This window comes from Erythrolamprus reginae, chromosome 1 (genome assembly GCF_031021105.1).
Source record: "Erythrolamprus reginae isolate rEryReg1 chromosome 1, rEryReg1.hap1, whole genome shotgun sequence".
NCBI classification, from domain to species: Eukaryota; Metazoa; Chordata; class Lepidosauria; order Squamata; family Dipsadidae; genus Erythrolamprus; species Erythrolamprus reginae.
The window spans coordinates 25,402,427-25,457,426 of NC_091950.1; the positions used below are offsets into that span (position 1 = coordinate 25,402,427).

Here is a 55,000-nt window from a genome sequence, read left to right on the forward strand (position 1 = left end):
ACCCGTTCAATTTTATCAATATCTTTTTGTAGGTGAGGTCTCCAGAACTGAACACAGTATTCCAAATGTAAATATAAGAACATAAGAAGAGCCATGCTGAATTGGGCCAAAGCCCATCGAGTCCAGCATTCTGTGTTACCAGTGGCCCACCAATTGTACATGGGGATCTGGAGCAGAAAGAGAAGGCAAAACCCTCCCTTTCCCTTGACCCCCAACAAATGGTACCCAAAGGAATCCTGCCTGCCTCAACCAACAGAGGCGGCATTTGGACATCCGTTTCAATAACCACCAATACACTTGGCACCCATGGATCTGTCCAAGCCTGCCTTGAAGCTCTCCAGGTTGACAGCTGTCACGACCTCTTCTGGAAGTGAATTCCATAAACCAATGACCCTCCGTGTGAAGAAATATTTCCCTTTATTTGTCCTCATTTTCTTACCTATGAGCTTTAGGGAGTGCCCCCTTGTGCTAGTATTCTGCAATAGAGAAAAGAATTTTTTCTCTATCCACCTTTTCTATCCTTTTCTATCTATATAAACAGAAAAGTTTAATATAAATGTGATAATAGAAATAATAAACATATAAAATGTGATTTGGTATAGAGAAAACGGAAATATGTGATGTTATATAAAGAAATATGTGATTTGCATAGAAAATGGAAATTTGTAACAATGCAGAATTAATGTATCATTGTATCATTGTTTTTAATGAAAAGTTTGAAAAATGAATAAAATTTAATATCAAAACACAACTTGGCTGGCTTCATAGATTGTGCTAGCAAATCAAATCTTTTTAAAGTCACAATGGCTGATGCGTGAGTATGTATGTGTATGTGTTTTAGTGGACTATTTTTAAGATATGGAAAACAATCAGTTAGGATAGGAGTCTCCAACCTTGAGAACTTTAAGACTTGAGGACTCCAACTCCCAGAGCTGGCTTGAAGTCCACAAGGCTTAAAGTCGCCAAAGTTGGTGAGCCCTGAGTCAGGAGAGCCCCAAAGGAGATTTTCTCAAGAGGCAAATTGGACTTTCTGGTTTTTCTTTGAAGACGTTCAGCTTCTTATCCAAGAAGCTTCTTCAAGAAGCTTTGGGACAACCATGACCTGGATGACTGAGAATCTCCATACTCAGTAAGGAGTGTGGTTTCTGGATACAGTATATATATATATTTGTGGTCTAACATCCTGGTTCCTGTAATAGTCACCCAGATTCCCACTCACCTTCCCAAATATTTCACATGCAGGATCCAAAGACAATAACTTTTATTTCATCCCCAGCCTTTAATATTCATCAAAACAATGCTGCTGAAAGAAAACCTACTAATAAACTCAATTATTTCCATCAATTTGCCTGTTCCCTTTTGTGATTATTTATCCTGAATACAAATCAGTTCTTCCTTAGGCTTCGGATAATTGTTGAGAACTTTAATCCAGAAGATATTAGACTATAAAGTGGGTGGGAGCCACTTAGGCTTAGTGGGAGAAAATGATTATTACATTTGGAGAGACCACTTCAACATCCACCCAGCCACCCAGCCAGCCAGCCAGCCACCTAATCTATCTATCTATCTATCTATCTATCTATCTATCTATCTATCTATCTATCTATCTATCTATCTATCTATCTATCTATCTGTATCTATCTATCTATCTATCTATCTATCTATCTATCTATCTATCTATCTATCTATCTATCTACCTACCTACTTACCTATCTACCTACCTACTTATCATCTATCCATCCATCCATCCATCCATTAGGTTTCTATGCCGCCTTGTTCCTCAGATTCAAGGCGGCTCACAACAAAAGTGAATACATAACATATAGAAATCTAAAATTAAAACATACGGTACTAAACCCCCCATTTCTTAAAAAAGCCAATCATTCACATTCAGTCAATCAAACATATACATTCATTTGCTGGGACTGGGACAAGATGGTAGACTTAATGGCCCCAAGCCTGCCGGCAAAAATAGGTCTTTAAACTCTTGCGGAAGGCGGGGAGGGTGGGGGCAGTGCAAATCTCCGGAGGGAGTTGATTCTAAAGGGCCGGGGCCGCCACAGAGAAGGCTCTTCCCGTAGTCCCCACCAGACAACATTGTGTAGCTCAGTGATTTTCAACCTTTTTTGAGCCGCGGCACATTTTTTACATTTACAAAACCATGGGGCACATTGAGGGGGGGGGCTAAAAAAAGTTTGGACAAAAAAATTCTCTCTTCCTCCCTTTCGCTCTACAGTATTTCTCTCTCCATCTTTCTCTCCCTCTTTTTTTTCTCTCTCTCTCTCCATCCCTTTCTCTCTTCCTTCTTTCCTCTTCTTTCCTCTCTTTCTCTCTCCCTCCCTACTTCCCTCTATGTCTTTCTCTCTCCCACCTTCCCTCCCTCTCTTTCTCTCTCTCTCTCTCTCTCTCTTGCTTTCTTTCTTTCTCTTGCTCTCTCTCTTGCTTTCTTTCTCTCTTGTTCTCTTTCTCTCTTGCTTTCATTCTTTCTCTCTCTCGCTTTCTTTCTCTCTCTTGCTTTCTTTCTCTCTTGTTTTCTTTCTCTCTCTTGCTCTTTCTTTCTCTTTCTCTTTCTCTTGTTTTCTTTCTCTCTCTGAGCTTCGCGGCACACTAGTGTGCCACGGCACACTGGTTGAAAAACACTGGTCTAGCTGACGGGACCTGGAGAAGGCCAACTCTGTGGGACCTGACCAGCTGCTGGGATAACATGTCTTCTGTCCTTCTGCGAAAATCCTCTCTTTATCACCACCAGTGCAGCTTCTAACCCTAAATCAGTCTTTTTCAAACTTGGTGGGGGAATTCTGGGAGTTGAAGTTCCCACATTTTAAATTTGCCTTAAACACAAACTGGCTTAATAAATAAAGCTTCCATGGCACCTTCTCCCTTAACCTTCCACAAGCGTTACAAGTCCAGAACCACCTTCAGCCTCTGGATGGCGCCATGTGCCGACTAGTTCATAGCTCGTGGGTCTCCTTCACTTGCCAATGCAAAAGTCCTTGAAGATGATTGACAAGAGCTCTTCGGTGCCCACTTGGCCTGTCAGTCGCCCTAGCTGTCGCCGTGCCACTCGCAGCTGCTCCGCAGCCAACACCAGATCCGTAAGCTGGTACTCAGCAAAGCACCCGAGGGCCTCCAAGCACTTCTGCAAGCTGAGCTGGTGACGTGCTTGCGTTGGGCTGGGGGAACCAGTTCTGGGATCTCCGCACCTGCAGAGTGAGAATATTAAGGTTTGCAGTTCTTAAGTAGATGATTTATTGGCATGTATGAATTATGCTGGGTAGTTACTTGCATTAATAGGAAACAGGCAGCATCTGAGCTTCTACAGCTGAAATACATAGAAGAATGTAGGTAGGTAGTCTTCGACTAATCATCATCATCATCATAATTTGGACAGGGAGTCATTGCTCACAGTCACTCATGCCTTCATCACCTTGAGTTTCGACTACTGCAACGCTCTCTACATGGGGCTACCTTTGAAAAGTGTTCGGAAACTTAAGATCATGCAGAATGCGGCCACGAGAGCTATTGTGGGGTTACCTAGGTTCGCCCATGTCTCTCCAACACTCCGTGGCTTGCATTGGCTGCCGATCAGTTTCCGGTCACAATTCAAAGTGTTGGTAATGACCTATAAAGCCCTACATGGCATCGGACTAGAATACCCCTGGGACCGTCTTCTGTCGCACGAATCCCAGCGGCCGATAAGGTCCCACAGAGTTGGCCTTCTCTGGGTCCCGTCGATTAAACAATGTTGTCTGGCGGGCCCCAGGGGAAGAACCTTCTCTGTGGCAGCCCCGGCCCTCTGGAATCAACTCCCCCCGGAGATCAGAACTGCCCCCAGCCTCCTTGTCTTCCGTAAATTGCTTAAGACCCACCTATATCGCCAGGCATGGGGGAAATGAGACATCTTTCCCAGGCTTATATAATTTTATGTATGGTATGCTTGTGTTGTATGGTTTTTAAATGACAGGTTTTTAGATGCTTTCTTTTAAATATTAGATTTGTTACATTGCACATTGTTATTATTGTTGTTGTGAGCCGCCCCGAGTCTGCGGAGAGGGGCGGCATACAAATCTAATAAATTACTATTATTATTATTATAACAAGAAGAAGAAGAAGAAGAAGAAGAGGAGGAGGAGGAGGAGGAGGAGGAGGAAGAAGAGGAGGAGGAGGAGGAGGAGGAAGAAGAGGAGGAGGAGGAGGAGGAGGAAGAAGAGGAAGAGGAGGAGGAGGAAGAAGAAGAAGAGGAGGAGGAGGAGGAAGAGGAAGAAGAAGAAGAGGAGGAGGAAGAGAAAGAGGAAGAAGAGGAGGAGGAGGAGGAAGAGGAAGAGGAAGGAGAAGAAGGAGAAGAAGGAGAAGAAGAAGAAGAAGAAGAAGAAGAAGAAGAAGAAGAAGAAGAAGAAGAAGAAGAAGAAGAAGAAGAAGAAGAGTTGGATGGGACCTTGGAGGTCTTCTGGTCCAGCACCCTGCTTAGGCAGGAAACCCTACACTACTTCAGACAGATGGTTATCCAACATCTTCCAGTGATGTTGCATCATTCACAATTTCTGGAGGAACGCTGTTCTACTGGTTAATTGTTCTAATAGCTCTCCGAGATTTCTATTGTGTGATTTATTGCTTTTTTATTGCCTTTCTAATCAGCAGAAACCGGCTTAAAGATTAAAGAATGCTTTCTAGCAGTCAGTGAAGTAATTAAAATAGATAAATGACCTGTTTTATCATCTGAATGAACCGGAAAGTATTTTGCTGCCTAACGGAACTGTATTTCACTAGAATTTAAGTAGAAGAATAAAAGGAGTGTTATTGTGTGAAAACTAATCGTCTGAGAAGCAATTATTATCAACGGTCAGCCGACTCCCGCCTGAACCAGAACACCATGTAAAAATCCATACAAGTCCTGGAGTTTTTAAACATGTTACTTACAAAATATATACATCCACCCTCAATTCCCCCCACTGCCCCCCCCCCTCTGTTCTCACATGTCTGCAAGCTGTTTCTGCAGTGCATTCAGAAAGGCCGTAAGTCCATCTCCTGTTTTGCAGGACAAGAAGCAAGCCGGGCCTACACCAAGTCGGTCACAGGTCCTCAGGAGATCCGCTTGGCCTTCTTCTCCGAGTAGGTCCATTTTGTTCAGAACCAGCAGGTAAGGCTGGGTCTCATTTGGCTCATCGGGAGACAGGACGTCTTCCATGGACATAGTTAAGTGGTCAGGCTGTTCAGCTGCTACTTTCCCATCCAAAATGACCAGAACAACGTCAGCATCGCGGACCCTGCAAGGAAATATTGTTTACAAATCAAGCCTTAATTCTCTCCTAAGCTACGTCCTCAAGAATCGTTGTTCATTTCCTAATTATAAACTTCTGTTCCGAGAACCATCCTAGAGTTGATTTTAAGAGACTTTCCCAATGAAAAAATGCCAGAACTGAGGCTTTCCCCATAATGCAGCCTTAATTCCTACACATATAAAAACAGGATGGGAAGGAAAGGATTTTAAGTAATCCCTCCCTGGATTCCTCCCCTTCCTCTGTTTGGACATGATGATAGCCAGACGTGCGGTCTGAACTGCATTTATCATAGCTCCAAACTGATGTATTTTTCTCCTACATTCTTACCCAGCACTCTTTCTCTTTCTTTCTTTCTTTCTTTCTTTCTTTCTTTCTTTCTTTCTTTCTTTCTTTCTTTGGAGAGGGGCGGCATACAAATCTAATAAATTGTTATTAATTATTATTATTTTTCTTTCTTTCTTCTTTTTTCTGTCCTTCCTTAGCCTTTCCTCTTTCCTTCCTTCCTTTTCTTTCTTTCTCTCTCTCCCTCCCTCTTTCTTTCCTTCTTTCTTTCTCTCTATAATAATAATAATATTAATAATAATAATAATAATAATAATAATAATAATTTATTGGATTTGTATGCCGCCCCTCTCCGCAGACTCTCTCTTTCTTTCCTTCCTTTCCCTCCCTCCCTCCTTCCTTCCTTCTTTTTCTTTCTTTCTTTCCTTCCTTTTCTTTCTTTACTTTTCTTTCTTTACTTTATCTATCTTTCTTTCTCCTTCCTTCCTTCCTTCCTTCCTTCCTTCCTTCCTTCCTTCCTTCCTTCCTTTTGATTTCTAAGCCGCCCAACTCCTTCCAGACTCTGGGCAACGTACAATTTAAAAACAATCAAAAGCAAGCAAGCATCACTAGGAGATGCAAGTACTGCTCCCTTTTTTTTTGTGGGTCTTTGAGGTCATGAGATTTTCACTATTAGTCCAGTATGCTGGGGAGTTCTATTAAAAATTGCCAAAGTACTACTGTCAGCACTACCAATTTGTCAACTGTGTTGTTGATTGCTAGCTCACGACTTTTAAGTTTAAATCAAATAATTTCAAGCTGTTTTGATTTTATTCGTTCTTTGTGATGCAGCCTACTTTTCATACTTTTTTGGATAGTTCCTCACCTAAGAAAGTTGCTTGCTGGATCAAAATCTATTTAATTTGGGTCCTAGGCCAGGTGTTTTCCTTGTGCCTAACCACAGCAGAAGCACACTGGGCTACCTGTTTGTTCAGCTGTGTCCCCATGAGGTTGACCCCATCTCATACCCAGCTCATGAGACAGGAAGATTGGCATCGGACCAGAATATCTCCGGGACCGCCTTCTGCCGCACAACCGGTTAGGTCCCACAGAGTTGGCCTTCTCCGGGTCCCGTCGACTAAACAATGTCATTTGGCGGGACCCAGGGGAAGAGCCTTCTCTGTGGCGGCCCCGGCCCTCTGGAACCAACTCCCCCCAGAGATCAGAATTGCCCCCACCCTCCTTGCCTTTCGTAAACTTCTCAAAACCCACCTCTGCCGTCAGGCATGGAGGAATTGAAATATCTTCCCCAGGCCTATATAATTTATGTATGGTGTGTTGTGTGCATGTTTTTTAAATTATGGGTTTTTAACTTCGTATTACAGTAGTACCTCTAGATACGAGTTTAATTCGTTCCAGAAGAGAGCTTGTATGTCGAACAACTCGTATCTGGAACAAATGGCTTTAGACTTTGTTTTTCCCCTCCGAGATAACCAGAAGCAAGGATTCTTGCGCCACCTAGTGGACGCTCGGCTCGTATCCCGAATTTGAGCTCGGGTCTGGAACAGAAATTTCTCTCCCCTCGTGGCTCGTAACTTGGAATACTCGCATGTGGAGCAGCTCGTATCTAGAGGTACTACTGTATTAGATTCCTATTGTACATTGTTTCTATCACTGCTGTGAGCCGCCCCGAGTCTGTGGAGAGGGGCGGCATACAAATTTAACAAACAAACAAACAAATAAATAAATAAGATTGTCCATAATAGGACTGCAGTTAAAGGCAATATTTTCCTCCTTATTCCGACATGCTCCAAAGGCAGCTTCAAGGTGCGTTAAGATCGATCAGGATCTGCCCGGCATTACGCCGGGGATTGCAATGACTGCGGAGAGAGGCAATCAAAGCAGGAAAGGGACGGATGAGAAGGGCAGCCAGTTTCATGCCAGCACAGGTAGCGTTCAGCCTGCAACCACTCACGAGGGTGTGATTTACTTAAGAGCAGCAGTAATTCACTTAACAGCTGTGGCCAAAAAAAAAAAGATTGCAAAATTGGCCTTGCTTAGAGATGGACATTCTGATCCCAAATGTAGTTGTAAGTTATAAAGGGTTAAAACAGAGGTCCCCAAACTTGGGCACTTTAAGAGTTGTGGACTTCAATTCCCAGAATTCTCCAGCCAGCTTTCTGGAGTTGAAGTCCACAACTCTTAAAGTTGCCAAGTTTGGGGACCCTTGGGTTAAAGGATAGAGACTTCAGAGGATAATCAGAACTGCAGAAAAAACAATTGCTGCCAACCTGCCTTCCATTGAGGACCTGTATACTGCACGAGTCACAAACTGTTTCAACTCCTACCCTCAAAATATCGCTACAGAGCACTGCACACCAAGACAACTGGACACAAGAACAGTTTTTTCCCAAACGCCATCACTCTGCTAAACAATTAATTCCCTCAACAGTCAGACTTTTTACTAAATCTGCACTTCTATTCTACTAGTTTTTCTCATCATTCCTATCATCCTTTTCCTTCCACTTAGGACTGTATGACTGTAGCTTGTTGCTTGTATCCTAAGATTTTTATTAATATTGATTGTTTCTTCATTGCTTATTTGACCCCATGACAATCGTTAAGTGTTGCACCACATGATTCTTGACAAATGTATCTTTTTCTTTTGCATATGCACCAAGACAAATTCCTTGTGTGTCCAATCATACTTGGCCAATAAAATTCTATTCTATTCTATTTTGCTGAGACAGGGATGGGTGGCTAGCAGCAGGGGTGGGGTTATTTATTTATTAATTGGATTTACATGCCGACCCCCCACTGAGGACTCGGGGCAGCTAAAAGACATATAAAGGACAATAAAAACTTCAGAAATCCAATTAAATTTGAAACTAATTGGTCTAATTAACTAATTGGTTTAATAGGAAAGTGAACACAAGAACAAGGGGACACAATCTGAAGTTAGTTGGTGGAAAGATCAAAAGCAACTTGAGAAAATATTATTTTACTGAAAGAGTAGTAGATCCTTGGAACAAACTTCCAGCAGACGTGGTAGATAAATCCACAGTAACTGAATTTAAACATGCCTGGGATAAACATAGATCCATCCTAAGATAAAATACAGAAAATAGTATAAGGGCAGACTAGATGGACCATGAGGTCTTTTTCTGCCGTCAGACTTCTATGTTTCTATGTTTCTAAAACCTCAGCTAGCGAAAGCCTTCGATAGCGAACATTTCGGATAACAACCAGAAATTTCGTTAAAAATTTGCACCGGATACCGAACAAAATTCGGATACCCAACAGCCACATCACCCACATGTGACCGACCAGAAAGCGACAGAAAAGGGAGGTCACCCCGATTTCTCCCCCCCCAACACATTGTCCCTCACTTCCGCCCTCTCTCTTTACCTCTTCTCTCTCTGCCTTCGTCTGTCTCTCTCTTGGGGAATCCTCGCTAGGGGCTCCTGGAGACTCTGCTCCACACCCAGCAGCAAAGTGTCACTTTGGCAGGGATGGGGCAGGTGCGCCGCTGAGTTAGCTGGTCCCAGAGGCAGCAACTGGTGAGGGGGCTCCGGCGGCTTCCATTCGAGGAGCAGAAGCGCCGGGAACGTCACGTCCATGCACCAGGCACCACCACCGCCATGTCCTCGAAGGGAAGCCACTGGAGTCGCCTCAGCAGTTGCCGCCGCCACTGGGACCAGCTAACTCAGCGGTGCACATGCCTCGTCCCTGCCAAAGCGACGTTTTGCTGCTGGGTGCGGAGCAGAGTCTCCAGGAACCCTTCCGCCCTGGGTTAATATTGGCCTTTATTTCTTTGCCCGAAGCACAGCTGATCAACTCCTCAGCTGTGTTTCGGGCTGAATTCTGCTACTGAGCATGCACGGAAGCCAAATTGCACAAGCAAAATCTCGCTGGGACGCGCACGCGTGCACGAGACACCCAAAGCTGTGCCTGCCTGCTCCCAACGTATAAGCCCCTCCCCTTCTGATCCTCCCCTTCCACCGTTCTTCTCACCTCTGACGAGCCCGGCTCACTCCTTCCATCTCAACCATGTCTGTGGTCTCTCTCAGGCCTGCCGTGTCGCTCAGCACCACTGGGAAGCCGCTAATGTTCAAGGCAGTCTCTACCACATCTCGCGTGGTCCCTGCGACTGGAGAGACTATAGCAGTTGGCTTTTGGCCTTGAGAGAAAAAAGGTTGTTTCAGTCAAGGAGGGAAAGAGCCAGGGTGGCGCAGCAGGTAGAGTGCTGTACTGCAGGCCACTGAAGCTGACTGTAGATCTGAAGGTCAGCGGTTCAAATCTCATCACCGGCTCAATGTTGACTCAGCCTTCCATCCTTCCAAGGTGGGTAAAAAAATAAATAAAATAAAATAAAATAAAATAAAATAAGAAAGAAAGAAAGAAAGAAAGAAAGAAAGAAAGAAAGAAAGAAAGAAAGAAAGAAAGAAAGAAAGAAAGAAAGACCCTGGGTGAGTTCACACGATAGGTTTAGCTTAGCTTAGTTACAAAATTAATCCAATTGCTCGGTTCATGCAATACAATGAAACATAGAAACATAGAAGATTGACAGGAGAAAAAGACCTCATGGTCCATCTATTATTATTATTATTATTATTATTATTATTATTATTATTATTATTATTATTACATTTGTATACCACCCCTCTCCGAAGACTCGTCTGCCCTTATACTATTTCTTGTATTTTATCTTAGGATGGATCTATGTTTATCCCAGGCAGGTTTAAATTCAGTTACTGTGGATTTACTGACCACATCTGCTGGAAGTTTGTTCCAAGGATCTACTACACTTTCAGTAAAATATTTTCTCACGTTACTTCTAATCTTTCCCCCAACTAACCTCAGATTGTGCCCCCTTGTTCTTGTGTTCACTTTCCTATTGAAAACACTTCCCTCCTGAACCTTATTTAACCCTTTAACATATTTAAATGTCCCCCCTTTCCCTTCTGTCCTCCCTTTCCCTTCTGTCCTCCAGACTATACAGATTGAGTTCATTAAGTCTTTCCTGATAAGTTTTATGCTTAAGACCTTCCACCATTTTTGTAGCCCGTAATTTTTGTAGCCCATAATCTAACCCAGGGATATCCAGACTTGACAAGTTTAAGATTTGTGGACTTCAATTCTAGAATTCCTCATCCAGCCATGTTGGCTAAGGACATTTGGGGAGTTGAAGTCCAGAAGTCTTAAAGTTGCCAACTTTGGAGACCAATTGTCTTGCTACCCCAACATCCTAAGCCAATACCCAAAACACAAGATAAAAATGGTTCTCTTTAGAGATCCAGTGATATAGCAGTGTAACAATGTTGAACCAGGCCCAGTGAGATCCAGGTCTAATACACCCTCATCTACCAAAGCTCATTGGGTGACTGTATGCCGGGCACACTCTCTCAGCTCAACTTCTGTCCCAAGATTACAAAGAGCAAAAATTGGAGGGAAGCCCCTTAAAGGAACTCATTCCTCTTTGACATTCCTCTTTGATTCAGCAGATTGAAACATCCCTGTTCTGGGGATCAGCAAGAGAGGAAGAAATTGGAGAGTTTGGGAATGTTTTTAACAAGTTTTGTGGTTTTATTAGTTGTGTTTTAGCTAAGTGTGTGTATTGCCTACTGTCGTTCCTTGTTAGTTGCATATGGCTTGCTGTCATGCCCTTTGTTAAAAAGGCATTATAAATAAACATTATTATTATTATTATTATTATTTATTATTATTTATTATTATTATTATTTAGGTCATAGTGGTTTTCAACCTTTCTAATGCCGTGACCCCTGAATACAGTTCATGTTGTGATGACCCCCAACCAGAAGTCTAGCACCAATTTTCTCAACAGAGCTTTAAGCTGGTTGGTAGGAAGGTCAGAGGGACACCCCACTGTAAATACATGATTGGTCGGATTGTAAAAATATGTTCTAAGGCGCCAGAATAGAAGCTTTAGTTCCTAACACCATGGGAAATTTGTCTTTTCCCATGGTCTTAGGCAATCCCTGTGAAACGGGTGTTCGACCCCCAAAGGGGTCCCGACCCCCAGATTGAGAACCACTGCTTTAAGAGAATTCTAAGTATAATTCTAAGGAACAAATACACTCACTTAAGTGCATTTTGTCTGAGGCTGCTAGGTTTTAGCTATCTTGGTTAAGCTATATAAACTAATCCAAGCCATAAGTGTAAATTCTATATTCCCCAAACCCCTGTGGAGACGTTATATGTGGAAATAAATACTGTATTATTATTATTATTATTATTTTTTAAATATATAATTTGTATTGATTTTTTTAGAAATTTTTACAAAAAACAAAAAACATAAAAGTGAATACCATCACCAAACAGAAAATTTTTAAAACCCCTTCACCAAGGAAGATTCAATTCTATATCCTTCATTTACTTCTTTTCTGGGTTACATTATTCATTCTTTATAAAGTGATTTAATTTTATTTTTAACGTTTGCATCGCTTACTGATATTGTTAACGCTTACTGATATTGTTAATATATAATTTTTAACCTTTTCCCACCACCTCATTGTTTCTGGTAATTTCTCTTCATTGTAGTTGTGTAATCTAATAAAATACTGTATTATTCTGATTTGTTTTGCAGCGTGCTCATTTCCCTCTAGATAAGTTTCTTTTTAATTTAAAATAACATTGGGGAAAAGATAAGCTGTGAGGGAATATCCTCATACTGGGAATCCCAGCCATTAAGAATTTCCTGAACCATAAGTGGTTGTCATAACATTAAAAAGTCCAATATAGCTAGAATCGCCCTTTTAAAGCTAAAGGGCAAACATTTTTCTGAAGGACACTTGAAGATGTTTCCAGCACCTGGAAACCACCCTCTCTAAAAAAAATGTAAGCAAATAAAAGCAAACGCTCCTTGACTATTTGCAGAATAACACAAAGCGAATTAAAATGAGGCTCTGCAAAAGGGCAAGAACGAACAACAGGGAAAGGTCTTAACGCGCTTTTGGGTGAAAATACACTTGCTTTGCATATTATTGGTTTGTTCGCAGTTTGATAAATATTCTCATAGCGTAGTCATGTTGACCTTTAATATTCTGTCCAAATGAATCTTCCTCTGGTGTGCAGCGAGAGGATTTCAGTTTCTTAAAAAATATTTTTCCGGTCTGATAGCTATGATTTTTAATAATTCACTAGACAACCAATGACCCATTGGGTTGTCTTTGGTCAATATTTATTTATCTATAGAGATAAACACAGGGAAATGACTTTCAGTTTCCTTCCAGTTTCTCCTTTTTAAAAAGAAATAGTTTATTGAATATAAATATATATATACAGACAAATGCAAAAATAAGAAACATACGTAGTACATAAGAAACACTGAAAATGAAAAACATAAAAAACATTATATATATATATATGTCACATGTTTTTTTTTTGCTGAATTTGAAAATTAAGGGAGACTAGGATAGATCTATTTCGGCCTTATTTTGGCCTCATCAGCTAGCCATACCCACTGGGACTTGAACCTGCAACCTTTGCCTTGTCAGGCAGAGAATTATCCTCTAGGCTACAGTATCCAATCCCTTCAGCTCTGCACCATATATATATATACAGTACTATATCAGTGTAATGTAGAAAAATGTCAACCTTTCTCTTGACTATCATGTCATACAGTTTTTTAGTAATTATCTCTAACTATTCTAAGTATTTACTATATTTTTATACCCTTTGTTTCATTTGATCTATATTTTCTTGTTTCATGTTTCATCTTTAGTTCCCATTAGATATAAATTTATCTTGACATTTTTTTTCATTTGATGTTTGCTTTATCAATTGTGTTTCGTCTTAACATTGGATTACCTGATTCAGTTCAAGTATTTAGTTCTTAGGTTTGTAACATCCAGTTTCTCCAATAATTTTTCTTGTGGAAAACTGGCAGAGAGTGTCACCTGACCGTGACAGCATTGCAGTGACCACAGGTTTGCAAATATAAATTGATCTGAAGGTTCTTAAAATTTTAATTCCCTAGAAGTAATGGATTCTGGATTTGTGCTGTACATATTCTTTAAGTTGGCATATTTGAGATATTTCGATTCAGAAGCTGCTGCTCTATGAACCACTGTTTTGGCTAATCAAATGTTACAAACAGATAGTAGCATTTGGGTAATATGTTTTGAGGGTAGGAATTGAAACAGTTTGGCATATGAACCAAAAAAGATTCGCCATTAGTGTTGGGCGAACCGAACTTGCACAGTTCGGGTTCGTACCGAACTTTGCAGTGTTTGGCATGCCAAACCCGAACTTTTTTAAACACCACGAAGCGCTGCCGCCTGGCTGTCATCTACTGAGAAGAGGAGGAGGAGCCGGGCGCCGGTGGTGGCGGAGGAAGGTGAACACCGGGGAGCTGTCGGCTGGTCGGGAGGCGCAAAAGGAGGTGGAGCTTTGACGACATGGAGACTTCTTCCTGGTGCGTGGCTTTATTTCGGCCGACTAGGAAGAAGTCTCCGTGTCATCAAAGCTCCGCCCCCAGAATCCCATCGTGGATTCCCCACCTCCTTTTTTTTATTTTTACGGAAAAGGACGCCGCAGCAGCGCTGCAAACAAAAGGAGGTGGGGAATCCCATGATGGGATTCCAGGGGCGGAGCTTTGACAACATAGAGACTTCTTCCTGGCGCATGGCTTTATTTCCAGAAGTGTTCGGGTTCGGGTTCGGTGAACTTACCCAAACTCCACCGCCAAGTTTGGGTAACTTCGCCGAACCCGAACTTCGTTGGGTTCGCCCAACACTATTCGCCATCACTGTTCTATACCATTTCAGACAAATGGTTGTCCGATCTCTTCTTAAAAATGTCCCGTGTTGGAGCATTCACAAGTCCTGGAGGCAAGTTATTCCAGTGATTAATTGTTCTGCCAAAAATTTCTCCTTAGTTCTAGGTTGGTTCTCTCCTTGTTTAGTTTCCACCCATTGCCTTTCGAAAGCTCCTGAAAACCCACTTATGTCGCCAGGCATGGGGAAACTGATGTGCCCCTTAGCTACTATTGTTTTTTATGTATGGTTTGTTAGGTTGTGTGTTTGTTTTTTATAATAAGGATTTTAAATTGTTCGTTTAACATTAGATTTGTACATTATGTATTGTTTTTGTGAGCTGCTCTGAGTCCTTAGAGAGGGGTGCCGTACAAATCTAATTAATAATAATAATAATAATAATAATAATAATAATAATAATAATAATTGCTTTTGGTCCTGTCCTCAGGTGCTTTTGAGAATCTCTTCACTCCCTCTTTTCTGAGACATCCCCTAACACTGATATCATGTCCCCCCTAGTTCTTCTTTTCATTACATTACATTACACGTACCCAACTCCAGCCACAATTCTTTATATGTTTTAGCCTCCGGTTTTCTAATGTTCTTTGTTGCTCTTCTATGAACTTTTTCTAGAGTTTCAACATCTAGAAATACTGTGAATGGTAACAGTGTAAAATGCCTTTAATTAGATGTCTTTTTCTTTTTCTTATTTCAAGCTTAATTTTCTTTTTTGTGTACTATTTCTTATTCCTTTTTAATAGTTTCGTGTAAAATTGCTAAAGCTATCTTAGGATTGCTCTTTGTTACTCCAAGGACAGTGGTGTTTTTAAAATGGACTTCCTTGTTATTGTTTTATTTCCTTGAATTCTTTCAGAACAAATCGTAGTATTGTTAATAGTCTTAACAATATTATTTTCCTGGGGGAATCTTTTGCGTGCTCTATTATTAAACAAAATTAACAAATCAGGGAAAGGACCTTGAACTTTTCATTAGAACAGAAGACATGCAGTACATACAAAGATGCAAATCTGAGTATTAAGAATTACTAGCATTGCTGAGAAGGGAAAGAGAAAGGGAAAGAGAAAACAAAATTGCAGCCTTGATACGCAATTCTGTCAGTGTTACGTCAATTAGATAGTGTAGTATGCTATTTCTGAAAAATTGGATTTTGATTGTTTTTCAATGCCAAATGGGTGTTATGGGATAATTCAGGCTTTAAAATTGATTTTTAAAATGACGATTAGGAAGATTAAGATATATGCTGTGATTTTTACTTTAGACCGGTGCTTCTCAATTATTTTCTGTTACACCCCCTATAGCAGCGATGGCGAACCTACGGCACGGGTGCTACAGGTGGCACGCGGAGCCATATCTGCTAGCATGCAAGCCGTTGCTCTAGCTCAGCTCCAACATCCTTGGAGAGGGGCGGAATACAAATATTATAATAATAATAATAATAATAATAATAATAATAATAATAATAATAATAGTAATAATAATAATAATAATAGTAATAATAATAATAATATTTATTATTATTATTATTATTATTATTATTATTATTATTATTATTATCATCATCATCATCCCCACTGATGGGTACGCCTTGTCGTTGTAGTGGGGCTTGTGTGCTTCAATGAAGCTGAGAGCTGTGCCGGTGGTAGTATAAACTACTGGTAGGTCTAACCTTGCTGGAGTGGTCAAAGCAGAGGAGCCAGACTAAACATACCTAACCCATTTAAACTAATGGAGAGACAAAACAAAAAGAAGTCCATACTGGCTCGGTCGTCGCCCAGGATAAAAAGGACCGCGGAGGCTGCTGTGGAACCTGGGCAGCCATCCACAAATGAGATAATAATAATAATAATAATAATAATAATAATAATAATAATAATAATAATAATAATAATATCATCAGCTTGCCGGCACACACACATAATAATAATAATAATAATAATAATTATTATTATTATTATTATTATTATTATTATTATTATTACTACTACTACTACTACTACTACTACTACTACTACTACTACTATGTGTGTGCCGGCAAGCTGATTTTTGAGTCGCGCAGAAGCTCTGGGAGGGCATTTTTGGCTTCCAGAGAGGCTCTGGGGGGATGGGGAAGGGCGTTTTTACCCTCCTTCAGCTCCAGGGAAGCTTTTGGAGCCTGGGCAAGGTGAAGCGTTAGCCTAATGCGCCCACCAGAAGTTGGGAAACAGGCCGTTTCCAGCCTCCAGAGGGCCTCTGGGGGGTGGGGGAAGCTATTTTCATCCTCCCCAGGCATTAAATTATGAGTGTGGGCACTTGTGCAAGAGCGACAGTGCGTGTGCACATTTTTTCGGCACCTGAGGTATAAAATGTTCACCATAACTGCCCCATAGGAAGAAGTAAATATTTCACGTCCCCGTCCCCCCAACTCTCCGTCAGGACAATTGTTTGCAATATTCCACCATTTCACATGCCCCCCAGTGCTACTCACACAACTGGTTGAGAAGGCTACTCTTCCCAGCATTAGCAGGGCCTGCAATGGCTATGTGGACCCCATCCCGCAGCCTCTGTCCACGGCGGCCATCTTGCAAATGCTCCTTCAGCTCCTTCTCCAAGGCCTTGACAGCGTTTTCCACTAAGGGGGAGGGGAAGACTATATTTAATTGAATTTAATTTATTAGACTTGTATGCCGCCCCTCTCCGCAGACTCGGGGCGACTCACAACAAAATAGTGACAATGTAGCAAATCTAATATTAAAAACATTCTAAAACCAACATTGGAACCATACAACACAATCATACCATGCATAAACTGAATAAGCCTGGGGAGTATCTCAGTTCCCCCATGCCTGGCGATATAAGTGGGTCTTTAGTAATTTACGAAAGGCAATGAGGGTGGGGGAGGTTCGAATCTCCAGGAAGAGTTGATTCCAGAGGGCCGGGGCCGCCACAGAGAAGGCTCTTCCCCTGGGGCCCGCCAGACGACATTGTTTAGTTGACAGATCCAGAGAAGAAGACCAACTCTGTGGGACTTTACCAGTCGCTGGGATTCGTGCAGCAGAAGACGGTCCTGAAGGTATTCTGGTCCGATGCCATGTAGGGCTTTATAGGTTATTACCAACAATTTGAATTGTGACCAGAAACTGATTGGCAGCCAGTGCAGGCATTTGACCATCCCTTCCTCAATCCCTGGCTTCTTTCCCTCCTTGTCACTGTTTTGGAGGACTAGGATTTATTTTATTTTATTTTATTTTATTTTATTTACTTCCTTACTTACTTACTTATTTATTTAGTCCAATACACAATGAGGGTTTTAGTGGATATATATCTATATACACATAGTAAAATAAATGATGAAGGTTATAGAGGAGATATCATAGTAAAATATATCTAAGAAGTAATAGAAAAGAAGATATAGGAATAGAACATATCAATGAAAGAATAGAAGAAGAGATATAGGAATAGAAGAAAGGTATAGGAAATATAGGAGAGCAATAGGACAGGGGACGGAAGGCACTCTAGTGCACTTGTACTCGCCCCTTAAAAATCAACTGCACTTTCTTGGGGGGGGGGGGGGTTGTTTTTAAGTTTTATTTTATAGCAATAGCACTTAGACTTATATATCACTTCACAATCCTTTGCAGCCCTCTCTAAGTGGTTTACAGAAAGTCAGCCTATTGCCCCCAACAATCTGGGCCCTCGTTTTACCAATCTTGGAAGGATGGAAGGCTGACTCAATCTTGAGCCTACTGAGATTCGATCTGCCAAACTGCTGGCAGCCGGTGATCAGCAGAAGTAGCCTGCAGTATTGCACTCTAACCATTGCGCCACCGAGGCTCTGTCAGAGGTCCTCAAACTATGGCCCCTGAGACAGATATGTGCAATGAACGCTTGTGTTGCTACAAAGAGTGTCCCCCTTTGGGATCTTTTTGTACAGGTCACAGGGGAGAGGGGGGGCAGAAATTTCAACTGGGGGGTCTGCTTCAGCCTCCTGGTGCAGGGTTTTGGGCAAAGGCTGGGGAGAAGTGCCACTGGTGGCAAAGAGCCTACTGAGATTCAATCTTCCAAACAGCAGAAGTACAGGGGGTGGACAACAAAATGGAAACACTTGACTTTTTGGCATCATAATGTTTGAACATGTTCAAATCAATCAAGACTTGACATATTTTAATGTTTTTTTAATTCCGTTATTTGATATGTTTTTTTAAACTACCTTTTTTTTAAACAGAAATTTAAGGAAATTGGTTATAACCTTCTAGAAATGACAGACCTCTCAGACTTTAAAAGAGGCCAAATTGTTGGTGCTCGAATGGCAGGCGCTAGTGGAACAGAAAGTGCCCGAATGTTTGGCGTTTCAAGAGGTCATGTCTCAAAAGTAATGACTGCTTTTGAAAGAGAAGGGAAAACGTCCTCAGCCAAGCACAGGTCTGGTCAAAAGTCGAAGTTGTCTGAGAGAGACCGTCAGACTCTAAAGTGAATTGTTAGAGCGGATCACAAGACCGCAGCTCCTAAAATCACTGCAGAGCTCAATAGACACGTACAGAACCCAGTTTCCACAAAAACTGTTGGAAGGGAGCTTCACAAATCTGGATTCCACGGAACAGCTGCAAGGTGTTTCCATTTTTTGGTCCACCCCCTGTAGCTTGCAGTTCTGCACTCTAAACACTGCACCACTGAGAGGCTCTGTATGTCTTTCTTGTTATGTATGTCACGTAAATAGATGCTGCGTGGATTGTGCCGCTGTGGCTGACCTCTTGCCTCTTTTGACCACACCCTGAGCACCAAGCACACCCACACGAGCAGAAGGAAGACCCACCTTGAACCAGGACACCGTCTTCAATATTGTCATCTTCACTGAAGTCAATGTAGGCCTCTAGATGAGCCAGGGTCTGCGGAAGAAAAGGACTGAGATCTGTTTTTCTTCAGGGGGAAAGAGGAGGAGGGGGGGAAGGCTGCAGAGAACGCACGTTTAAATATTTATGGAATTTTTGATGATTGTTCCATATAAATTAGTAATCATCTAATCTAATAAAGGAGTCTGATGGAGCCTTTTCTGATGGGCTAATTCTATTAAAAGGCATAAGGTTTTATGAGCTGATATGACCTCCTATATCAGCTTAGGGATTCAATACTCAAGTGAGTGTTACCATTAGCATTAGCACTTAGACTTATACATACCGCTTCACAGTGCTTTACACCTCTCTCTAACCGGTTTACAGAGAGTTGGCATATTGCCCCCAACAATCTGGGTCCTTATTTTACCCACCCCAAAAATATTTTTATAATGATCAGCAATATTAAATTGTGTAAATGAATGCTTAAGATATTTAAAAAAATTCAGATTTGGATCCTAAAAAAATATAAAGTGAAAAGCAGACGGGCGGGGACCTTATTTCTGATTTTAAAAACCAATAACCATCATTTCTTTCACTTCATTTATATTTTTCTTATGTTCAGAAATGTTCAAACTACCAATCCCACACCAACTTTAGTAAAATCGAGCCCATTTTGCAAGCAAAACTATCCATAAATTGAAAATTTCTGAGCAAAGTTTGTGGAAATATAGCATAGTGTTTCCCAACCTTGGCAACTTGAAAATATCTGGACTTCAACTCCCAGAATTCCCCAGCCAGCATCCGCTGGCTGGGGAATTCTGGGAGTTGAAGTCCAAATATCTTCAAGTTGCCAAGATTGGGAAACACTGATATAGCATCTCGGACAGGCTTGGGCAGTGCCAGCTATTGATTGTTCTCACTCATTCCTTCTTAAATACTAACAATAACTACAACAAAGAATCCAAAATAACATCAAAAGCAGCAATTAAAACTAGTGTACACCTTGCCAACAGTTAAAAGCCTGAGGAACTATAATGTTTTTTGGGGGTGGGTGGGAGGTGGGTGTGTGTCTATCTTTTTAAAGGCAGGCAGAGTGGGAACAAAGTGAGAAGATTGTCAACTTGCAAAGCTTTCAAGTTGCCATAAGCAGGGGTAGGGAAAGCCTATGGAGTGGCTGATTGTACTAACAGAAACTACATTCCACAAATGCTTCTTTCACTGATTGTATCCTAGATTATTGGGAGTCAACAGGAGGGCTGTGGGTTTTACAATCCGCCAACGTGATTCATTGGAGAATGTGATTTATGACATATCCAGTGAGGAGGGGGGGTGGGACAGGGTCATGAGGGCACGTAACCTACGTGAGCTCAGTTCTGACTGCATCCGAGTATTACTGAAATGTCGCTCCTAGTAATAATAATAATAATAATAACAACAACAACAACAACAACAACAACAATAACAATAATAATAATAATAATTATTATTATTATTATTATTATTATATTTGTATGCCGCCCCTCTCCGCAGACTCGGGGCAGCTCACAATAGTAATAAAACAATGCACAATGTGACAAATCTAATGTTTAAAAGAAAACATTTAAAAACCATGCAACATAAGCATACCATACATAAAACTATATATGTCTCAATTCCCCCATGCCTGGCGATATAGGTGGGTCTTAAGCAATTTACTAAAGACAAGGACGGTGGGGGCAGTTCTAATCTCTGGGGAGAGTTGATTCCAGAGGGCCGGGGCTGCCACAGAGAAGGCTCTTCCCCTGGGGCCTGCCAGACTATAAATGACTATATTTCTTTTGAAGTTTGGCTCGTGGATCATGGATTAACTGGGGCATCTTTCAGAAACTTCACAAAGATCTTCCCATACTTGCCAGATTTTTACTTGCTCTGCAAATGTTAGCATCTGGACAGGTTCAAATGTTGTAAAGGACCAATAGAGCATTTTTCGACATTAAAAAAAAATAAGAGGCTGAGAGATTTATGAGGAAGACATTTGTGTGAATGAGTACACTGCCATAGCTCAGTTTGTTTATTGGCAGCTGATTGGGTTTGCACAAGACATTTAACCATGAATGGGGAGTAGGGGGCCTCACCGCTAGGAAAGGACATTCCAATTGGTTTGTTTGTACCGATCTTTATAATTTTTAAACATAACTCAGGGTGGTAAATAATATCTGTTCTGTCTGGGTGCCCCCAGACTTCAGCACCAACTGGAAAAAACAGCCAGACACGCTGGTAGAAACAAAAGCACTTTATAATTTGAAAATAAACACAGAGGAAAACCTGTTCTTCCCCACAGGCAGGCTATGAGCCTTCACAGCAGACCTCTTGCTGGCACACCCACCTTTTCCCCTCAAGGTTTCAGTATTCAAAGTCACAAGCCACAATTCCAAGATGCCAAAGATCACAGCCAGGTCTCACGACTCCCAAAGATAATTCTCCACAAACCAGGAAGGGTGGGTCTGCCTTTTTAGCCTTTCCGGAGAGCACCACACCCAAACCCAGCTGTTGCCCATTCAGTGCTTGAAGTACCTGGCTAATTGTCCCCTTTGTTGGGTTGCCCTTCTCTGCCGGAAATCTATTATTCCTTGTGCCTGGTCATCTAAAGAATCCAGGCTGCTTGCTGGGGAGAGCTCCCCCTCGGGCTGAGATTCCTCCTCCTCGTCTCCCTCCTGTTCCTCATCCTCCCCCCCTGAGCAGAGAGCCGGCAGAGGGTCAGCCGTTCCCTGTTCCTCATCCTCCCCCTCTGAGCAGAGAGCCGGCAGAGGGTCAGCCGTTCCCTGAGGGGCCTCAGACGGAATCACAACAATATCCAACACACTTTTCTCCTATTTTACCCACAACAGGGGTTGTGGGGAAAGCTGGCTGAGGAATTCTGGGAATTGAAGTCCACAAGTCTTAAAGTTGCCAAGGTTGGAGACCCCTGCCCCACAACAACCCTGTGAGGTAAATTGGGCTGAGAGAGAGTGACTGGCCCAAAGTCACTCAGCTGGCTGGCTTTCATGCTTAAGGCAGGACTTGAACTCAGGGTCTCCATTTTCTAGCCTGCTGCTTTAACCAAAGGCAAACAAAGGCTATCATGCTCTGCCCATATCATGGCTCACTTGAAAAGCCAATCATGCTTATTATGACCATTGCAGCATCTCTGTGGTCACGTGATCAAAATTCAGATGCTTGGCAACTGGCATGTATTTATGACTGTTGCAGTATCCCAGGATCATTGGATCCCAATGGCGACAGTGGAGAAGTCAAATGCATTTAACAACCCATGTTTACTAATTTAACAACAGCAGTGATTCACTTAACAACTATGGCAATGTAGGTCGTAAAATGGGGGTGAAACTCATTTAACTGTCTTGGTTAGTGTTGTGGTTAGCTCTGGCCCAGCTCCTGCCCCAAGGACTGTGGATGTGGGGGAGACATCCACATGCTGCAGGCCTGTTTTGGCCCCGGTGGAATCTGATGATGAAGGCTCCTCTGACCAAGAAGACAGGAGTGACAGGGAGGAGGAGGAGAGTGGCAGACAGCTCAGAAGGAGATCAATTATCTAGCTCCTCCTTGGATTAGGAACAAGAGTTAATGATACAGCCACGCATGCGGAAAGCGATGCATAGGCAACAACAACTGAGAGATTATTATCAAAGAAAATGAGGCCACCTGTGGTTGGGTGGGGCTGTGGGAATTAGTGAGGCTGCTATAAATAGCAGCCTGTGGGTTTGGCCATTGTGGAGGATTATCTGATCGTTGTGTTTCATGACTGCTTTGCTGACTTTCATCTTTGTGTGCTGATTTTCCCCCGCTTTGAAACTAACCCAGAGCAAAGTGTGTTTCACTTTGTGAAAGAAGAAGGACTGTGAATTGCCTCACAGCTGCAATCTAAGTATCACAGAACTGACAAGGGACTTGTACAAATTACCAATTTGTTTGGAGATGAGTGCTCTTTGCTATACAAAAAGTGCTCTGTTTATTTGCATTTTCGGTATAAAGAACATTGTTTTGAATTTTCAAACGTGTGTGTGTCTGAAATTGTATCGGTGCATTTTTGGAAGGATTCTACCAGAGAGCTCGACGGAACAGTTAGCAATGGAAAATTTTTTTGCTCAATTGTGGTCATAGGTCAAGGACTAGCTGTAGTAATAATCGTTTTTATATTTCTATTTTTACTGCATTTTAAGCCACCCAGAGGCTTAAAGACGGGCAGCGTATAAATTCAACACGCAAAGAAACTCAGGTGCTCCGGTTTCCAAAACTTCTAAACACACACATACACCCAGCCTGCTCCTTGCCTTTGTGAGGGTGTCAGTCCAGCGCTGATAGAGCTGACCCAATTCCCCGTCCATCTGACGTAAGGCCTGCCGACGCTGGCCTTCTGTCTCCGCATGAATCAGGTCCCCTAGGCCTTCGGCTGCTGTGAGGTCTAGCTTGCCATTTTGGAAGGCCCGTTTGGTGAATTCTCCAGGTTCGGCAAAGCGCAGCTCAGGAAGTCCACCTGAAATCAGGAAGAGTTTTTCCACTGGGATCCTTTACTGCTTCCCCATTAAAAAGATAACCTTCCCTTCAAGGGCAGATTCCGCTTCCCGCTGTTACCGGTGCGCTTCCCGCGGAGCTCTGCAACTCCGGGATGCGCGCCCGCGTGTGTAGAAATGTAGAAATCACAGACACATGGTTTCTGGAATGCTTTGTCCATGTTGGAAATAATAATATAATAATAATAATAATAATAATAATAATAATAATAATAATAGTAATGATGATGATGATGATATTGATGATGATGATGATCATAATAATAATAATAATAATAATAATAATAATAATAATAATGCATAGACATGATGCTGTGGCACAGATGATCCACTGGAACTTGTGCCGGAACTACCATTTACCAGTGGCAAAGAACTGGTGGGATCATAAGCCCAAAAAAGTGGTCGAAAATGAGCAAGCAAAACTACTGTGGGACTTCCGACTTGAGAATGACCGAATTCTGAAGCATAACACACCAGACATTGTGATTGTGGAGAAAAAGAAAGTATGGATCATCGACATCGCAATCCCAGGAGACAGCAGAATTGAGGAGAAGCAGCTAGAGAAATTAGTGAAATACGAAGATCTAAAAATCGAGCTGCAACGTCTCTGGCATAAGCCAGTGAAAGTGGTCCCAGTGGTACTTGGCACGCTGGGCGCAGTGCCAAAGGATCTCAGTGAACATTTGAAAACCATTGGAATTGACAAAATCTCCATCTGTCAATTGCAATTACTGGGATCGGCAAACATAATTCGCTGCTACATCACGCAGTCCAAGGTGCTTGGGAAGCACCCGACTGGTGATGAAATACGAAATCCAGCATAGTGATCTTGTTTGCTGTGTGGTACTGACATAATAATAATAATAATAATAATAATAATAATAATAATAATAATAATAATAATAATTATTATTATTATTATTATTATTATTATTATTATTATTATTTATTAGATTTGTACGCCGCCCCTCTCCGAAGGGGCTGAGCCAAGCTGTCTCCTGTTGAGAAGCAAGCTCGCTCTCTCCCTGGGATCATGCTGTGTGTGAGTCTCTGGACTTGCACATTTATTTTTATAACCAGTTTCTTGTGTGTACAAATATAAAACATTAATTCTTAACTTAACCTAGCTACAATGTAAATAGTTAATATGTGACACATAGCATACAGACAAATCCTGTCAGGGTACAAAGATAGCTAAATAAATAGGAGAGCATCTTAATCAGTTTTTGCCCTAGACCAGTGTTTCCCAACCTTGGCAACTTGAAGATATTTGGACTTCAACTCCCAGAATTCCCCAGCCAGCAAATGCTGGCTGGGGAATTCTGGGAGTTGAAGTCCAGATATCTTCAAGTTGCCAAGGTTGGGAAACACTGCCCTAGACAAAGAGAAGGATTTCCTTAAACTAATCAAATGGGTGGGTTGTCTCAAGCACGTATTTAATCCAATCATGGTGGGTTCCACCTTTGCTCTTAGATTAACTTTTACTCTAGATACACAGAAGGGTCTTAGGTGAAAGGAAGCCTAAGTGAATAATTATTTCCTTAAATTAATCAGAAGAAGTGAATTACCTTTTGACTGGCCAGGCAGGTTTAACGTCCTCACCTCTGCAAGGGACATTCCCGTTCATGCAAAAATGGAAGGTTAATTCACACGCGTGCCCAAGCGAAATTTTGCTTCTGCACATGCAGCAAAATCCTGCAAGGGAGCGCGCACACTTGCGAGATTTGGGTGGTTTTGGGGTGGCTTTTTGCTTCTGCGCATGCGCGGAAGCAAAAAATCGCCAATAATCACCAAAATCGCCAGTAATCACCAAAATCTCACACAGCCGCGCGTCCTCTTGCAAGATTTTGCTACCTGTGCAAAATCTCGCTCAGGTGCGCGCGTGAGCCCGCCAGTCCCCCAGAGCTCCATTTTCGCTACCAGAATGTTGTGTCCCCCCCCCCCCCCCCCCCGGTCTAGGTAGGAACCCAATATTGCTTCCCTTGTGCCCCTAAAAATGGTGGGGAAAGAAGAATTGGCCAAAATGTTGAAAGACTCACCCAAAGCATTCAAGACGCCTCTCACCACAGCTGGTCCACCATGTACCTGGAACTCAACACTGTCCTCGCCTGTGAAACTACCTGGTCCTGAAGAAAAACAACCAAGTTATTTTTCGGCTACAAAAATGGTGGAAGATCTTAAGCATAAAACGTATCAGGAAAGACTTAATGAACTCAATCTGTATAGTCTGGAGGACAGAAGGGAAAGGGGGGACATGATCGAAACGTTTAAATATGTTAAAGGGTTAAATAAGGTTCAGGAGGGAAGTGTTTTTAATAGGACAGTGGACACAAGAACAAGGGGACACAATCTGAAGTTAGTTGGGGAAAAGATCAAAAGCAACATGAGAAAATATTATTTGATTGAAAGAGTAGTAGATGCTTGGAACAAACTTCCAGCAGACGTGGTTGCTAAATCCACAGTGATTGAATTGAAAAATGCAAAACCAAAAGTCCAGTTGCCTTTTGAAAAAGCCCCTTTGGGGACAACCGTGACCTGGAGGACTGAGAATTTCCATAGAGACACCGACTTCTGACATCGTAAGGGGAGAAAAACATCTCTCTTTGCATTCTCTTCAAACTGGCTTTATTAGCTTAAAACTACTTTTCCATTAGTGCTTTCCTTTTTCTAAAGACTTGAACAACTTTCTTGGAAGGAAAGAGATTTTCCTTTCTTGCTTGTTTTTGGTTCCTGTTTTGGTCGGCCTTCAGATCAATCTCAACAAATGGCTTTCAAAGGCTTAAGAGGCTAATGAAATTTAATGAGAGGAAAGGAAATGGGCAATGGAATTTGGTATTGTTAGCTGAGGTGGAAGCTGCCATACCTAAAGATGAGGCAGGCACATAAGCAGGGTGGAGAAAAAGCCAGGAAAGATCCCTTTGGGGGACAGATAAGAAAGGAACAAGTTGCTAAAGGAAACAAAGGAAAATATTTATTTATTTATTTATTGATTTGTATGCCGCCACTCTCCAGAGACTCGGGGCGGCTAACAGCGACAATAAAACAGTGTACAATAGTAATTTGGTATTGATGATTAAAAATCAATTAATATAAAAACCAAACATACATACATACATACATACATACATACATACCATGCATAGAATTGTAAAGGCCTAGGGGGAAAGAGGATCTCAATTCCCCCATGCCTGGTGGCAGAGGTGGGTTTTAAGTTGTTTACGAAAGGCAAGGAGGGTGGGGGCCGTTCTAATCTCTGGGGGGAGTTGGTTCCAGAGGGCTGGGGCCGCCACAGAGAAGGCTCTTCCCCTGGGTCCCGCCAGGCGACATTGCTTAGTTGACGGGACCCGGAGAAGATCCACTCTGTGGGACCTAACTGGTCGCTGGGATTCATGCAGCAGAAGGCAGAAAAATATGTCACCTGAACCAAACAAAGGCTAGGGCAACAGCTCGCGTGCCAGCAGATATGGCTCCACACACCAAATTTCTTATTTGCAAAGTCCTCCATGGCTTACGATCTGCTTATGCTGTAGATCACCTGCTCCAAAATGAATTTCTCCATCGAGATTTGGAAAAAACACACACACACTCACTCACTCCCCACTCTCCGGGCTTTTTGGATTGTGTCATTGTGGTTTTTGGTTGGTTATTTTCATCCTTATTTTTACTGCAGATTGCTCAGAACTATTTGGAGCGGAGCAGGATAGAAATATCAACAGTAGAGATAAATAAACAGAATGGAATCTGAGCATTCCGAAGGGGACCAATGAAAATGACCACCCAGCAGAATTTCAGCCCCAGACTGAGCTGGGACCAAAAGGAATGTTCCTTTGTCCTTTATTGTGGCAGGTAATTTGCTCTGTTTTGTAAATGGCTGGGTTCGTGGTGTACTTTGAGCTTGGGTGGCCTTCTGCAGACGTTTCATTACTGGGCTCAATGACACCATCACTCTTCCATGCCCCGATAATCTAACCTAGTAATGAAATGTCTGCCAAGCTCAGAGAACACCCAAAAAAACCTCAAGAGGTCATCCCTGAACTATGTGGAGTCTGTACTAGTGGAATCTGTACTTGTTGTTCAGTTTGAAAAAACAGCCTCCTTCCAGTCTAATTAAATGTGACATCTTTCATGTGATAGCCACATAGAAACATAGAAACATAAAAGTCTGACCGCAGAAAAGGACCTCATGATCCATCTAGTCTGCCCTTATACTATTTCCTGTATTTTATCTTACAATGGATATACCAGGCATGTTTAAATTCAGTTACTGTGGATTCACCAACCACGTCTGCTGGAGGTTTGTTCCAAGGATCTACTACTCTTTCAGTAAAATAATATTTTCTCATGTTGCTTTTGATCTTTCCCCCAACTAACTTCAGATTGCGTCCCCTTGTTCTTGTGTTCACTTCCCTATTAAAAACACTTCCCTCCTGAACCTTATTTAACCCTTTAACATATTTAAATGTTTTGATCATGTCCCCCCTTTTCCTTCTGTCCTCCAGACTATACAGATTGAGTTTATTAAGTCTTTCTTGATAGGTTTTATGCTTAAGACCTTCCACCATTCTTGTAGCCCATCTTTGGACCCGTTAAATTTTGTCAATATCTTTTTGTAGGTGAGGTCTCCAGAACTGAACACAGTATTCCAAATGTGGTCTCACCAGCACTCTATATAGCGGGATCATAATCTCCCTCTTCCTGCTTGTTATACCTCTAGCTATGCAGCCAAGCATCCTACTTGCTTTTCCTACCGCCCGACCACACTGCTCACCCATTTTGAGACGGTCAGAAATCACTACCCATAAATCCTTCTCTTCTGAAGTTTTGCTAACACAGAACTGCCAATGCAATACTCAGATTGAGGATTGTTACAGGTCCCATCTATTAGGGATGTATATTTCTCCAGAACTGAGCGCAGTATTCCAAATGTGTAGAAGGCCTTTCTCTGTTTCATGTTTTCCTTCAAAGGAGGATCATGTTGCATTGACTTAATGCTTCAACCGGACTTAATAACAATAACAACAGAGTTGGAAGAGACCTTGGAGGTCTTCTAGTCCAACCCCCTTCTTAGGTAGGAAACCCTACACCAGACAGATGGTTATCCAACATCTGCTTAAAACCTTCCAGGGTCGTGTCATTCACAACTTCTGGAGACAAGCCGTTCCACTGATTAATTGTTCTAACTGTCAGAAAATTTCTCCTTAGTTCTAACTTACTTCACTCCTTGTTTAGTTCCCACCCACTGCTTGTTGTTCTACCTTCAGGTGTTTTGCAAAATAGTTTGACTCCCTCTTCTTTGTGGCAATCCCTGAAATATTGGAACACTGCTATCATAGTAACCACCAATTTTCTTCATAACAATCACGGCATGTGCCTTCTTCTATCATAGGTTAGAAGACCCCATCTGAATGTTTGATTGCTGTAACAATTTAGAGCAAGAATTGCAAAAATTACTACCCTATGAGAACACAGCTGAGTATAAAAGGCAAACAGAAAAAGTACTTATTAGAAATAAGGACCACAAAGCGAATGAGAGAGTAGCACCACTGCAAAACCTTTCAAAGAAGGTGTGGCTCTATAAAAAAATTCTTGTTTTGTTTTCAATTTTAATTAAACATGAGCCAGCAATGTGCAGCAGCGGCCAAAAAAGCCAACACTATCCTAAGCTGCATCAACAGGGGGATACACTCCAAGACCAGGGAACAATTAATACCACTCTACTACGCCCTGGTCAGACCACATCTGGAGTACTGCATCCAGTTCTGGTCACCACACTGCAAAAAAAACATTGAAACTCTGGAGAAGGTGCAGAGAAGAGCAACCAAAATGATTAGGGGACTTGAAACCAAGACTTACGAAGAGAGATTGCGGGAACTGGGCATGGATAGCCTTGAGAAAAAGAGGGGCAGAGGGGACATGATAGCTGTATATAGGTATACGAGGGGTTGCCACAGAGAGGAGGGGGCCACTCTATTCTCCAGAGCACCAGAGGGCGGGACAAGGAACAATGGTTGGAAGCTGACCAAGGAGAGATTCAACCTAGAAGTAAGGAAGAACTTCCTGACGGTCAGAGCAATCAACCAGTGGAACAACCTGCCTGTGGAGGTTGTGAACTCCCCAACTCTGGACACTTTCAAGAGGAGATTGGACTGCCATTTGGCTGGGGTGTTTTAGGATTCCTGCTCAGGCAGGGGGTTGGAGTTGATGACCTGCATGGTCCCTTTCAACTCTAACAATCAATCAATCAATCAATCAATCAATCAATAAACAAATAAACAAATAAAATAAATATAATAAATATAATAAATAAATAAATATAATAAACAAACAAACAATTTTTTAAAATATAAGAAATATGCTGCTATGAAGGATTTGGGGGGTTGTTTAATACAAGCAGTTAAAACCAAGGAGGGACTTATTTTTTTTTTTTAGCATATCCCAGAGGTCATTCTAAAAACGACTCTATTTCACATCAATGGCATTATTCCACCTGAAGAAAATGTGAAAAGATGAATATTTGGATCTAAAAAAGCCATTTATAGAAGACCTCTATCACCTTGGCGGCTGTTCCTGCCTGCAGAAGATAAGAACGTAATTGCTTATTTAAGACAGGAGAGGGTCCACAATGATTCAATTCCTGTGTTAATTAAAAACAATTTATAGCTGTATGAATGGTACTCGGTGGGCACCGATTTTGGCTTTACTGTTTTATATTTATGGATAAATATGCCTGTATGCCTATTTACTTGTAATGATAATTCCCATCTTTACAAAAGGGAATTCAACAAATTACAGACTCATTGGTTTGCTTAATTAACTGCAAATGTGATGCGATGTCAGGCGTGTCTTTGTATGTGTGTGTGTGTGTTTGAGAGATTGTTTGGAACAGGAGAGCCTCCTGGTGGAAGAACAAGTTGGCTTCCAAGAATATCTTACTATCAACCAACATCTAATGCTCTAATACTTAAGAGACATATTCATTGTTAGTGGATCGGGGACTTTTTAAATCAACAGAGGGGAATTAATTTCTCTTACCATAATGTAGCTGAAGTAGAATTCTCATATGTCTCATTTATTTGTTTCAATACCTGATCTACCTTGAAGAGCTGATATAGTGCTGAAAGTCTAATGACATTCTCTTTCCCTCACTCTTAGAAACATAGAAGTCTGACGGCAGAAAAAGACCTCATGGTCCATCTAGTCTGCCCTCATACTATTTTCTGTATTTTATCTTAGGATGGATATATGTTTATCCCAGGCATGTTTAAATTCAGTTACTGTGGATTTATCTACCACGTCTGCTGGAAGTTTGTTCCAAGGATCTACTACTCTTTCAGTAAAATAATATTTTCTCATGTTGCTTTTGATCTTTCCCCCAACTAACTTCAGATTGTGTCCCCTTGTTCTTGTGTTCACTTTCCTATTAAAAACACTTCCCTCCTGAACCTTATTTAACCCTTTAACATATTTAAATGTTTTGATCATGTCCCCCCTTTCCCTTCTGTCCTCCAGACTATACAGATTGAGTTCATTAAGTGTTTCCTGATACGTTTTATGCTTAAGACCTTCCACCATTCTTGTAGCCCGTCTTTGGACCCGTTCAATTTTGTCAATATCTTTTTGTAGGTGAGGTCTCCAGAACTGAACACAGTATTCCAAATGTGGTCTCACCAGCACTCTATATAGTGGGATCACAATCTCCCTCTTCCTGCTTGTTATACCTCTAGCTATGCAGCCAAGCATCCTACTTGCTTTCACCCATTTTGAGACTGACTCTTGTAGCACAGAGCATCAAAATGGGGCAATCTTGAGCTTCTTTCTCACATTCTCCTGTTTTCTCACATTAAGCTCATGTTCTGTAGAAAAAACAATTCCGGCCAACCTGCCTTCCATTGAGGACCTGTATACCGCACGAGTCAAAAAGAGGTCAGGGAAAATATTTACTGACCCCCCGCATCCTGGACACAAACTGTTTCATCTCCTACCCTCAAAACATCACTACAGAGCATTGCACACCAAGACAACTAGACACAAGAACATTTTCCCCCCGAACGCCATCACTCTACTAAACAAATAATTCCCCCAACACTGTCAGACTTTTTACTAAATCTGCACTTCTATTTCTACTAGTTTTTTCTCATCATTTCTATCCTCCTTTTTCTCTCACTTAGGACTGTATGACTGTAACTTGTTGCTTGTATGCTAAGATTTTTATTAATAATAATTGTTTCTTCATTTCTTATTTGACCCCTATGACAATCATTAAGTGTTGTACCACATGATTCTTGACAAATGTATCTTTTTCTTTTATGTACAGTGAGAGCATATGCACCAAGACAAATTCCTTATGTGTCCAATCACACTTGGCCAATAAAGAATTCTATTCTATTCTATTCTATTAATAGTTTTCATGCATTGTCTTTAAGGACAATTCCATAGTCTCTACATTTTGATAGGTCCAGCCTCTCATTCACTGAATATTTTCAGATTATAACAAGTTACCGTAACTCCATAATATGCAAGTAGTTCTCAAATTATTTGTTTGTTTGTTTATTAGACGTCTATGCCACCCTTCCCAACTGACTCAGGGAGGTGTACAATATAATAAATATAGCACAAATATGTAGAAATCTAATATTAAAATACTGAAAACTAAAAAAAAATCCTAAACCCCCGTTTATCCTAACACAATCATCCACATTCATCCCAATTGAGTCAAGCCATTCATAACATCGGCCGGAATAAGGTCTAAGGACTCACGGCCCCCCATGCCCACCGGCAGAGATGAGGCTTCAAGGCTTGGCGAAAGGCCAGGAGGGAGGGGGCGGTATGTATCTCCGGAGGGAGTTTGTTCCAGAGGACTGGAGCCGCCACAGAGAAGGCTCTTCCCCTAGGTCCTGCCAGACAGCATTGCGTAACTGATGGAACCTGGAGGAGCCCGACTATAGGACCTAACTGGCCACTGGGATACTTAAGGCAGAAGAATTACCACAGTTGAACCCAAAATTTCCCTCTCTTTGATTCCGCCAATAAGTATCCATAATCTAAGGCTTTCACATTAGAACTCTGACTTTGTAATTGGTGTGTGTGCAGTAATGGGCTGCTGCACCCGGGGGGGACACACACACACACACACACACGCAGTGGGGTAGTACATTTTTTTAAAAAAAATAATTCATTAGATTTGTATGCCGCCCCTCTCCGAAGACCGAAGATTTATGCACTACAGTATTTATTGAATACTTAATAGTTTTTTATTGTCCTTCCTTCTCTAGTACCTTAGTAGGATCCTTAATTACTTTTAAAACAGGAAATAAATAAATACCAGTGTGTTTTTAGCCATAAATGCTTTAATCATTTTAATCATTATCTAGAACTGAACTTATATAACAATTAAAGAAAATTGAGCTACTTGCATATCTGTTATCATCCTGAACCTTGTGGGTTCAGTACAAACCCTTAAAATGTTACTGAGCTCTTCAACAAATAATACTGTCTATCATTTGTCCTTTTTGTGGCTATTCAAACAATATGACTTAATCAACTGGAGAAGTGTCCAAGCACCTATTTGAAAACTTATCTTGGTCAGTAAGCCATTCCAAATGTAAAATAATGCACTTGGGGAAAAGGAATCCTCAATCTGAGTATTGTATTGGCAGTTCTGTGTTAGCAAAAACTTCAGAAGAAAAGGATTTAGGGGTAGTGATTTCTGACAGTCTCAAAATGGGTGAACAGTGCAGTCAGGCGGTAGGGAAAGCAAGTAGGATGCTTGGCTGCATAGATAGAGGTATAACAAGCAGGAAGAAGGAGGTTATGATCCCGCTATATGAGTGCTGGTGAGACCACATTTGGAATACTGTGTTCAGTTCTGGAGACCTCACCTACAAAAAGATATTGACAAAATTGAACGGGTCCAAAGGCGGGCTACAAGAATGGTGGAAGGTCTTAAGCATAAAACGTATCAGGAAAGACTTAATGAACTCAATCTGTATAGTCTGGAGGACAGAAGGGAAAGGGGGGACATGATCGAAACATTTTAATATGTTAAAGGGTTAAATAAGGTCCAGGAGGGAAGTGTTTTTAATAGGAAAGTGAACACAAGAACAAGGGGACACAATCTGAAGCTAGTTGGGGGAAAGATCAAAAGCAACATGAGAAAATATTATTTTACTGAAAGAGTAGTAGATCCTTGGTACAAACTTCCAGCAGACGTGGTAGATAAATCCACAGTAACTCAATTTAAACATGCCTGGGATAAACATATATCCATCCTAAGATAAAATACAGAAAATAGTATAAGGGCAGACTAGATGGACCATGAGGTCTTTTTCTGCCATCAGACTTCTATGTTTCTATTCCCACCCAGTCACATGACCTTAAAGCCAGCCCTGGTCACATGATTGTCAAGCCACACCTACTTGGTCACATGCCCATCAAGCCACACCCACACAATATGCAACACTCACAGTATGGCAATAAATTTTTTGGCAGCCCATCACTGTGTGTGTGTGTGTGTGTGCAATTACTTTACATATCTATCTATTCAATTTGAGAAGGACATACCGTGTTTCCCCGATAGTAAGACCCCCCCGATTGTAAGACATATGGGGGGGTTTCAGGGGGGTCGGCTTATATAAGCCATACCCCGAAAGTAAAACATATGTCTTACTTTCGGGGAAACACGGTAGTATAAAAGGAATTAAAGGGGGGAAAAACTAGACAAATACTATTGCTGCGCCCTCCTTCACCAGCCTCCTTTCCGGCAGCTCCCTGCGCGCCCCTAGCCTTCGCTCGCCGCGGCGCCACCGCCTCTTCCCCTGCCGAGGCTCAGCTGCAAGCGGCCAGCGAGGCCGATCGGCTCCGAGGCGAGCGGAAAGGTGAGTGGCGCGGTCAGGCGCCCTCCTTCGCCCGCCTCCTTTCCGGCAGCTCCCCACGCCCGAAGACGAGCCGGCCCCGGTGCCCAGGACAATGTAAGACATACCCCCAAAGTAAGACACAGTGGGGCTTTTGGGGGTAAAAAGATAGTAAGACACTGCCTTACTATCGGGGAAACACGGTAGCCAAGACAACAGAGAAATATGTATCAGAAACCTGATAAAGCTTTAATCTTGGACAAGAATCAATTCAATGTTTATGCTTAGGTACTTTAAAATTCTAACCTGGGAACCACAATACAAGGCCTCGGTCCAGGATTTCGGAAGACTTGGGATCACAGATCTTACGCAAAGTAGCTGTTCTTGGAGGTGGCGGTTCCTTTATCCCGGTCATACAGAGTAAGGCTGAACAGCTAGCTGGGCCACTGGTTCGAATCACAGCCACTCCACATTTTCCTTGGCCAGAAGACAAAGCAAAGATGGTGTCTCTCTTTGCAGCCTGGCAATACAACCTGAAAAACAGGAAGGAAAAAGGAGAGGCAGTTTGGTCCAGTGCAGAGGTCAGCAACCCGTGGCTCTGGAGCCGCCTGTGGCTCTTTCATCCTTTTGCTATGGCTCCCTGTCACTCAAAATATGCATCACAGCTGCCAATGTGCGATATGCACCAATGTGCAATTTATTGGGCTTTTCTTTTTTATCAGAGTAATTTTTTAATTTTTTTCTTCCACATCATATAATACAAAAAATCATATACTTTCTTTTTTTGTTATGATAAAATAGTTTTTGACTAGTACATCTTGTATAATCAATTCCCGGTAGGCCAATCATGGATAAATCCAAATAAAAATTTCAGAAGAAAAGAGAACCTTTAATTCAATGATACATGCTAGTTTTGTGGCAGCTCAGGAAATCGTCAAGGCTCCAGGTAACATCCAAACTAAATCAAAGTCCAAGTCAAAGTACTCCTCAAAGTTTCAATTTATTTCCGGAGCCATCCTGACACCTACACTGGGAAACCCACCCAGTTGAAAGTCCACATCCCTTGTCCCACACCCACAAACTTGTCAAGTTGCCCATTCAGATTGTGCTGGTGTGGCCTCCTTCTGCTTCCGCCCAGGTGAGTGGGCACAGGATGGCCTTGAACCACTCAAAAGAATGCTTTGTGGCTGCTTCTGTTCCCTCCTGAAAGTTACCCCTCCCATGTTCCCATAAACATCAGGCCTTCTATAGATAATGCGGCAAGCAGTTAATTTATCACCAACTTCTGCACGGCTTGACATAAGAACGGGAAGAGTTTTGTGGCTCCCGGAGTTTTCTTTTCTGTTGAAAATGGGTCGAAATGCCTCTCTGAGTGTTTAAGGTTGTCGATCCCTCATCTAGTGGTTAAGGCATCAGACTAGAAAACCAGAGACCATGAGTACAGTGATACCTTGTCTTACAAACTTAATTGGTTCCGGGACGAGGTTCTTAAGGTGAAAAGTTTGTAAGACGAAACAATGTTTCCCATAGGAATCAATGGAAAAGCGATTAATGCGTGGAAGCCCAAAATACACCCCTTTTGCCAGCCGAAGCGCCCATTTTTGCGCTGCTGGGATTCCCCTGAAGTTCCCCTCCATGGGAAAACCACCTCAGCATCGCAAAAACACCGAAGTCCTCCAAACCCCACCTCCGGACATCTGTGTTTTTGCGATGCTGCGATTTCACTGAGGCTCGCCTCGCTGGGAAACCCCACCTTTGGACTTCCTGCTGGGATTCCCCTGCAGCATCACAAAAACACAGCAATCCGGAGGTGGGGATTCCCATGGAGGGGAGCCTCAAGGGAATCCCAGCAGCACAAAAATGGGTGCTTCACTGGCAATGGAAGTCCGGAGGCAGGGCATCCCAGCAGCGGCGGTGGGTTTGTAAAGTGAAAATAGTTTGTAAGAAGAGGCAAAAAAATCTTAAACCCTGGGTTTGTATCTCGAAAAGTTTGTATGACGAGGCGTTTGTAAGACGAGGTATCACTGTATATGGAAATTAGTTCGTTTCTTTTTAGGAAACCTTTTTTTCAGCCTTCCATCCTTCCGAGGTGGGTAAAATGAGGACCTGGATTGTGGGAGCAATAGGCTGGCTCTGTTAAAAAGTGCCATTGCTAACATGTTGTAAGCTGCCATGAGTCTAAGGAGAAGGACGGCATAAAAATTGAATAAATAAATAAATAAATAAATAAATAAATAAATAAATAAATAAATAAATAAATAAATAATATAAATAAATAAATAACAAATATGTTATCCCCGTAACTGCCCAAAAGGGGGACATGAATCATGAAGCTATACTGTCAATATCCTTCACCACATTCAAAAGAGAAATGTATGAACAAATAAAAAGAACGCCCATGGGATTGATCTGGAGCTCTATTATTGGCTACAGAGGCCTTCAGGGGCCTTGTTGGCTGCAGAAGAAATAGGCCGGGGTGTGCAAAGTCTGGCTGCAACTATCTGAAGGTAAGTAGTAGGGCAGCTCCATCCCCCACACCCATCCCTACCCTGAACGGGGTCTTAATTAGGGCTTATTTTGGAGGTAGGGCTTATATTGGTCACGCGTGTAAGAATCAAGCTAGGACTTCTTTTCTGAGTAGGTTGTATTTGGCACCTGCCCATATTGCCAAAAGCAACAAAACCTGGTTCAATGACCTTGGGAGTCCTGTGCTTGATTGGTCAGCAATAATAATAATTAATAATTAATAATAATAATAATAATAATTATTATTATCAGATAATTATCTGTCTCAGGGGCCATAGTTGAGGACCCTTGACAGAGCCTCGGTGGTGCAGTGGTTAGAGTGCAGTATTGCAAGCTACTTCTGCTGATCACAGGCTGCCACTGGAACTTGTGCCGGAACTACCATTTACCAGTGGCAAAGAACTGGTGGGATCATAAGCCCGAAAAAATGGTCGAAAATGAGCAAGCAAAACTACTGTGGGACTTCAGACTTGAGACTGACCGAATTCTGAAGCATAACACACCAGACATCCTGATTGTGGAGAAAAAGAAAGTATGGATGATCGACATCGCAATCCCAGGAGACAGCAGAATTGAGGAGAAGCAGCTAGAGAAATTAGTGAAATACGAAGATTTAAAAATCGAGCTGCAACGACTCTGACATAAGCCCGTGAAAGTGGTCCCATTGGTACTTGGCACGCTGGGCGCAGTGCCACAGGATCTCAGCGGACATTTGAAAACCATCGGAATTGACAAAATCTCCATCTGTCAATTGCAAGAGGCCGCTTTACTGGGATCGGCAAATATAATTCGCCGCTACATCACGCAGTCCTAGGTGCTTGGGAAGTGCCCGACTGGTGATGAAATACGAAATCCAGCATAGTGATCTCGTTTGCTGTGTTGTACTGACATAATAATAATAATAATAATAATAATAATAATAATAATAATAATAATAATTATTATTATTATTATTATTATTATTTATTAGATTTGTATGCCGCCCCTCTCCAAAGACTCCCACCTGACATGAACCCCATAGAGAATCTATGGGGCATTGCCAAGAGAAAGATGAGAGACATGAGACTGAACAATACAGAACTGAAGGCCACTATTGAAGCATCCTGGTCTTCCATAACATCTCAGCAGTGCCACAGGCTGATAACTGTGTGTGCTTGTTAGTATATTGGGGTTCTTTTTAAACTTTTTTAAATATTTAAATTTATTTGGATTTGTTACGATTTGTTTATGCCTTGTTGTGAGCCGCCCCGAGTTCGCGGAGAGGGGTGGCATACAAATCTAAATAATAAATAAATAAATAAACTTCCACGCCACACCGCATTGAGGCAGTAATTGCTGCAGAAGGGGCCCTTCTGAGTACACGGAATACCTATGCATGCTTATACTTTTCAGAGGTCTGATATTGTTTTAGGTACAATCCTTGTTTTATTGATCGCATGTAATATTCTAATTTTCTGAGATGGTGGATTTGGGGTTTTCATGAGCTGTGCCCCATAATCATCACAATTATGACAAATCACGGCTTGAACTAGCTTGCCTTACATGTAAGGAGTCTTTCTCATATATTACATTTCACCTTTTAAGTTGCATTAACTGAAATAAATGTACTTTTGCACAATATTCTGATGAAAAGGGAAGTGCGGCCTATCACTGAGCCAAAGCCCTGCACCACTGAGCTGAAGCAGACCCCCAAATCGAACTTTCTGCCCCCTGCTGACCTGAACAAAAAGACTCCAAAGGGGGACACTCTCTGCAGCAACACAAGCGTTCATTGCACATATCTGTCTCAGGGCCATAGTTGAGGACCCTTGACAGAGCCTCGGTGGTGCAGTGGTTAGAGTGCAGAGCCTTCTCTGTGGCGGCCCCGACCCTCTGGAACCAGCTCCCCCCAGATATCAGAGTTGTCCCCACCCTCCTTCCCTTTCGCAAGCTCCTTAAAACCCACCTCTGTCGTCAGGCATGGGGGAATTGAAATTTCCCTTCCCCCTAGGCTTATAGAATTTATACATGGTATGCTTGTATGTATGAGTGGTTCTTTAAATTGGGGTTTTTTAGATTGTTTTTTAATATTAGATTTGTTTACATTGTCTTTTTATATTGTTGTTAGCCGCCCTGAGTCTTCGGAGAGGGGCGGCATACAAATCTAATAAATACAAATACAAATACAAATTGCAAGCTACTTCTGCTGATCAAGGCTGCCAGCAGTTTGGCAGATCGAATCTCAGTAGGCTCAAGGTTGACTCAACCTTCCATCCTTCCAATGTCGGTAAAATGAGGACCCAGATTGTGGGGGGCAATAGACCGACTCTCTGCAAATTGCTTAGAGAGGGCTGTAAAGCACTGTGAAGCGGTATATAAGTCTAAAATGCTAATGCTATTTAGTGCAATATAAATACAAATAAATAAATATTAAAAATTCATAATAAATTTTTATATAAATACAAATTTCTGCAGACCACCAAAATTTTCTCACAGATCACCAATTGGTGGTCACTGATATAGGGTCTCCCGCTTATGCAGGGGACGGACTAGAACAGTGTTTCCCAACCTTGGCAAACTGAAGATATTTGGACTTCAACTCCCAGAATTCCCCAGCCAGCATTGGACTAGAAGACCTCCAAGGTCCCTTCCACCTCTGTTAGCCAAACCCGGGGTAGGCAAAGTTGGCTCTTCTATGACTTGTGGACTTCAACTCCCAGAATCCCTGAGCCAATCATGCTAACTCAGGAATTCTGGGAGTTGAAGTCCACATGTCATAGAAGAGCCAACTTTGCCTACCCCCTGTCGGGCAGAGAATTTGCACACCACGAAAACCACCTCTTCTCACGTGCTTTTGCAAAGGCGAAACTTATAGTATTTTAGAGCCACCCACCTGCAGAAGAGCTTGCAGGCCCTTCGATTTCTTACAAGCAACAGCCTTCTCTGCAAGGAAAGCCACATCGCTCCCCCGGAGGAATTTTAGAGCAAAAACGTTCCTTTTCCCTCCCGCCAATCTTCCTCGCCCGGCTCCATCCTGCACAGCCCTTCTACCCCTATGCAAAATCCCCACGCTTCCTTTGCTACCACGATCTGACGTCAGCTTTCGGCTTCAACTGAGGGCAACGTGCCCTTTTTGCAACGTGATTGGTCGAGAGGGAAGAGGGAGGGGCTTCGAAAAGGGCGGGGCGCCACGCTCTCCCTTTTATGTACAGTATTGCGTGGCGGGGTTCCCAACTCGTATCCTTGTGAGTCTTTGTTGCGTTGGGTTTGTGTCAGTCCGTTTACGCAGTCACAGGCGATAAACAATATGTATGCAAAGCATAAATTCAATATAACCTTCAGATTAAAAAAAAAAATTAGGTTCTTGGGCGGAGTGTGCAGTATTTTAAAAAATCGATTCGGAAGGTTAGACGATCGATTTTTTCCCCCATTTTTTTTTAAAAAAATCTTCACCTCATATACAAATTCAATATATTTATACCTTCCACGGTTACATATGTCTTACAGAATTCTTAATTGTAGACAATGATCGAATGTTTTTTTAAAAATAATTTTTATTCCAAATATATACATTTAAAAGGACATTTGATCGATCATTGCATCTTTACATACATCATCAAAACAGGCAAAAAAGGGTAAATGAAAAAGAAAACCATAGACAAGACAAAAACAGACTATACATAACCCCCACCCCTGCTGCCACATCGACAGCATAATTTCGATTTTATCATACAGTGAATGCTACCAGCGAATATTATTCGGACATAAGTATAACCAGATTTTTAGCAACTTGTATTCTTCCATCTTTTTTCCCCCTATCTACTCTCACATATAATCAGTTATTACAAACTTTTTAAATAAATCTTTTAAAAACCCTTTCAAACTTATTCACTAGTCTTTACAGCTTCCTCCCCCCCCCTTTTTTTCCCCCGAGCCATTCATAATTTTTTTTCTATATTTCATAGTATTTTGTATCTTCTTGGTCCTTGAGCTCCATTGTCAGACAATGATAGAATATTAAAGGGCGGAGAGGGAAAAGGCCCAGAAGAAGGATTTTTTTTTTAACGAGATGATACAAGGCTGCAGCTGGGGAGAAGATTTAACACGCACTCTTGGCTCTGTTACAAAGTGCTATTGCTAACATGTTGTAAGCCACCCTGAGTCTAAGGAGAAGGGCGGCATAAAAATCGAATGAATGAATGAACGAACGAACAAACAAATAAATAAATAATGCTCAAGTGTAAACTTGTCTTGCAGGGCAGGTGGATCGCGAATCAATTCAATCCCTGCCTGTACATCACCTCCCTAGGTGGGGGTTGGACTAGATGACCTCCAAGGTCCCTTCCAACTCTAATAAATAAAGAGGCATGCACGCATCCACAAACTGAGATATGACATAGTAGCAGCTGCCTTGCTCTGCTTGGTGGGAAGCTCTTTAGAAGGTTCCTGGGCTGGCAGCAAGTGGGTAGTCCTATAAAATAAAAAGAGCAGAAGCTGGTATAACGTTAATTGCTGGTTTATTTTAAACCAGTTGCTACAATGCTACGTTTTCTACATTGTTGGCTCCTGCAAACCACACTGTAGGTTTGCTGGAAGCAAGTGTACGTAAAAATCTCCCTTCCGCAAAACAGCCAGGCCTAAGAAACATAAATTTTATTCTCCGAGGTTTCCTCTGCCACTTGGCGCTGCAGGAGAAGGATGCTTCGAATCTTTATTCCACCGCCGCCGCCACCACCCCCAAGACTTAAAACCGCTTAGTGGGACGTGGCGGAAAGGGAGACAGGATGACAAGGTTTAAAACTGAAAAGCCCCAAATGGATTTAATCTAGAATTGGCCAAGAATGTTTCTAGTGGGGCCCTGGTTCAAATCTGTCTGTCTGTCTGTCTGTCTGTCTAGTATAGGATAGTAGTTTATATAAACATATCATAGAAAGTAATGATAAAAAAACAATAGGACAATAGGGCAGGGATGGTAGGCACTATGGTGTGCTGATGCACGCCCCCTACAGACCTCTTAAAAAGGGGGAGAGGTCAACTGTAGGCAATCTAAGGTTGAAGGCTACGGAGAGGGGCGGCATACAAATCTAATAAGTAAATGAATGAATGAATGAATGAATTTTCATCTGAAGGTTTATTTTGTTTTGCGTACTCATTTTATTATGTATTTATTTATGCACTCCCAAGTCCCAAGGAATTCAAGCCACATCCCAGCTTTTCCCCCTCACTGTGTTTTATCTTTACAACTACAGCCTCAGGTAGATTATTAGATCTGAGAAAAAAAGTGATTTGCCCATATAAATATTTATGAGTATGGAAATTTGAGCTGAAATTTCCCTTTTCTACTGCAACACCTCTTTTTAAAACTTTTCCCCTGCATTTGGCTTTTATAATATTGTGTTACAATCTTATCTGTGTGGGTACATTATTTCTGGGAGAAGGACTGGACTAAAGTTGAGCAGAATTTTTTTAGAAACCTAACAACAACATCTCTACAAGCAAAGATTCTCAGTAGGTGGCAGCATGTAGCCATCCTTGACCGATCTTTAAAAAGCTTAGCAGAATCAGACCTGTGTAGTGCTTGGACGGGAGGCCACAAAGAATCCCAGCTCTACAAGGTTGCCAAGCCAATAAAGACTAGCTGAAGATAAAGGCAAACTGTTTCCATATTGTTGCCAAGAAAGCAGCCTGAATATAGCCTTAAATCACTAGACATCAAGCATATTATAAGGGTGATGTTACCTTTTAACCCAGTATTTATCAACCTTGATAACTTTTAAGATGTGTGGACTTCAACTCCCAGAATTCCCTCTCAAGAACCATGGATTTTAGAAGCTGAAGTCCACACGTCTTAAACTTTCAAAGGTTAATAAACCCTGTTTTAACCTAACAAAAATCTTATAGATGGGCCAGTTATTTCCTTCTTGTAGAAAAATGGGAATGGAAAGGTTTTTTTTTAAAAAAAAATTTTTATTACAATACAAAGATGAAAAAAGAGCAGATATATAGTATTTTACATATTATATCATTTCAGAGTATAATTATTATTTGTATGGTTGTGCTTAAATTCTAAGATACTTTATACAGATCTGCCCCTAGTTCCCTCTCCCTCCCCGTTGAACTGTTGACCTAACAGTTCTATTTTTTCCTTTTTGATATCAATATGCAGCTTATGGCATCAGCAGTTGTCACACATTTGTTCTATCGTATAATTAATCTAAAGTCAGATTGGATTGCTCTTGATTTTGTATCTCGGAATGATCTTGTTTATTTACTACCATTATTGTTATTGTTTTTGTTTTATTTTTCCTTGTCTCTACCCAGTCATAATTTTTTTTTCCAGATTTCATAATATTTTGATTCTTCTTTATTTTTGAGTTTTTGGGTTAATCTGTCCATTTCTGCACAGTCATATACTGTATATTTTTTATCATTTCTCTTTCTGATGATGTTTCTTCTTTTTTCCAGTTTTGTGCTATTGTAATTCTTATTGCAGTAATCATATGCTGTATCAGATAATAATAGTCACTTATGGTGGACATGTCCCCATATAAAAAAGACATGGAAAAAACTCCAAGGATGGATTTTTGATATTACCACAATTACACTGAAATTAAAACCAGAGACCTTTCTTCTAGGCATAATAAATCAAAAACTTTTTTTTAAAAAAGGGAATGGAAAGTTTTATGTCTCATAAGGTTTTATGTTTGAATTGGGTATCTATCTTTAACTTTCCAATTTTCTTTGAGAGCAGGGTAAATGGAGATGAAGTTTTGACATGAAAACTGAGATAAGAATGCATTTAATTTAGTGTTAAATCCTGGGACTCAAGAGGCTTGAGATAGACTTTGAACAACAGTGAATAACAGTGAATAAGATCCATCAGAGAGCTGGGCTGAGTTTCCCCTTTTATAGGGAGCTGTCAGATGGCTCGACCAATCAACAGTCTCCATTTTCCCGCTTGAATAGCAGACTGTCCAGTCTCAATATTTAACAGAAGTTATGATATGAAAACTGAGATAAGGATGTATCTAATTTAAAAAAGTGTAAATCCAGTGTCAGGCACAGTTCATTGGGGTGTGAATGAGTGTGAGTGTGTGTATGTATGGTTTTAAATGGGCTTTAGATTAATTGGGTTTTTAAATTATTCAATATTGGTCTTTGTATTTGAATTTGTTTTTATATTTTGTACCTTTATATGTTGTAAGCCGCCCTGAGTCCTCGGAGAGGGGCGGCATATATGTCCAATTAAATAAATAAATAAATAAATAAATATGACACTATTATATCGTACAAACCGATCATCATTTGATTTTCCCCTTATCTCACCCCATGTTTTAAATGACAAAGATATATGTGTTACTGTTGTGGTTGGCTCTGGCCCAGCTCCTGCCCCAGGGAATGTGGAGGTGGATGCAGGGGAAACTTCAACATGTCATAGGCCTGTTTTATTACCGACAGAGGCAGGTAGTGCAGTTTCCTTGGACGAAGAAGGTGGAGGTGACTTAGAAGAGGGGGGCTTGGCACACAGCCCCGGAAGCCAATCTCCATTATCTTCGGTCGATTCGGATGTGGAAGTCTTGGACCCACGTAGGCGCAGAGTTATGCGTAGAAGAGACCAATTGAGGACATATTACAGGAGATAAGAGAGGCCACCTGTGTTTGGGTGCGGCTCCAGTAATTAGTGTTGCTGATATAAATAGCAGCATGTGGGTTTGGCCCTTGTGGAAGATTATCTGATCGTTGTTCTTCAGGACTGCCTTGCTGTCTCCGGACTTTGTTGATTTTTCACAACTTTGAAACCAAAGCAGAGCAAGGTGTGTGTGTGTTTCACTTCGTGGAAGAAGTGCTGTGACGTTTCTTCACAGCTGCAAGCTAAGTACTTAAGGACTGATTAAGGGAATTGCACAGACTACCACTTAAGGACTGATTAAGGGAATTGCACAGACTACTACGTTTTGGGACGAGTGCTCTTTGCAATACAAAAAGAGTGCTTAGTTTATTTTGAATTTTGTGATAAAGAACATTGTTTTGAATTTTCAAACATGTGAATCTGAAATTTGTACCCTTGAATTTTCGGGAGGCTCATACCAGAGAGCCCGGCAGAACAGTTATCTTGACATTTATTAGAGTACTGTATATATAGTAGCATAATAGGATACTCTAAGCATCAAAGAACTGTAACTCACAAAACTATCATTTTTTTATTTTATTTATTATTAGAGTTGAAAGGGACCTTGCAGGCCATCAAGCCCAACCCCCTGCCTAGGCAAGAAATCCTACAGCACCCCAGTCAAATGACAGTCCAATCTCCTCCTGAAAGTGTCCAGAGTTGGGGAGCTCATAACCTCCACTGGCAGGCTGTTCCACTGGTTGATCGCTCTGACCGTCACGAAGTTCTTCCTTATTTCCAGGTTGAATCTCTCCTTGGTCAGCTTCTTGGAAGCGCCCGACTGGTGATGAAATACGAAATCCAGCATAGTGATCTCGTTTGCTGTGTTGCATTGACATAATAATAATAATAATAATAATAATAATAATAATAATAATGATAATAATAATAAATTTATTATAAATTTATTATTATATAATAATAATAATAATAATAATTTATTAGATTTGTATGCCACCCCTCTCCGAAGACTCGGGGCGGCTCACGGCAACAATAAACAATGTACAACAAATCCAATAATTAAAAACTATGGCTAAAACCCCCTATCATTAAACAACAGACAATACTACCCAATCATAACCATGCATAAAGCTTACTAGCCAAGGGGACTTGGGGTGGCTCGAAACATATTAAAAAAAACAGTATACAATATAAATATCTAAAATCCAATTAATGTAATTAACTATTCTAAAAACCCTGGAACATTAAAAATCATTCATTCACAAACAAGCATGCATGTGCAGGAAGTAAATTTTGCACTGGGTGCATGTGCCTGGCTGCTGGTCAGCTGGAGCTGCGTGAGCAGCTTCATTTCCACTACCTGGACAGCGTGTCCCCCTCCCACTCCGGGCAGCTGTCCTTTACTGTTTATGACGTCAAGTGCCATATATAGGAATCATAGATACAGAGACATGGTTTTCTGAGCAAAGCAGTTCCGAGGTAGGAAGATCTCTCTGGGTATGAAGCCTCAATGTTCAGAGATCTGTTCTCTCTGGGTATGCTCGGAACTTGCGTTTATTTTTGTAGCAATTTTCTTGTGCACACAAGTATAAAACATTAACTTTACTATTTTAGTTACAATGGATAAATGGTTAATATATAACACATTGTATATAGACAAATCATATCCAGGTGTGTTTTCTAACTAAAAGGGAATAGTGTGTAATTCACTTTTTATCCCAGACAAACAGAAGAGTGTTTAATTATATTTACATTAGAGAGGCATTCCACATTCTTTGACAAATATTGATAACAACCTGCAGCCATGTCGCAGTGGCTTTTGAAATGATATCCACACCAGATGAATTTCCCCATTCTTTCTCACGAACTATTGTTTTCTAGCTTTCTATCCACCCAAAAATCAACTTCAGAGTGGGTCAGGCTTTGGTGATTTCACTTCCTTCACATTTATTGAAAATTACTTTACAAAGCTATTTTTTAAAAAATCAGCAAAAGGAATACTTATGTCTAGTTACACCTGTTCTGGAAGGAGTCTAGAAATAACAACTTGACCTTTAGGATGTGGAGTTATTTGAAGTCAAGACAAGGCAGGGAAATAAGGATGGAGGACACGAAATGTAAGGATTTAGAGGGAACCTTGCTAATAGGTGTGTTATAGATTAAGGAATTCCCTGAAAGAATGGGATGCCTAATCCAATTTTAATGCTAAACTGGAACTAAAAGGCTATACACTTTTCTCAACCTGCTTTTTTGTGGATCCAGCCACTTTTTTAAAAAAAAAATTAAAAAGCAACAACCCACCACCAAGATAGGAAACCCATAAAAAATTCTAGTAGACAGTGGTCTGAAGCATGTGGAACATTATTTTTAAAGAACAGAGAGAAACCTCCAAATTACCCCCATCAAGCAACCTTTGTAAAACTACCATATTTTTCAGAGAATAAGACAGTTTTTCCACCCTAAAAGAGGCTGAAAAATTGGGTGCTTCTTATACTCTGAATGTAGCTATTTTTTTGTTTGTTTGAAGCTAGTGATCTTCCCAGCTCTTACTGGCTTGCAAACTCTTTCATTGTTACTCTGTCAAGAATGTTTTTCCAGGCTTAAGTCTTTGCAGACTTTTTTTTTTCATTGCTCTACTTCCGGGTAGGTAAAGTTGGCTCTTCTATGACATGTGGACTTCAACTCCCAGAATTCCTGAGCTAGCATGATTGGCTCAGGAATTCTGGGAGTTGAAGTCCATAAGTCATAGAAGTGCCAACTTTGCCTACCCCTGTAAATTGCTCTGAATGTTTCTTTCCAGCCCTAACCAGGTACTAACTATGTTCCCAGCTCTTTCATTGTTACTCACTCCAAATAAGATTTTTTTTCCAGCCCTAACCAGGGGATAAAATGATGTGCTGAAGCTGACCAGACTAAGGATGCTAGCCAGACGAAGACCTGGTAGGCAGATTCCCCCCTCCCTCTTTTCGTCCCCCAAAACTAAGTCTTATACCCTGGTGCCTCTTATACTGCAAAAAATATGTTAATTTGTCATGTTTGTTGTCACAAGATATGCCAAACACAAATAGAGGACTATAAAACATTCAGTATTGTAGTAGACAACAGATTTATCCTCAGCTCTTTATAGGAAGTAGAACTTCCATATTCAAAGGCAGCCAATCTCTGAGCTCCTCAGATATGGGAACAGATTGACAAACTATCTTCTTTTTTCACCATTTGCCATTTCATTGCCATCACTGGCCATGGTGCACTTACTGCCCTGGTTCCCAAGGTGGGAACCCATGCCCGGGGAGGGAGGGGAGAACTTGATTTTGAATAGGGGCAATTGGAACCTTGTTTAAATCAAGTTAATGGCCTTTTTAGGCTTCCTCCACATGAGTTGGAGTTTACTTTTTGAATAGTAAGATTTATATGCCAAAGGGAGGGGGCATGAGGATTTTAGAGATGCTTAAGTGGGGCATGGGAAGAAAAAATATTGGGAACTAATGGATTACTGTTTTCATTTCGATTCCTGGCTCTTTCTTTCTTTCTTTCTTTCTTTCTTTCTTTCTTTTCCTTCCCTTCTATGTTGCCCAATCCCAAAGGACTCAGGGCGGCTTACAAAATAATATAATACAATATAAAAAAATACAGGCAATAAGAAGTCGAATATAATATCTAAAACTAAACCACATAATAAAACTCATTTGTATTAAAACAAAAAAACCCACCTCCTTTCCTCTTAAAAGGCTGCTTTATTTATTACCGTCCTTTCCCTGTTCTTTTATTTTTCAACTTCTGCTAAAAACCCAGTAATATCCATTACTAAAAAGGTTAATCTGGATGAAGCGTGTAATGGGGGGAGGGAGAGAAATTCAATATATATTTAGGAGAAATAATCTCAGATCCTGCGTCGCTGTGGAGAAACCGGGAAAAGTATTAACAGTTCGGTCGGGGATCCCGATTCAAACCCGGGCCACGCTGCTGACAGATGGCGCTCGGGAGTCGCAGGCCAACCAGATTATTAAACGGCTCCTCTCGCTTTTTTTTCACTCCCCCCTCCCCTCCCGCCTTTGTCCCTCCGTCTGCTCGCTGGCTCGCTTCGGGGCGCTGGATGCGTTAGGCAGGGCCATCCGGGGCAGGTGCAGCTCACCTGGCCAGAACAGGGAAAGAAGCCCCGCGGTTCTTGATGGCGCGCCGGCTGCCACTTCAACCCGGCTCCGGTGCCGCGCTGGCCACCCTCCCGTCCTGGCGGCTGTGAAGAGACCAGCCCCGGCTGCCTTTTCCTTTGGCTCGGATGAGCCGCCCGCATCCCGACGCCGCACTGCGATGCCGTTTTCCTGGCGCAGCAGCAGCAGCCCTCAACCTTGAGCTCGGGAGCCGCCACCACCACCATGCCGGAGACCGGGGCGCAGGCAGGACCGGCGGCGGCGAGCGGCCAGGAGAGCAAGCGAGGTGGAGGCGCGATGGATGGGGAGGCGGCCGCGCCGCCACCTGCCACCGGGGTCCTGGGTGAGTTGAGCGAGTTAAAAAGCGCTGCAACCCGGGCAGGTTGTCCCAGGATGGCGATGCGCGCGGGCGGGCGGGTATCGTGGATCGGAACCGCCGGCTTTTTTCCCCCCCGCTTAAGCGCGGACTTTGGGGAAGTTGGGGGGGAAAGACCCGAGGGCGGCTTGCGTCCCTCCCGCGGTGGAAACACACCGGCGGCTGGGCGGCTGTGGAAAGGATTAGCGGTCGCGCCTCCGCCGGTCTATTGTCTCGCAAGCGGGCATGACTCCAGCCCCCCAACGACCCAAGCGCCCACCGGCTTCAGTCTACGGCTTGGGCGGTGGTGGTGGTGTGGGGAGGGGGGGGGGCGCGTCCTCCACAGCTTTGTCAAGAGCGGCCGCCCTCGTGGGATAATTTTTAAGGCGAGCGGCCGGACCTGACCGCTCCCCACCCTGCTCACATCGGTCAGCCGGTCTTCGAGGGGTGGGAGCGGCCTTCTTCCGCCCCTTCCCAAATTTGCCGGTCCCGCCGGTGGAGGCCGAAGGGAGACCGGCCCTGCAGGTCCACTGCGGCGGAGGCCGTCCGCGCCGTGGCTTTGGGATGACGCCGCCATCTGAGGGGGGTTGTGTGTGGAGAGGGCGGCCGGGGGGACTCGTAGGGCGCGCCTCTCGGCTTCTTTCCTCAACCCGCGCTTTTCTAAAGGCGCGCTGCGGGTGATGGGACTTGTAGTTTGAGCGTGCCTGGAAGAGCGCGGGCTCCGGAACGCTTGTGGGAAGGAGACTGAAATATTTCTTGAGGTGGGGCTATGAGAGGAAACCCAGCCATTTGGGGGCGGTGGGTGGCAGGACTAGGTTGGAAAGGAGGCCTCTCCCCTCCCTGTGTGTACCTGTTGGAAACCTCTGGCCAGAGTGAGGTAATTAATTAATAAATAAACAAATTTCTATGCCGCCCCTCACCCTAGGGCAGTGTTTCCCAACCTTGGCAACTTGAAGATATCTGGACTTCAACTCCTGCTGGCTGGGGAATTCTGGGAGTTGAAGTCCAGATATCTTCAAGTTGCCAAGATTGGGAAACACTGCCCTAGGGACTCTAGGTGGCTCGCAGCCAAAAATTAAAACACACACACAAAAAATTATCCCATCACTCCTCCCCTTTTCGGCCCATTTTGGATGGTGTGTGCACATATGTGAGAATGGGGTGATATTGGAGCACCCAGACTTTGTATACTTGTTTGATCATTTACAATTTCTCTAAAAGAGTCTAGGCGCAGGTTCCTGCACTCCCAGTGACCTGTCATATACTGTACATATATTTAATTAATTAATTAATTAATTAATTGGAATTGTATGCCGCCCCTCTCCGAGGACTCTGGGCAGCTCACAGCATATACAAAAACAGAACAATAATATAAATCCAATTAATACTACATTAAAAACAACCATTAAATTCAATTAAAGGAAAGTAAAACCCATCAAACCAATTATTCAACACTCATACTTAAAACGTTCATTGATCAGGGGGAAGGTCTAAAAGTCCCAAGCCTGAGGGCAAAGATGAGTTTTTAAGCTCTTTCGGATGTGCAACAGGGTTTAATGTCTTTGGCTAGTTTTGCCTCAGTACAGTTTAGATACAACTTAAACACGCAACACACATACACACATTTGTCGTCCCCCCCCCCATGTTTTTATATAAGAGTTCTTCCAGGGGGATAAGCGGGATATAGAACTAACCAGTAAATCAAAATACATTATTTGTTTCACAGGCCTACTTTTCTTCCAAGGTTAGCAGTGGAAAAAACAGGGAAGAACCTGGGCCAAATCTGGGGGGCATGGGGTGTGTGGGTTAATTTATTTATTTATTTATTTATTTATTATTGATTGATTGATTGATTGATTGATTGTATTTATATGCCGTTCATTCCAAACAGGCTCAGAATGGCTAACAAGAGACATAAATACAACAATGGTAACATACGATCAAATACACAATAAAATAAATCTAATTCTAGGCCTGCCGGAAAAGCCAGGTTTTAACGGTTTAGGATGGGAATTATCTATTTGAGAGATGATTCTTCCCTCCTCCCCCCCCCCCAAATATGAATTTTGAATCCCTGCAAGAAAAGTGGCAAGAGGTAGAACTTTGTGCTGGATGGGTCACTTGGCACGTGTGTCCACTGCCTTTGTAAATAGCTAGTCCTCACTGTTTTAATAAAGGTTTTCCTGGTCTGCTGTCCCTTAATTTGGTTGAATTTGAGTGCCTTAATTCCCAACCAGTAGAACTTAAGTTATTGGACTTCAGCTCCCACAAACTTTAGCCTGTACTGTACTGAACTGAAATCCATAATTAAAACTAAGCACATGGGTGGGATTCATAAATTTAAACCATAATTTTAGCCACAATTGATTGCATAAAACATGGTTGGCTGGTTTCACACAATACATTAAATTATTAAAGATGGTGTGCTAAACCACTAGTAGTTTTAACCATTATTAGTTGCCTGAGGCACAACAGATGGATTCTTACAATGTATTAAGCCCTAAGCTACGGTTGACAAACTAATTGTACCTTATATCTGAAAAACCAAAACCTCACAATTTTCATTATGGCTTAGTGTAATATGTGTCTAGAATCTCCATGTGGCCAAATTATATTAAATTGCTTAAGCGTAAGTACATCTGGATACTAGAGAGAAGAAAGTATTTTATCTGTCCCATCGGATGAAGGAAATTCTAGGAACACCACTATTTCTGAGAATAGAGCCTCAGTGGGAAGTATATTAGTAGCTTTATCCACCTTTTTTTCCCTAGTAGTTTTTCACCCCACCGAAGTCCCAGCAGGTTCTGTGAATTAATGAAGAAACTGCAAAACTATTGTCCCTGAATAAAACAATATGGAACCAAGCAAGGTAGAAAGAAGTATGATCTCTTCAGCAGAGATTGTGAGCCTGAAAATGGCTGTTTGAACAAAAAAGATAAGTTGTGTAGTTGTGCCTATAAGACTGTGCACTCTTGCAGATTAATTGAATCCTCCAATCCTTTGGATTGATTTGGCCCAGAAATACATCTTATTAATATGTAAATTAATGTCACAAGTGAAATTTATTGGTGCAAATGGGAGAAAGCTCTCATTACCTAGATTCTACGGACTAAAAAGTTGAAAATGCTTAATTGGTCAAATAAAGTAGAGCAGCTGTACTGACACTCTATGCTGAGCTTGGTGGATTTTAGCATTGTGTAACATTTTAGCAGCTTAGTGTTTTTGCCGGAATCCTAGCCTTTTGGTTCAGTTTTGATTTAATATAATAACAGACTCAAACTCAACCCGGATAAGAGGGAGTGGCTGTGGGTTTTGCCTCCCAGGGACAATTCCATCTGTCTGTCCATTACCCTGGGGGGCGGGAATTATTGACCCCCTCAGAGAGGGTCCGCAACTTGGGCGTCCTCCTCGATCCACAGCTTACATTAGAGAACCATCTTTCAGCTGTGGCGAGGGGGGCGTTTGCCCAGGTTCGCCTGGTGCACCAGTTGCGGCCCTATCTGGACCGGGACTCACTGCTCACAGTCACTCATGCCCTCATCACCTCGAGGTTCGACTACTGTAACGCTCTCTACATGGGGCTACCTTTGAAGAGTGTTCGGAAACTTCAGATCGTGCAGAATGCAGCTGCGAGAGCAGTCATGGGCTTACCTAGGTATGCCCATGTTTCGCCATCACTCCGCAGTCTGCATTGGCTGCCGATCAATTTCCGGTCACAATTCAAAGTGTTGGTTATGACCTTTAAAGCCCTTCATGGCACTGGACCAGAATATCTCCGAGACCGCCTTCTGCCGCACGAATCCCAGCGACCGATTAGGTCCCACAGAGTGGGCCTTCTCCGGGTCCCGTCAACTAAACAATGTCGGTTGGCGGGCCCCAGGGGGAGAGCCTTCTCTGTGGCGGCCCCGACTCTCTGGAACCAACTACCCCCAGAGATTAGAACTGCCCCTACTCTCCCTGCCTTCCGTAAACTCCTTAAAACTCACCTTTGCCGTCAGGCATGGGGGAACTGAAACACCTCCCCCGGGCATGTACAATTTAGGCATGGTATGTTTGTGTGTGTGTTTGTTAATAAATGGGGTTCTTTTTAAATCTTTTTAAATATTTTAAATTTATTTGGATTTGTCATGTTTTGCTGTATCTTGCTGTGAGCCGCCCCGAGTCTGCGGAGAGGGGCGGCATACAAATCTAAATAATAAACAAACAAATAAATAAACAAACAAACAAACAAACAAATAAATAAATAAATATAGTGTGGATCCTGAAAATGAGTTAACTCTGGACTCAGATTAAGCATGTTATGTGAATCCAGCTCTGCTCTAAACACTTTGCTTTGAAGTCTGCTGACTTCAGAGTGAGAGTACGTGCACGAGCATCTATTCTCGCCGTAGTGCCAACCTCAGCCCACAGTACAGCTGTGCCAAGGAGATTTTGGGCACATCCACAATGCCCAGCCTGTTTCTTTCATTGCCTGGAGTCAGCGCCCACAATCAGCAGAGACAGGACTCCTTTGTCAAAATCCCAATTCCCGTTGGATTGGCCGAGATGGGAGAATAATTTTTCAATCTTGTATCATTTCATCCTTTTCCCAGAATTTCCCCAATAAGTGGAGGCTGCAGTTCTGAATCTATTTAATTGAGGTGGTGTAACTTCTTAGCATAGCCTAACAGAAAAACTTGAGCACACTGTTAGAATGGGGAAGAAGAAGAAGAAAAATTAGGAAAGGAGAAATAGGGGGTTGGCTGTAAATCTTTATCGCCTGGTTCTTTCCCCCCTTATTTTGTAGTATTATGATGTAGACCAGTGTTTCCCAACCTTGGCAACTTGAAGTCCACATATCTTCAAGTTGCCAAGGTTGGGAAACACTGATGTAGACTACTGTTGCATACGGAGATTCCATGTGGGTTAGATACCCTGAGGAACATCATCTTTCGGCCGTGGCGAGGGGGACATTTGCCCAGGTTCGCCTGGTGCACCAGTTGCGGCCCTATTTGGACAGGGAGTCATTGCTCACAGTCACTCATGCCCTCATCACCTCAAGGTTCGATTACTGCAACGGTCTCTACATGGGGCTACCTTTGAAAAGTGTTCAGAAACTTCCGATCGTGCAGAACGCGGCTGCGAGAGCCATCGTGGGGCTTCCCAGATTCTCCCACGTTTCTACAACACTCCGTGGCTTGTATTGGCTGCCGATCAGTTTCCGGTCACAATTCAAAGTGTTGGTTATGATGACCTTTAAAGTCCTACATGGCATTGGACCAGAGTACCTCTGGAACCACCTGCTACCACACGTATCCCAGCGACCAATAAGGTCCCACAGAGTTGGCCTTCTCCGGGTCCCGTCGACTAAACAATGTCGTCTGGCGGGCCCCAGGGGAAGAGCCTTCTCTGTAGCAGCCCCAGCCCTCTGGAATCAACTCCCCCTGGAGATTAGAACTGCCCCCACCCTCCTTGTCTTTCGTAAAGTACTCAAGACCCACCTATACCGCCAGGCATTGGGGATTTAGACATCATCTTTCCCCCAGGCTCTTTATATTTTATGTTTGGTATGTATATGTTGTTTGGTTTTAATATGATAGGATTTTATATATTTCTTTTTAATATTAGATTTGTTTCACTATAATATTGTTTTTATCATTGTTGTGAGCCGCCCCGAGTCTTCAGAGAGGGGCGGCATTCAAATCTAATAAGTTGTTGTTGTTGTTGTTGTTGTTGTTGTTGTTGTTAAGATCCTGATTTTAGTAGCAGTTAATTTTTCTCTCTCTCTCTCTCTTTTCTTCATATTCATATTCCAGAATGAAATATAACAGTCTCCAATC

The 55,000-nt window shown here is 42.1% G+C and overlaps 2 protein-coding genes across 4 annotated transcripts in view; one reads left to right on the plus strand and one right to left on the minus strand.

Moving 5' to 3' along the window:
* Positions 1–2,463: 2,463 nt before the first annotated feature.
* GTPBP3 (GTP binding protein 3, mitochondrial) lies at positions 2,464–40,146 on the minus strand. Its single transcript, XM_070747577.1, has 9 exons — positions 39,942–40,146; positions 34,850–35,076; positions 25,733–25,819; positions 23,454–23,656; positions 19,128–19,200; positions 16,803–16,946; positions 9,555–9,720; positions 4,974–5,264; positions 2,464–3,203 (listed from the first exon to the last, which is right to left on the minus strand). The coding sequence occupies exons 1-9, from the start codon at positions 40,007–40,009 to the stop codon at positions 2,972–2,974; spliced, it is 1,491 nt and encodes a 496-aa protein (XP_070603678.1). The 5' UTR covers positions 40,010–40,146; the 3' UTR covers positions 2,464–2,971.
* An 8,608-nt stretch (positions 40,147–48,754) lies between these two features.
* ANO8 (anoctamin 8) overlaps positions 48,755–55,000 on the plus strand; it is a 104,136-nt gene continuing 97,890 nt past the window's right edge. For all 3 annotated transcript variants that reach the window (XM_070747540.1, XM_070747550.1, XM_070747512.1), the window contains exon 1: positions 48,755–49,169. In XM_070747540.1, coding sequence (XP_070603641.1) covers positions 49,052–49,169 — 118 coding nt within the window. In that variant the 5' untranslated portion in view covers positions 48,755–49,051. The remainder of the gene's footprint in view (positions 49,170–55,000) is intronic.

Excerpts from the sequence above, each read along its gene's own strand:
- GTPBP3 (XM_070747577.1), bottom strand. The coding sequence starts at position 40,009 with ATGTGGCTTTCCTTGCAGAGAAGGCTGTTGCTTGTAAGAAATCGAAGG. Across the intron at positions 25,820-34,849 it reads CCTTGTATTGTGGTTCCCAG|GACCAGGTAGTTTCACAGGC; the intron begins GTTAGAATTTTA and ends GTTTTTCTTCAG. Across the intron at positions 9,721-16,802 it reads TAGCCTTCTCAACCAGTTGT|GCCAAAAGCCAACTGCTATA; the intron begins GTGAGTAGCACT and ends TTTTCTCTCAAG.